The following is a 72,089-nucleotide window of genomic DNA, read 5'->3' on the forward strand; positions in this document are numbered from 1 at the left end:
AGGTGGTTTTAAAATTAGGCAAATTTTTAATTCCCTGCTCAAAAAATTTTTTGTCCTTGGAGCCAAAATACGCTTCGATATCCCTCTTTATAGCTTCTTTTGAGGAGTAGTTCTTGTTACTCATATGGGATTGAAGTCCACGGAAAAGGTGATAATCACAAGGTGCAATATCCGGAGAGTATGGTGGATGCGACATTAGTTCCCATCCGAGCTCGTTCAGCTTGCCTAATGTTTGCCTTGCGGTATGAGGTCTTGCGTTGTCGTGGTGAAACAAAACTTTGCGTCTATGTATTCACTAAAGACAGTCGATTTTTGTTAAGTGCCTTATTTAGGTTTGACAGCTGATGGGAATAATAATCAGCACTTGTCGTCTGGTTTGGTTCCAGAAGTTCATAATAAACAATACCGGGCATATCCCACCAAATAGACAGGATAATCTTTTTGGGGTGAAGGCCATCTCTAGGGGTCGGTTCTGGTGTTTCATCTTTATCTAACCATTGGGTTTGCGAAAAGGATTATTGTAAAGGACCCATCAGCAGTAACGATACAGTTCAAAAAACTTTCATTTTCAAGCCGTTGCAGCAGCAGAGAACACACATTCACTCTCTGCTGAAGGTTCGCGACGGAAAGTCTATGCGGAACTCATTTTCCCAGCTTTGAAACCTTTCCTAACTGAACCAGGTGCCGGTGAACTGTTCCATGCGATGAATTTAACCTCTGAGCTATCATATCGATTGTCAAATTTGGCTCAGCTTCCACGAGTTCGAGCACGGCGTCGTAGTTAAAGACTTCAGGACGACCAGCGCGCGGGGCATCCTTCACGTCGCAGTTACCACTTCCGAATTCTGAAAACCATTTTTGCGCAGTCCTTACACTCACGATATCCTCTCTGTGAACAGTGTTTATTTCTGCAGTAGCAGTTGTTGCTTTTTTACCACTTTTATAAAAAAAATACAAAATATGCCTCTTATACGCGTTCGAAGATTCCATTTTACTTTTTAGCAACACGTGCTTCTATCCGCGATTAAAATCACTTGTTGAATGCACAATATATCAAAGAATATATGCAGATTTAAATATGTTTTTCAATTCTTCTGGTGCTGATTTTACATGGCCGTATGGCATCTTAGTCAATCATCTTAAATCGTTCTTTTCTTAGTAACGATTAAACTATTGTACATTAGCTTAATATAGTCTGTAAGAATGTATTTATTCAAAGGCAAATAAATAAATAAATAAATAAATAAAATAAAAAAAATATATAAATGTAAAAAATAAAATATATAAATAGTTCCGTTATATTCCGCGAATAATTTTGTGTATGCAAAAATCGTACAAAAGTGAAATTATGGGTAAAATATGCACGGACTTATGGACTGACCTGATACTTCCAAAACTATTTATTACGTTCCTACTCTACCCTAGTAATAAAGCGATGATTCGCGTTTTTTTAGTCTGAATATTTTTTTACATTTAAAATTTAAGACTGAAGTGATAGATTCGGGGGTGAATTAATATTTTGTTATTTTTTAATCTTTTTTTTCTGACTGGGAACCATTCTTTTATTTTTAAGCAAATATGTTATTCGTTTTAAGACGAAAATAAATTTTGCATGGTAGTGTACCTGGAATATAAACACAATCATATTTTATAATAAAACTGCGTTAATAGAGGATTCTCTGCCATTCTCATTCTATTAAGGGCAGCTTGTATTCGAAATGTTGCTCATTTAAATTAAAAATTAAAAATTCAAACAAACCACTATGGTCTGAAATTCAAATTTTTTGGCATAAATTAGAAGGAGTGGTACTAGGCCATTGAAATTTCGCATACAGGTTATAAATGACTTAGTTAAGAAAAATTCCAAGAATGGATGAAATCGGTCATTCCCCAGGGGTACCTCCCTTGGACCTATAGTAAAAATGTTTGAATTTCAGCTCCAAAAATTGCGATATCTTAACGAAAATTGGTAGTTTTCTTTAAAATAAATGCTACATAAATCACTTTGTTTTGTTTTTTTGCCGCAACAGTAGCTACATGAATCAAAAAATCAACATCGTCATTGTTTTCACAAGAAAGATCACTTGCCAGCTTCCTCTTAAGCCGATCTTTTGCATCTGTGTGGCTAACCTTTGATCGTCCTGCTTTACTTGAACAGGGTTTTTCAAAATCATTTTCAGAAATTTCAATAATAGTTGTTGCGGAAACCCACTGGGGGTATTTCTCTTTAAATCTATTAACCTACATTATATTTTGATAATTTTTCGCTAACATATGCTAATAAATTTTGTATATTTTGTCTTATTTCATCTTTTTTCTTTAAACTTAACTCATTAGGATTCATTTTTTTAAAAACCCAATCCAAAATAAGATTAGTTTTGCGATCGCCCTCTATCCAAACTCCAAGCATTTCTTCGTGTTGGAATTTAAAGGTTGCTGAAAATTACAAATATACTTAAATGGGGCAAAAACGGGCAAATGTGACATACATGATTTTAAAGAACATACCCCAAACTTCCACCGAACATAAAAATCTGGAACAATACGGGACAATACACACAACTTTCACTCCAGAGAACACAGGTTAATACGAAATTTTCGGTTAAAAAAGCTATTAAACAAAACTCCACACTGTATAGATATGACACAATAAACCACATTTTTTTTCATTAAGTTAAAAAGTAAATACCTTTCTTATATTCTTCCATTATAAATTTATTTCTTTTTTTCCTTTTTAACTATTATCGAACAGCTGTTTTCTTACAATATTTTACTGAACTGTTTACAAGTTTGTTAGTGCTTCAGAAGCATGATGTTTTACAGCTCATATTTAGAACAGAGTTGCCATATCCAAATAATTTTTTTTATATTTTAGATCACTGATTAATACTGCGTACCTATTTTTTTGAAATAAGGAAAAAAAATGTTGGATTTATGCAAAAAATTTGAATTTCAGACCATAGTGCAAACTAAAAATATTGAAAATCTAAGATAACGTCTTTGAAAATTCAGCAAAAAATTCATTAGATAACATTCAAATTTTCATTTCAGAATGATTCTCTGTAATCGAGACGGTTGCAACGTAATCAATGTAGAGGCTAACTAGACGAAGACGAAAGCTAGATTTGCAAAGCATTATTAAGATTAATTTATAATCAGAAGATTTGCTACCCTCAATAAATCTTTTTTTTTTTACTTTCAGTCTAATATACAAACGTATAGGTAAAGCAAATGTAATTTGATGTTGGCAATATGTTTTCCAGTGCTATGCAAATTTTCATTTTATAAAATCAATCAACCCTCAAGCCGACGAAACGAATCACCTCAGAAAGCTGCTGTGAATTACCACATTATAAATTTGTATGTCCCCTTTAAAAATATTTGCGCTGACAATTAATATTTTTCCCTCTTGTAATTAAGAACGCACATATTACATATACAAACGCTTATGCGTATGTTTGTATATGCAAGTTGATATTTGTTCAACTTTGTAACACCGCTTCTGTCAATTTGTATACACTTTACTGTAATGGGCGTAGTATTTGTTCAATTTTAATTAGCCACTCATTCATTTAATTTCTGCGCGTGCGCACCATTAACACGCACGCACACATATATACAGGCACGCCGCGGAATTACATCCTCAATTTTGTTGCACATTTTGTTTAAGTGACGTACAAATGGCCAAAGTGGCTTAAAACTACGAATGATGACAACATTAAGTTGGAAAATGCAAATTAAATTAAAGTCGGTGAAGTGCGTAGACAATTAAAGTGTTGCAAGTGGGTGTGAAAGCTCTCAAGCGGAAAAAGGGAACACAATTTGAAATCATAAATATTTATGTTCTATCAACACTTTCTCCGTATCTGCAGGAAAAAGTAGACGAATCCAGTTATGTTTAGAATTTTTGCTGTCGGCATTTAGCTATAAAAAATAAAATCGACAAATTTTTTCTATCTCGCTAAAATGGTATTTTTAAACTAATTTTTAATCGCCAAACACAAAAATCAGAGACGTTTATTTTTCCAGGTCTCTACTGACAAAATAGTACAGGTGCAATACTCATATGTTTGAATTATTTTTGTAAGAGTTTTGCATTGCATTGTCAATATGATATGCCACAAGTATTAAATATTGTAAGCACCTATATCATTAACAATATACTCATGCCAAGGTGAGCTCAGTCAATGTTTTAAGTGATTTTTCGCACCAATGAGCCGCTTATGATACGACGCCCTCTGTGCGACTCTTAAATAAATGCGAAAATAAAAATGAAAGGCAATGACTACAATAGCAATCACATTGCCTATTTACCACTGTTTCACATCTCGAATTCCGCATTTTTGTACTAAAATGCCAGATCTTATGGGAGTTATGTACGAATATTGACCACAAGCGCTATGAGACTTTCGAAGTTTCAGTTGGCCGTTTTACCAATCGTTACATTTAAATGTAGGTATATACATATATGTATATGTATTGTATTTATATTAAGCCGTATATTACTGTTCATGCATATATACATACATACACACGTACAAATACATACTTTAGCTGGTAGTCGTAGTAATGACCGAGTTTCTTCGTTTTTGTTTTGATACGCACTGAGCGGCGCTAAACTGGTCTTTGCCATTTCGGTTTGTTTTGATTGCCTTTTCGCTTGCAATTTTATCGCTTATTTATTTAATATCTTTTTTTGTTTGGTTTATTTCTTCAAAAGCAGCGTAGTTGTAACGGCTGAGCGCTCACGTTCATGACAGCTAGTTGATTTTGAACTTGAAGGAATGTAAACCGGTTGCCGTTAAAGGCATTGCATTTACCAAAGAGAATTTTATGTTTACGATGTTTCAAGGTTAACTGCGTTAAATGTTGCTGATGTCTTTCAAAGAAAGTGGTAACATTTGAGAGAAAAAAATTTAAAAGTTTCAAAATTAAAACAAAAATATTAAATATTCAAATATAGTATTAATTTTTATTATGTCTTTAAGTGCGCTGAAATTAAAAGTAGATTTAATGTTGAATAAATTATTGAGTACTCATTTGTGTTAAGGACATTCTAGGCAGGAAATTCTAAAGAAAAAAAAGAGGTTGTCTGTAAAGTCGGTTTACTGAAGATAGTTTAACGTCACAACGTCATAAGAAAATGCTGATCGAATGGTTGCATTTTTTCAAAAGAAAATTTTTATTTTATTTGTTTGATAGATATTTTGTATGGATATAGAGAAGGAGGAAAATGGAATCGCAATGGAATCGATCAAGTTACATTTACACAAACGTGGAAAATTACGACACATTTATCAAATTCATGAAAGATATGTTCAATTTCGATTGTGCATTAGACGTTCAGAAGTCAACAACACTAAGAGGCACCATCATCGATTTGTCTTTTTCAATACACATTACACTCGAAACACTTCCTTTCATTTCCTACTTTTCCTATCATCTTCCTATTCTCAACAGAGAAATGGTTCATTACCATGTACACAGGAAAAAGGCAAGAATGATAGAAAGAAGATTGCGCCCATCAGAGCGTACGTGACGTCACGTTTGCTGAGTTGTGCAGTATTACCAACCATTTGCTCTTCGCAATAAATTTAGTGCTTTTTTATACCGAAAATGCGAAAATTTTGAAGTTTCGTGTTTATTTCTTTTTTTTAATTTAAAGCTACCGAAACTGTAGGTTAAAAAACAAACTATATTATTAACAAAAAAAAGGTTAAAAAAGGTCACTCTGAGAAGATTTTAGTGCTAATGAAAATTAGTTGGTTTTTATAAAATTTGATATTTTCAAAGTGTGAATTTAATTTTTGGCTCCATTTAAGGTTATGCAAAAATATTAAATGCCCCTCTCTCAACTCTTCTTAAGATTGAAAACCTTTTTACACATTTTAAAAAGCCTTTGAATTTATTGAATGCGAATTAAAACCATAGAGGTGTAATCGTTTCTTCCGGTCATCAATCCTTAGTGAGACATAGGACATTAAGAGTTATAATATACTATACTATACAGAAAATACTAAAGAAACCATACTGACATTTTTACAAAAAGAGTACCTTATCTAGTTACATAACTTCAAATATAGCAAAAAAGTCGTTCCCTTAACAAAACAGTCTCGCATAAAAAAAAAAATCATAAATTAAATTATACATAAGCATAACACATTTATTTAAGAAAACGCACATTTTAAAGACAATTTGTCACGCATACAAAGGTCTTTAAGTGATTCAATAAAAATTTGTTGGGCTATTTTCTTTGAATGGGCATTTTAGTGCGTTTTTATATTCAAACCTAGGCAACACTGCAGTAGCGAGAGAGAGATTTGACTGCCGAAAGGAGAAGAACACCAACAACACCTGCAATCGCGGGCAATGCCACCAGATGTTAAAAAAAGTAAAGCTAAATAAAACTGAGTGAATTATTTAAATAATTATTAAAAAATGTATATTTTACAAAATTATAAACATGACATTTTAATTAGAACAACTAGAAAAATGTCATGAAGAAAGAACTAAAACTCCGAGACACAAAATAATAAAAATAACAAAAAAAAAAAATGATAAATCAAGTTACGAAAATAGTAATCTGGCCATACTGGAGCTAAAATCACGTAACTAATTGTCAAATTCGCTGAGCGCAAAGTAACGGGACCACGATAGGCGCCACCTCATTATTCTTTCCATCATGGGAAAAAGGCATATGCAAATACATGTGAATTTATATACAAATGCACAAATACATACATGTGCATACTTCACTCAAGTAGGAGAGAGCCAGATATCGAACGTTGCCGAGCGCGGGGTAGACTGTGCTTCTTTGTCGTTCGTTTCGCGCTCTCGCTTGCAGTTTTAGCAAGGTAACGACGCATGAGTAAGAAAACGACGCATTTTTTGGTGCGTGCAGCCAGCTACATCGAATTATAAGACGTTATCACGTCAAAAATAAAATAAATAAATGAAAAATATATTCTCGGCCACGTTTTGTTGCGACTCTATCTGATATGCAATTAATTGAAATTCATGGTTATAATATACCGAACCTAAGTCAGCGTAGATTTTTGGGAAAGTATGAGGGCGCTTTTTATATTTTCGGCCTCTGTTAACTACGTGATAATGACCAGGAATTTGATATCTTTATCGAAAAGTTTGGTATTTTTTTTAGCATCAACTTAAATTTAACGTTTTCACTAACGAGTTTTATTTGTTCAGTGGGTTGAAAAATTCATTACGCCCAAACAGGAGTTAACTTGTGAAATTTTTGTTGCGATGATGTATAACAATTTTTGACGTGGATTATCGAGACATTAATGCATTAATCAACTTATTTCGACTCCTGGTTTTGAGGCACCACACTTGGCCATTGTGAAACGCTGATACAACGAGTTTCAACGTGACCGTCAAGCCTTGTTAGATGAATTTGGTGAAGGCCGTCCAAAAATGATAGCTGTGCCTGAAACAATCTATGCTGTGCATCAATTGATATCACAATATCATCATGCAACATATCGTGAGATAGTGGCATTCTTGGGCATTAGTGGGACCAGCATAATTGGACATTCAATATTGCATGAAGATTTAGTCGTCAAGAAGATTTTTTATAGTTGGATACCGCATAATTTAACAATTGCTCGTAAAAGGCCTCGTGTCTGTTGGTGTAAGGAAATGTTGAAGAAATTCAACCACGATAGTTCAAAGAAAGTCTGGTTCTGCACCTAACTGCTGACGAATCTTGGATCATCGCATATGAGCTGGAAACAAAACAGCAGTCGACAGTATAGTTGCTCCCAGATGAGCTTATATATATGAATCACTATTTTTGGGTGTTTGGCCGAGCTCCTCCTCCTATTTGTGGCATGCGTCTTGATGTTGTTTCACAAATGGAGAGTCCTACAGTTTCAAGCCAACTCCGAACGGCAGATATTTTTTTATGACGAGCTTTTTAATGGCCATTTGTTTACCAGAAGTTTTCGGAGAATTAAGAAAAACCTGTATCGGCTCACACAAAAAAGTTTTTGACCACTCAGAAGATCGAATTAATGAGTCATCCGGCTTACAGCTTCGATTTGGTATTCAATTATTACTTTTTGTGTTCGAGCATCGGAAATAGAATACGAGAAAATGTTCAAGCGAGAGGGAAGTGTACTGACTTCCAAGGAGAATATTTTAAAAAACAATAAAGCAATTTCCACTAATACATATTTTACTGTGTTTTCATTATTGGGCGCAAAATACGAAAGACAGCCCTTAACTTAAATAAAATATATACAACTTACGAAAAGTAATATTACATACAAGAAACATAAAACTTGAAACGGATTGCTCAACTTTGTACAGCATTCTTCTTCTACCTTCAGTTGTATGTTTCTATTTTTATACTTTCAGCAACAAGTTTGCAAAAAAAGGCGCCCAAGGCCGTAAGCTGTTTGCCTACCTAATACAAGTGCAAATTCGAACTAGAACTTAATTTAGAAATAAAAGTAGCACGCACAATTAACGCCTCTATGTTAAGTAGTACATATATGTATTGTTGCGCCACTTATTCAGATGCATGCCAACATACTCGTGCAAACATATGAGTATACGAGTAGTCGCTAGCTAAGTTATTGCAATGCAATAAAAAGTTAAATTGTTTTCTAACTTCAATGCTAACAAATTATTTATTCAGCAAATATGTTATTATGTATTCTAACGTCTCTATTGCATGCCATCTCTCCATTTGAAGAATATGCCAACCATTCGCTGGTGCACCGTCTGCCTTTGGCTTGCCACTATTACACTGCCTATCAGCGCTCAGCCTCTCGTCGAGTTAGCACGCAATCTGGAGACCTCGTTGCTGCATACACGCCTACCAGACACGCAAGCATTCGAGGAGGCCTATGATTTCATAATTATCGGTGGTGGTTCGGGCGGTTGTGTTGTTGCGAATCGACTCAGTGAGATCGGCAATGCGACGGTGCTGCTGTTGGAAGCGGGCGATCAGGAAACCTTTTTGAGGTGAGAACAAAATGTTTTATTAATGTAATATATTTGTACAGAAAATGCATAATATAGGGCACAGAGTGTAAAATTATTGGAATGAGGAATAAGTTCATAGCAGTTTTATACTTTCTTTTATTTTACAACGATTTGTTTGCTGTTTGGCAACGGGTAAGTTTTAGTTCGATAGAACTCCTTCTGCCGAGCTATGTTAACTGTATTTTTGAGTTTTTTAATTTCTTTCAGTTTTAAGGTTTAAAAATGTAATACCAAGGAGGCAAAAATCAACATTTTCGACACCTGCTCTTCTTTGCTTTTCATCGAGGTCCAAAAGCTGCCGAAGCAGCCCGGAGCATGTGCGACGTGTATGGACAAGGTATCACAGGTGAGTCTACAGCACGGAATTGGTTTGCAAGTTCAAAAATGGCGACTTTCACGTCTATGATACATCCTGCAGCGGAAGGCCTTCTGAATTCGATGAAGAACATCGTATGTCACTTTTGAAGGAGAACGGTCGCCAAACCAATCGTAAATTAACGGAAAAAATGTACTACAATCATTAAACGATTTTCAATCACTGCCATCGAGCAACATGCTCATAAACAAAGATTTGTTTACCGAATCATCACGAGCGATAAGAAATGGTGCCTATACATCAATATGAAGCAAAGAAAGTAGTGGGTGGCTCCAGAAGATACACTAAAGACGAGAGTCAAGACGGATCTTCATCCAAAGAAGGCCATGATATGTGTTTGGTGAGACTGGACTGAGGAGCTCTACATTGCCCAGCCACCCACTGCATGAATGATGCTATTCAACTGAAAAGATCTGATCGACATGGTCAAACCATACTCCTTCACGGCAACAACTGGCCCCATTTTGCACAAGTCATCAAAGCCCCACACCAAAAGCTTGAATGGGAGTTTCTTCAGCATCCGCCGTATACTCTGGACCTTGCACCGGTCGATTACCATCTTTTCCGCTCCCTGCCACATAAAAGGCGTTACTCGATAACAAAGAGGCCCTTAAAAACTGGCTCAACTACTTTTTTGACACCAGAACATACGATTTTTGGCGGAACAGCATCAACAAGTTGGTCGAAGGATGGGAAGAGGTTATAAACTGCAACGGCGAATGTATGATTGAATAATTTATTCATATAATTATTGTTTTGTGTTCAAATAAAAGTCTTCGGTAAAACGCTACGAACTTATTCCCCAACCTAATCGTTAAAAAAAAAAAATGGTTATACAATTTTTCTTTTATGGATAAAATTATCATATGACGCGTTACATTCAATTACCTTATAGCGGAAATAATACCGACAGAAACCAAAAAGGCTGCGGGGCATGCCTTTACCTGAAAAGACACCCAATGTAGATGCACAACAGTGCTAAAATATTAGCATTTATTTTTTATTATTAGTAGTATTTTTTAGAATAATTTAGGAATGTCAAACGACAATCCAGGGCCTAAGTTTTTTGATGAGAAATTCAGTCCCTGTCGTTTCGGAATACAATGTAACTTCTCCGAACGGTCACTTCCTCTTTGCGGGCATTTTTTCCTTTAAAAAGTCTTAGATATCGGAAAAAATTACACTTTCTTGACCGAACACCTCCGTTTTGCGGACAAAAGTTGACTGACACAGATTAAAAGATTGCGACATTCGCTAGAGTATTTCTGGCTGCGCCGTAACACGTGGCAAATAAGAAAGAGAACGGCATTTAACGATAAATTTGCTCGTTAATAACAATACAAATAAAAAAAAAAAGTTTACAATAACATTACAACAATAAAACTAAAACAAATGTTCACTGATTACGCCAGTTCAATAGCTGATTCTGTCAAATTCACTGGGAGCGAGATAACGGTTCGCCATTTTTCGGTTCGAAACATATCTTTGTCAAAAACCGATGGACTAGATAGGCAAGATACTCTTGAGAGTATAGTTAGTTCGGTTGCTCCTGGGAAGGTCATTTGGAAGTGGTTATAATGATTAAGACAGAAAAACTTAATCGCTAATCTTTTCAGTAATGCCTCCGGGAAGACATTGCTAAAAGCCAACTCAATGTCGAGGAAGGCGCTCACAGTGAACTCTTTTTGATAGAGGGACACCTCGATGCCCTTAACAATTGTATGCAAGACAGACTCTACCGATCTGCCTTTACAGTAGGCATGTTGAGTGTATGATAAACGGCCCAGAAGAGTTTCAACGAAGAGGAGGTCTCTCAGAAACTTGAGGTAATGATATAAGCTACTGGAAAAAGTGGCGAAAGTTAACCTCTGCTTCTTTTTAACATGAATTTTTTGGGGCATTCTACGATTACCAACCTGGCTGAACTCTTCGAGTTTTGCATTCCATCATTTAAAGGGTCATCAAGTAGACCTTGTCCACACAGAATTTTTAAAAGATTTTGATACTGATTCGTATGGTACATTGTTGTTGAAGCTTGAAAGGTTAGGGTTTTATTCAAATTTCAAAAAATCTTATCTCTCCAACCCAGCCATATACTTGTATGTCGAAGTTGGTAATATAAAATCATACCCCTTTGCTACAAGCTTTGGTGTGTCCCAGCTTGACATTCTTGGCTCACCATTAGTTGAGCACATTAATAGGCACTTACACCCTTTTTAGGTGTTTGGTCGAGCTCCTCTTCTTATTTGTGACATGCGTCTTGATGTTGTTTTACAAATAGAGGGACCTACAGTATCAAACTGACTCTGAACGGCATATATTTTGTATGTGGAGCTTTTTCATGGCAGAAATACACTCGGAGGTTTTCCGAGTGTTTTATGGTCGATCTTTAGCTCTTGGGTGGGGTTACAACTACTAACATTTCCGTGAACTTCGATTATTTCAGTGTTTGTAAGAACATTTTCGACATTACCGGCATTTTCTTTAACATCAAAAATGTCTGAACGGAGTCGACGAATCCAAAATTGCACGTCCATCCACAATTTTATCGGTCTGGCTAGCACTTTCGCTTTTATCTAAGAAAAACTGTAAAACGTAACGAAATTTTTTCTTTGTTGACTTCTATTGCTAACACCCTGTAACTCGCAACTGAATGGAACAAATCAAAAACAGCAAACAAAATTTTTTAGTGTGAAATGTCACCTTGACCACGAGTATAAACTTTAAATTGTTTGATCGATGCTTTACGAGATATCGATGCCTACAGTCATCTACCGAGAAACTATTCTTCTTCTGCAAACTAATATAACTGAACCATTTTCCACCAACACAGGAGTAAGCCAAGGATGTCCACTGCCACTTATGCCTCTTATGCCACGCACTGTTGAACTGGTAACAACATTGCTAAGTCGGAGGTCATGAGCGTCATTCAAACCAGCTCACGCCGTATAATAATTGGCTATTATGCGGTGGAAGTCGTCGATAGCCTGACTGTACAATAACAGCTGTCGGCGGTGCCGGTGAAGACGTCAACTGCAAACTGAGTAAAGCAAAGGCGGTGCTCAGTCGACCTTATTCAAGTTGGAGCTCGCATATCGGTGGACAAACGAAGCTTCGAATAATCAACTGTTGTGCAAAGTTGGCATTGCTATACATCACATAGAGACTTTAGAACTTTATGAAAAAATGCTTACTCATCATTTGCAGAATATTCTGGTCAAAAAGAACCGGTAATGTCGGACCTTGGAATCTTACTGATGAAGAGTCCATCCCGTGGCAGAAACAACTCAGAAATTCGCGATGGAAAGTCCACACCTTCAGAAGACCACCAGATTACTTTACTCTAACGTCACTAGACTGGAATCCCCAAGGAATTAGTGCGAGGCTTGACCAAAAACCATATGGAGAAGATCAATCTTGCCTGAGGATAGCGTAAAAACAACAGTACCAAATCGTATCAGATGGCGAAATCTTGTTGAGGCCCAAGTGGGGTGATTAGGGAATATTTAAAGAGAAAAGAAAAAATATACACTAGAAGAACACTTTATAATTCTCTAGAGTACACCTCACTAATTTGGAATCCAATTTATAGTATTTAATGCCAAAGTATCGGTGAAAACATCAAAATTTAGAAAAAAAACATTTTTCTAATAGCGGTCGCCCCTCATAAAAATATCTGCCGTTCGGAGTCGGCTTGAAACTGTAGGTCCCTCCATTTGTGGAACAACATCAAGACGCGCACACCACAAATAGGAGGAGGAGCTCGGCCAAACACCCAAAAAGGGTGTACGCTCCAATTATATATATATATATATATATATATATATATATATATATATATATATGTATAATGCCAAAGTATTGGAAGAGTTCAATGCAGTTTGTTTGTTAATCAATTTGAAATCACTTTCCTCAAGACGTTTCCACTCACTGATATTTATCGATGACATTTTATGGGATACCATTAACTGACAGGATCTACTGGAGAAAATAAGCTTCAGTATTCCTCAAAGAGTATAAATCTTAATAGTCTCGATCTTAAATTCGCCCTTCCTGGATCTCTAGTTTTATCTAAGCTGGAATTTAATGACTCAAAGTATTATCTTTGGCTATTCTTTTTTATATTCAAAATATTTATATACTATTCTCTTTTCTAGCGATGTACCCCTCACTGCCGCACTGACACAGATGACACGCTATAACTGGGGCTATAAACCCGATCCTACACCAAATGCCTGCCAAGGTCTCAAAGGCGGCGTGTGCAATTGGCCAAAAGGTCGCGGAATTGGTGGTACGAGTCTCATCAATTTTATGCTTTACACGCGTGGCCATCGCAAAGATTATGATTACTGGGCTGCGCTCGGCAATAAGGGTTGGAGTTATGATGAAGTGTTGCCATATTTTAAAAAATCTGAAAACATACATATCGAAGAACTGCGCAAATCACCATATCATGGACGCAATGGTCCACTTGATGTGGCCTATACCGACTTCAAATCGTCAGTACTAAAAGCTTTTCTAAAATCAAGTCGTGAGGTCGGCTACGAGATAACCGATACAAATGGCGAACACTTGATGGGTTTCGCGCGTGCGCAAGCAAATCTACGCAATGGCAGACGTTGCAGTACCAGTAAGGCGTTTATCAGACCAATTGCTGGACGACCCAATTTACATATATCAATGAAGTCCTGGGTGACACGTATTATTGTAGATCCGGTGAGTAAAGTGGCGACAGGCGTTGAGTTTATGAAGCAACATCAACGGTTTGTGGTTAAGGCCAGAAAAGAAGTTATACTGTCGGCGGGTGCGATTGCTTCGCCGCAGCTGCTGATGTTGTCAGGCATTGGGCCGCGCGAGCACTTGGCAGAGTTGGGAATTCCAGTAGTTCGTGACTTACAGGTGGGCTACAATTTGCAAGATCATGTGACGCTGAATGGATTGGTATTTTTGGTGAATGATACAATGACTTTAAATGACCGACGAGTGTTAAATCCAGCGGATATACTGCACTATGTATTAGAGGGGCGAGGTCCATATACAATACCTGGTGGCGCAGAGGGATTTGCGTTTGTGCGCACGCCGAACTCGACAGTTGGTATGATTTTAAAATGTTATGTAGGAGATTATAAGTATTTTTCAATTCTTCACTGTAGATAAGGACTATGCCGATATGGAGATCGTACTGGGCGCAGGTTCGCTAAGCGGTGATCGTATGGGCTCATTGCGTGACTTGTTGGGAATACCAGATGATTTCTATTATAAAGTATATGAGGGTCTGTTTGAGAAAGTGAGCAGCTTGAAGATCTATTTTTGGGCGATTTAAATATAATCTATATCCTTTCGTGTATAGGAAACTTTTGGTATGGTGCCAGTACTTCTGCGTCCTAAAAGTCGAGGTCGCATCTCCTTGCGCAGTACAAATCCCTTCCACTGGCCACGAATGGAGCCGAATTACATGCAAGAACCAGATGATATACGCGCTATGTTGGAGGGTGTGCAAATGGTAATTAATTTTGAATTTTTATTGCCATTGTTTTTCAGTTAATTTTCCTATTTCGACAAAATTCGTAGTAAAGTTACATGGGCTGAGCAGGATTGGAAGACATTGTGGTAGGTTACAAGATTTGAAGTGAAGGCCAATATGCTAATTATACAGTTCGATTGTCCATTCGGTTGTAGGTTAGGTTAAGTTAGTTTGTTATCCATGAGTGGAACTACATGGGCGAAAAATCAATTCGGTCCCTTATCGTAAAAAGGGAGGAAAAGGGAGGATGAGGATTGGGTGGCCATTTGCCAGAAACGTATGCCTCCTTAGTTTGGTGTGCAACAATTTGTTCGCTTAGAACTGGCCATACTACAACCACCGACACTCCTTTAGGACAAACCCTTTCCCCTATCACTGAACAAGCGGCAGTAGTTTCAAACTCCAGATATGTAATGAGATTTTAGCAAGAGGTAAATTATGGAGAAAAATTCTGGGGGGAGGGGTTGGATTTCTAACTCAATGGCTAAAGAAAGCGGGTTGCAAAATTAAGAATTAATTTACTTTTGCTCGAGATGACCCCCTTTTACCTTGACTATGACCTTCAGACGGCCAAAACGATTCGCAAGCTGTACGAATGTGACTTGCAGATATTTTGACCCATTCGCGGACAATGGCTTTTTTCAGCGTCTCGGGAATGGTGAATCTTTTATTTCGGACCTTGCTATCCACGTTGGCCCTAAGAGAATAATCCATTGGAATCGCGTCTGGTGAATTTGAGCGCCCTTGTGTGGACGTTATGAAGTTCGGAACGTTGTTTTTTAGCCGATAACTTGGTTCACTCGAGCTGAGTGAGACGGTGCCGAGTTTACAAATTGCTCAATTTGAAAAATTTTCTCGTCAGAAAACACAATGTTCGGAAATTGATCGCTTTCGGCCAAGCGAAGCAATTCTTTCGCTCTCTCGAGTCTGATTTGTTGCTGCTTTGGTGTGAGATCGTACGCCTTTTGGATATTATAAAGGTCTGAAGTTGGCACACTTCGAGTGCCGGACCCTATATTACAGGACAAAACTTGGATGGGTATGGATGAGTTAAGCTCTATTACAGATAGTCCTACCGATCTTAATTGACTGTAAGTGCGAATACTGCAGTCTGTCTTTCTCGGTTTCGGTCTAGTTTTTTCCAAGCACGAGCTATACTTAAGTATGCATTCCATATGAAGGCGATTCCTTCTCCTTTGATATTTCTAACGCAGATGGGGCCTTTACCTTTATCTTCCGTTGAGACTTTCTCTGGAACACTTCTTACTCAGGGCATGTGGTCCTAATCCATGCTTCCGTGTCTTACGTGTATAATAAGACGACTTTAGTCGGGTACTTATGAAGTGCATTTTTGTTCGAGTTGCCGCAGGCCTTTTCAATTGCTTAAAAGTGCACGTGTCCTTTCTTCATAGGATTGCAAGACTCGATTCATTAGCGTTGTTAGTGCTGGTTCAAAAATAAACGAGGTTTTCTACTATTTCATTTTATAACTGGATATGCTTAGGCTTGCCCCTATTTACTTCTAGACTGAATACAAAAGCGAATCAAATCAGCTTGGTGGTAAACAAGAATATATGTCTGTTTTCTGAGACGAAATGTAGAGTATGTCTGAAAAACAATGAAATGTCTCAACAGATTCTAACCGATCACTCTGACAGCCAAGCTACCATACAATCTCTAATAATACTTTTCCAAAGTAGCAGCAGCAAATAAGCTTTCTAAGTGGTACACTAGCAATGTTGTCTTGGCTTCTGCACACAGAGACATTCCTTGAAAGTGAATCGCGGATGAATCTTTATCCTACAGGGAGCTCTGGGTGAAGTCGATTTACATCGCACAAGCTAACAGTGGACCACGGATATCACTTGTGAGATAATTATATAGGTTTGGCCCGAAAGGAATGAGCACAGAACTAGGTTCCTCAACAATCTGGAGTAGCCTTCCATTGATACAGTAGCTGGCATCATCACCAGACACTGCCTAATAACACTTGAAAAATATAATATATTGGATTTCCGGCAATTGACTTCTGCCGCAGGACTAAGGAGGAAGTAGATAGCATTGAACACCTCCTCTGTCACTACTTCGCTCTTGCAGGAACTCGATCTCGATGTCTACACTCTAACTTTTTTTGGTTGTCTAGAAGACTTAGAATGAGCAGCCATCCACAGTATTTTATCATTTAGCCGAGAGGCCCAGTAGCTCCACCATTTTAGGAGAGTGCTGTGGTTTAAGTAGGTGCACAAATAAATTTTGAAGTCGCAGTAACACTTCTTTATCATATCATCCAATATCCTAACTACTCATAGCTTCTAATTTTGATACTTAAATTCATTACCTTCAGATTTTTCAAATCACCCAATCGAAAGCCATGCGGCGTATAGGCACCGAATTCAATGAGAGACCCTTCTTGGGCTGCGAACACTTGGCTTTTCGTAGCAAATCTTACTGGCAGTGCTGTTTGCGCCGTTATGGCTCCAGTTTGCAACATCAAGTGGGTACTTGTAAGATGGGTCCGTTGTCGGATGCTGAGGCAGTGGTGGATCCACAGTTACGAGTACACGGTATTAAGCATCTACGCGTGGCCGACGCCTCGATTATGCCAACTATTCCGGCTGGACATACCAATGCTATTGTAATAATGATTGCGGAAAAGGCGGCCGACATGATAAAAAATTCGTGGCGTATGCGAACTTAGAGCAGGCGTAAAAAGCGGTATAGCTTTAAGTTTTAATTTATTTTTGTAAACAATTCAAGTCACTAGTTTTTAAGCTAGATTAAACGCATATACTTAAATACGTATTATACATATATATAGTAATATAATTTCTCGCCATAAAAGTGATCAACGAAAGCAATGCCATTAGTAATACCCTCATAATAAATGCTTTAGAAAAATTTCCGATAAGTTTTCTGGTTTGTGGAATTCAGAGGAGTTTAAAGAAATGTAAGTATACTAATATGTATTTATATATTTTTATTTTATAACGATGACCACCGAAGCCAAATAGGTGTGGGCTTGACTACCATTCAGAAATGCACAGGCCACGAAACGCCAATTGATAGAAAAAGTTTTTTTTAAATCGCGGTCGCTCCTCGGAAGGCAATGCCAAACCACCTGGCAGGAGCTCATCCTAAAGCCATCTGCCATTCGGAGGCTGCGTAAAACCGTATTCCCCTCCATTAGGGGAAAATATTAAGACGCACGGAGGAGCTCGGCTAAACACCCAATAAATATGTAATGTAAGTGCCAGTAATATATATACAAGGTGAAGTCCAAAATAAACAAGACTTAGCTAAAATAGAAGCGACAGCAGTTTTGTTCTGATAACTTCGAGTTTATTTATTAAAAATAGTACCCTCTGGTCTCAATACACTGTTTTGCGCGATCTAAGCGCTCTTCGAAGGAGTGTTTCAGGTTATTGACCGGAATGTCCTACAGAATGTCGGTACAATGTCTACAAGTCTACGTATGCAAAACGTTTTCCTTTCATAGCCAAATACAATTTTCCGAATAGGTAAAAGTCACAAGAAGCCATTTCAGGCGAATACGGTGAGTGATTGATGGTTAAAATGCGATTTCTAGTCAAAAAATTAGTCAGAAGAATGTATCGATGAGATGGTGCGTTGCCATGCAATAAGTGCCAGCTTCCTTCTTCGCGGTATTCAGGGCGAATTCGACGAATGCGATTCAACAAACTCTTCAAAACGCCAAGATAGAAAATTGCTTTGACGGTTTGCCCATTGGCACGAACTTCTTGTGGACAATTTCCTTGGAATCGTTAAAACAGATGAGCATCAACTTGATTTTTGACTTCTCCAAATGCTATTTTTCGCGTAGTGGCTCGCCTGGGGCCTTCCATTCGGCACTTTGACGCGTAGTTTCAGGTTCATGTTGGAAACACCACGTTTCATCACCAGCTACAATGTTGTAAAGGAAGTTCTCGCCTTTTCTTGCCTCTTTAATGAGTCTTTCGAATGTTGAATTCTAAGCAATTTTTGGTCCTCAATTAACTTGTGCGGAACGAAACGTGCGCAGACTTTTCGTAAGCCCAAATGATCAATTAAAATACGATAAATCGATATTTTGGAGATATTCAACTCCGATTCCATGAATTTCAACTATGATTTAATTCCTTTTTTCATAAATTTACCAACAGTTTCGATGGAGTTTTCGGTGATTACTGATATTCCTTGTCATTTATGTCTTCACAACCATCTCTGAAAATGTAAATCACTCATGAACGACACGAGATAGACAATCATCGCCATAAGCTTTTTTCATCAATTCAAATGTTTCGGTAGACGTTTTACCGATGTTAAAAGAAAATTTGATATTAGATGTTTATTCGATACTCATTTTTGTGCAATAACTTCGTTTCCACTGAACCGAATGTCACCAAGCTTTCACTGGAAGTCAGCTAGGGATGTAAGTTCTAATGCTCTGACACCTTGTATAATGTATTAAATATCCATATCTTTATACATTTTCTTTCAGCATTAAACGATTTTTGTCGATTTTAGAAATGCTTATCGGTAGTTCCTCCTTTGGCGAAGTATTTTGTAGGTCGAAAATGTTGCATCGGTTCATACTATATGACGATGGAGCCTCGGAGTCTTAGCCTGATGTTTTCACAATGCGTCGTCTTGACATTTTCCATCATATGGAATCCATATCCATGAAAGATAGTCGTATTATAACTAAGGGTTTCTATTTTCTTCCGGTGTGGCATACTGACGAATGTTATAAAAAATGCATATTTTTCAGCGCTCTCACGAGAAAAAGAGTTTCGCATCTAGTCATCTATGATTAATAACGTTGGAGAACTGAGCAAGTGCTGATAGCGGAATCTCTTCTTCTGCGGTCCAACCACTATCGTCATTGGGCATGTCTGTATTACCAAACTCAGCTTTAAGGAAACAATTTTTTATTGTCGTTGGGCTCACTTGCTTCCACGTTTTGTGTATGAAATAAATAGCAGAATTTGTCAAAAAATGCGAAAAATTTAGCGAAAAAATTATTACACGTCGTGCAGCACAATTCAGTTATATCAGTGAATTCACAACTACCATTTACCACGTTCCGGGAAAGAACAATGTAGTTCCGGATTTCCTCTCAAGAATAGACTCTATTGAACTAAGAGACATACATTTTGAAGAAATGGCCATCGAGGTAGGTAGGTAGGTAGGTTAAACGGTAAGAGTGCCTCAGGTACACTACAAGCAGCACTTACGTCCCGTAAATATTTACTAACCTGCATCGATACTGCAATCCGCTGGCCTGAGGCGTTTCCCATTACGAACATTTCTGCCGAAGCGGTTGCGAACACCTTGTTATCAAAGTGGATCTCCGGCTTTGGCGTATCTAAGCCCATTACAAAGGACCAAGGCCGTCAATTCGAATCCTTTTTATTCTAAAACTAAACAAGTACCTCGGAGTGGAGCATATCAGAACGACGCTTTACAATCCAAAAGCCAAAGGGATAATTGAACGCTGGCATCGTTCGCTGAAGGCTGCATTAAAAGCGAAGTTAACAGACTATGGTTTAACTTGGGTTACGCTCAGTTGTCAAAGACGATCTTAATGCATTTCCTGCTGAACTCATTTTTGGAAAAACACTCACAATACCAGGACAGTTTTTCACCGACCCTATCATTGAAATAACTTTTCATGATTCGCCGTTAGTTTTCATACATCCAGAGCTGCCGAAAGCAAGGCTTGTTTTTGCGGTATTGGCGGTCATAAAACACCATTACAAGCACCATTCAACTTCAAGGTAAGTAATTAACGGCGAACATAAAGGTTGTCAAAAAAGTCTTGCGGTATTTCCGCAAGCTTGTCTTTGCAAGCGCGTAGTTCTAGTTGTATTCATCGCATCGGTTCACGCTAGAGCTTTTTGGAAAGCTCTTTTCACGTGCTAACACGTGTTTGATTAATTGTTGTTTGCTTTTAGTGGTTCGTGAGTTATAGCGTCGCAAACATGGAGCAAAATAAAGAGAAAATACGGCATATTTTACAGTACTAATACGATAAAGGCAAAAATGCATCTCTTGCTGCCAATAAAATTTGTGCAGTTTATGGACCCGATACAGTTTCCATTTCCACCGCACAACGATGGTTTCAACGTTTTCGTTCTGGTGCACAGGTGATCGAAGATGCGCCACGGTCCGGAAGGCCTGTCGTCGAAAATTGCGATAAAATCGCTGAATTGATCGAAAGAGACCGGCATAGTAGCAGCCGTAGCATTGGCCAAGAGCTGGGCATGAGTTATCAAACCGTTATAAACCATTTGAAGAAGCTTGGATTCAAAAAGAAGTTCGATGTATGGGTGCCACACGACTTGACGCAAAAAAACATTTTTGCCCGTATTTTTGCCTGAATCGCAACAAAATCGACCCGTTTTTGAAGCGGATGGTGACTGGCGATGAAAAGTGGGTCACTTACGACAACGTGAAGCGCAAACGGTCGTGGTCGAAAAGCGGTGAAGCTGCCCAGACGGTGGCCAAGCCTGGATTGACGGCCAGGAAGGTTATTCTGTGTGTTTGGTGGGATTGGCAGGGAATCATCCACTATGAGCTGCTCCCCTATGGCCAAACGCTCAATTCGGGCTTGTACTGCCAACAACTGGACCGCTTGAATGCAGCACTCATGCAGAAGAGACCATCTTTGATCAACAGAGGCCGAATTGTCTTCCATCAGGACAACGCCAGGCCACACGAGAGTCCTGTGAAAATTGGCTCTCCGAGTTTTTTGACAATAGGGAAGCGAGCTTCTATAAGAGGGGCATATGAAGTTGGCATCTCGTTGGGAACTCGTCATCGAACAAAACGGGGCGTATTTGACTTAAATCGCATTATTATAACCAATTTTATGAACAATTGAAAATTCAACAAAAATACCGCAAGACTTTTTTGACAACCTTAAAAATTGTTTCAATAGACCGCCTTAAACCAGCGTTTGTCGAGAACTTAATCGAAACACAGCCAATCAATTAGCAATTTCTAAATCTATTACTATCGAAACACAGCCAATGAAATCTACAAGATCGGGTCGTCGAGTCGAACTTTCTCCTCGATTGTTTAATTAGCGAGGGAGTCTTGTGGTAATTCCTGGTAGTAATCGCAACAATCGATTTTTATTTTTAACGAACGACAGTGGTTCATATTGCGCTCCCGTTATTTTTCCCATTCCGTTAATTTTTTTCATTCCGACAAGATTTTCTTTCAGCGTGGTAATTAAAGGTAAAAGCTCTTAATTAGTTATTAAATTGTGCATTTATGCTTTGAATATTAATAAAACTTTTGCAATAAAAAAGGAAACGTCTTAGCATTCACTTACCAAACGATAAAGTCGGTGCTCTAAACTCCATTACAAGAAACATTTCAAAACTCAGTTGTACTAAAAATATTTAACACAAAAATTTGCGCCTTCTCATTCCATTCACATTCTCTGCTTTTTGATACTAAAAAGTTATTTGCTCATTTTCCACATACACCCTGCATTTAATGGTGTGTGCCACGACTAAAGCTTTTTCGCAAAGCTTTGCATTCATCGAAATTCGCTAATCATAGTTCCAACACACCGGAAATTGAAAGACCCTACCAGTGCGCATGTATTGTTTACACCACGCAAACATACACACATTTGTATATAAATTACAAAATATTTGAATATGAAGAAGGCAAAATAAAAAATAAATACTAAAAGCAACACCCAATTTCGTTAAAACAAAATCAGTCCATTTGCGGTATTCGCAGCGAACGAAAGTCGATCTGTCGTTTTTGCGCGTCTAGCGGCCGGTGACGGGAGTGAGTGAAAAGAAAAGTTGAGAATTAAACGATAAAATCGTAAAGCGTGCTATGGACTGTGAAAAATATTAAAGTGTTATGTTGAAGCCCAAGAAATACATATAAAAGAAAATTCATTAGAAATTTAGTTTAGTGTAAATTTTTTTATTTCGAGGAAAATCATCAATTTCATGTAAACAGTGTAAGGTGAGTGAAACTTTTTCGGTAGAAATTGTTGAGGTAGGTAGTTATATTGCCTGTATTCGGATAACTAACTATTTAATCAGCATCTGTTTCTGACATCGGCGCAAAAAAAAAAAAAGAAAAAGAAAAGAAAAGTGGGAGCCCTTCCTCAAAATGTCACTCAATGTGTCTTTTTTCAGCATTATTTCTTTTATTTTTCACTCTTTATCTCCTATGCTTGCCATTGTTTGTGTCTGCTGCTTTTACTTTTGCCTTTTAATTCCTTTCCGCTTGCTTGTTATTGTGGCATTTCTGTGCCACGCTGGTCTACTGAGCTGAAGCATCTGCTCGGCCGCAAGACTGCATTGCGCCAACGGTGACCACAGCAGGAACTGTAGTAATTTGTATAATTCGTGATGGTTGTTGCATTGTCATCAAGTCCTCGTTATACATACATGTATATAAATATGTAGATATATATATATATAAGGGTAAGTAATTGCCTATGCTGCTGTGCTATGCTAATTAAATGGTGGTGCTATAGGTGGCGGCAGGCAACGTGAAGATAAAAGCCCTTTCCGAGTTGACACAATTAAAAATTTCAAGTGGAAATTCGGAAATGCAATGCTTAGTTCTAGTAATTTTTGTAACTGAATAAGTTAAGCTAAGTCAGAGTGATTGCCACCGAAAACAGTGGCGCGCCGAGCCAAAGGCATATAAATACATCCAATGGCTTTTTGAACCAATCGCTGTCCCTGAACAATTTTCGCACGGCTTTTGGATGCATATCTAACATATTATTTAGAGTATCTACGACACTAGACAGCAACGCATGTGCTTTACTACTTCATCATTATGAAGACGGCTTCTTTAATCCGAGATCTTTCCCTTAAATAGGGAGTTGACTGGATAAAAGACGAAAAGGGAGGAAGTAAAATCAGGGTCTCTAACTGCTCTAAACGCTTTTCAGCTTACTCGCACCTCCTCAAAAGTTATTCAGGAATATAAATTGAGGCAAAACTCCGTTGCAAGGTGGAATGAGTTCGCACTTATGTGGGTGCCGGAACAATGTGGTGTTCAAGGCAACGAAATGCCTGATGGATTGGCGAACTACGTTTCTTTGGAGCATCCAATTCAGACTGGCACCAATAGGGCAACTACAGCGGGTAGTTCAAGGCTCTCATTAACAAAGTTCATGTAAAACAACGAAGTGTTTCCTGTAAACAGAGGATGAGTGAGCTGCGAGTTTTGATAGGCCTAATCATCCAGCACAATTCTTGGGAATGCCATATGCTCAACGTTGGTCTCATCAACGATCTTCTGTGCACATCTTGTTTGTTGGAAGAGGATAGTATATTTACTTTGCCGATATCCCGTTTCTTTGCAAGGTTTAAGTGGTAAATTTTTGTTGGATGTACATACATATAATCCCATATAATGTAGCCTTGTTAACTTCTACCATACCTTTCAACATGTTCTCTTACCGGTAAAAGGATCCAATGGAGCTTTTATACATACATATAATATTTTCCATTTTCTGCGGTTATATGCATTATGTTCGTTTTCCATGTTTTGAAAGTCAACAAGTTGACCTTTGATAGCATCTTTCGCTAGTTTGTCTAAAGCTAAATTTTTTAAATATTAGTTAGTACTGAAGAATATGTTTGTAAGTTCCTTTAGAAAGAGCGGCAATCCAGGTGCAAGTTTAGACATGAGAGGGCCCAGAGTTCTAAGTACATTCAGTATATAACTTTTTTATCCTTAAATATAAAAACTGATTCGTAGTCTTCGTAATGATTGAGACTTCAGCCTTGAAGTCATCGAACAAGCGAAAATTAGCACTTTTAAGTGGGCTTCGTGAAAGATAGCTCCTATACACTATCCACTTTATTAGATGCAGTATAATATTTATTCCTCTATTTTTCCTTTCATTCTATGGAAATGGCTATGATAGCTTGAGAGCCTGTGATCTGGAGAGACAGAGATATTAGCTGCTACGAAAAAAGCTGCAAATGTGTTAGTGCAAATGATTGCCTCAAGGTTTCAAGGTCCCAAGGTCTTTTCACAAGATATTTTGCTTGATTTCGGTATTTTCTTAAAAGAGTTTACACTCTCATTTACTCACCTATCGGCTTTACCCCAATTATACCATTTCCATCCCCGGCTTTAGTTATCAGTTAGATTTGTTAATCTTCAACCCTTATTAAAATCTATTGGAAGGCAATATTCCGGCAGGAAGTTGAGCGTTCATGCAGCCATATTGGCACGGTAACACAACCCCACATAGCTGTAAGTTTCTAGGAGCAGAAGAAACGCAGAATTATTTCTTATTTTAGAGGTTATCAGATCTAAGTAGAGCTAATTTACTGGCTTTGCAGTTTCTAAACGACGTAATGTGGATTTAATAGAAATAATCCTTTATCCGCTTCAGTCGCTGCCATACAATTTTTCTTACAGGCTTCACCCTTAGATTATTTCACGGGTTAAGTATTAGAAAGAAGTGAGTTTTTAGCGCTTGTTATATCGAAGAACTAACCAGCCAACTGTGTATGCCAGCAAATTAAGAAGTATCCCTGAACTGAGTGATGAGATTGATTATAAGATTGATTGAAGATAAATTTCTCTTGACTATTTATCGAGTATTCTATGAAAAACATAACCTCTATTTCTACACTTGCGCTTGAATCAAATTTTCGAATTGAACATTTCAATAGAATTTTTCGAAAAAAAAAAAAATATTTTTCTTTCAAATTTAAAAATAGTCAGTTTTTGTGATAGATCCCTGAAGTGAGCTCCACTTGCGAGTTGTGATTGTTACATTTTCTCTCCCGCAAAAATGCAATTCTCAGCAGCAAATATACATTTTCTTATTGCTTTCCCCTATTCTCACTTTTGACCCGTCACCCTGAGTAACGCCGCCGTAGAAACGAATATAAAAATATTTTGGAGGCAACAATGCTGCCATATGGCGAAGTAAAAATGCCTTTGCTTTAGAATTTTCGAATTATTAACGATAAAAAATCTCTGTACTTGATTAGCAAACACATCATCTGACTTACACCCTACAGAAAACCGGTGGGTAATCCTTAAGCAGCGCATCAAAGGACTACGGTTTTCGACTAACTATTACAAAGTGGCGCAAAACTAATCCTCTTTTTGCAAACAGTATCGTACTTCAATCATTTGTGATACCTGTGTATTAATAAAAATTTGTGAAAGATTTTCATCACTAGAAATAATTTATTTTTCTATTTAGTAAAAAAGTTATTCAAAAACAAAATTGGATGATTAATTTTGTGCCGTCTGCTATGCAGTTGCACATATGAATTTAACATATATCAAAGATTATTTTATAAAAAACGAAGCGCTGACTGATGATATCAGGATGTACATATCTTTATTTCGTTTTTTCTCAAGTTACATATCGTGTTCAAGTGAGTATGAACTCGGCAACATACAAACAACATCCTGTGCTCTGATCCATTGGGCCATTAAGAACACTCCACTTCACGTACGCAGATGACACAGCGTTTTTGTCCGTAAAATTGTCAGATCTGCAAACAAATTTGGACCAGTTCAGTGCTGTTGCAAGCGAAGTTGGCCTTAAAATGAAATGAACGTTAGCAAGACGAAATTCTGCGCAAAGCTAGGGCCTTGGTTTACTATGTATGAAAAAAAGATCAGTCGTAAGATGAAATTTTGCTATTTGGGAATAAAATAACAGCAGCAGGTGCAACGGTTGAAGCTCGTGCAGCGTTTTCCCAGTTGCACAACATATGGGTTTCGAATTCCACATCAGTCAAAACTAAGCTATCAATTTTTAATTCAAACGTAAAGGCGGTGTTACTATTTATATGACTGCAAATCATGGTCGCTTACATCCGCGCCTATCCGAAGGTTTCAAACGTTTGTCAATACCTGCTTATGCAAAATTTTGTAAATCTGGTGGCTTTGTGTTTTTTAAATCAAGAGTTGCTTAATTCGACTGACAAAACCCCAATCGAGCTCATCATCAAGCGCAGACGATTTGGCTGGATATGCCACACTTTGCACAAAGATGCCGGCAAAATGTGCAGGGCAAAGTATGGTGGAATCCGCAAGGTGTAAGAAGAAGAACCGCCTGTCAAGGCCTGGTATAAACTCAAATATAACAAAGATTTCTTTAAAAAAAACTTGCTCACAATCGAAACGATTTCAATACTTTTATTCTGGTCTTTCGCTCCACACGGAATTTTATACATATATAGCATCATTTCAATTATATCTCAAACATAAAGTTAAAGCTGCATTTTCTTCAAACAAATTTCCTCTAATATACTTCATAGATACTCAAATGAAATTGGGCCATATAGTCGATTTTCCAAAATATCTGAACAGCGTCGCTCAAAAGCGATATTTTGAAAAGTTTTAACAACTTTTTTTTTTTAATTTTCATTAACACCGATGAAGTCACGCTGTTATTTGAGGTTGCGGGTGCTTTACAAAATAAATTTTCACGGTGGGTTGAAGTTTTGGAATTGATTGGCTTATGCATAAGCAGAAAGAAAACAGAGCACCTTCGAATTTAATGAAAGTAACAAAATTCCAAAATTTCGTAGCCTGAGAGCTTCAAATATCTTCGATCTATTGTAAGCAATGACTGCACACTAGACCGCGAAGTGACGAACCGTATTCAAGTCCGCTGGCAAAGGTGGGTCTGAACTAAAAGGCAAAACTTATAAAAGTGCGGTTCGACCCGCAATGACGTATGTGTGTATGAGAATACAGCGTCGGGTTTCGGGCGTAACAAAACTGGAAACAAAAAGAAATAAACACGTCAGAGGTAACTGAGGGCAAATCGCTTGCACTGGTATCGCCACATTATGTCGCCAGATTTTATAGCTTATTCAAATTTAGTGTAATAAAGTGGATGCTTAATCTCAAAACCCTATATAAGTTTTCACATATTTTTTTCCGAGAATGCTGCACATTTTCTCCATATAGAAAAAGTCTTACATATATGCATATATGGGTATATACTTGTTGATCTATTCTCAAGAGTTGTATCGAACCACAAGTTTTTGGAACTCTTTATCGTTGCACCATATGCGGGCCCATTTTTTCCAAATCCAAATTTAAAAATTCGACTTTTCAGAAAACTTCGATCGCTCCACCACCTAACGGGTCTAAACACACTCGCCAGCCTGCTCAGAAATGATAATCACAAATGAACTAACTTTCACATTTATACTTATTTATTAAGGTTGCTAAAATAATAAAAAAAAAATAAAAAAATAAATATATATTAAAAGAAAGTACCTATTCTGGTGGGATAAGCCGTAAATACAAACCAAAAGAGATGCTCTGTTTCTAGGCACGTAGTGAGTCAAGATGAAAATAAAAACGCCTCCCATTTTTAGGGCACTATGCGCCCAAAGTCGGCGCTCTAGCAACTAATAATGATAATTATAATTCCTAGGAAGATCGCGTTAGACCCCGCCTATTAGGTCTCTTATAAAGGGTTTTTCAATTGGCGCGGGTCGATTTTGGCGCCCTGTGGCAGCCATTTTGTTTTGGTGACATCTGTCAAATCTTTTGTTTATTATTCAGTTGTTTATGCCAAATCATCATGGCAAGTTACGCGATTGAACAGCATGTTCAAATGATAAAACTTTATTATCAAAATGAGTGTTCATTAACGCAAACGTTGCGCGCATTGCGCCCATTTTTCGGTCGACGTGGTGGCCCTTCAAAGTCGACTCTTCAACGTTTGGTGGCCAAATGTGAGACGACCGGGTCAGTAAACAATCAGCCAACACCCGTACGTTCAAGGAACGCAAGATCAGCCGAGAACATTTCCGCGGTCCGTGAAAGTGTATAGCAGAACCCGAGGTAGTCTATTCCTTGCCGTGCACAAGAACTTGGCCTTTCGCAGACTTCAATTTGGCGAATTTTGCGTCGGGACTTGGGCCTACACCCGTACAAGATCCAACTGACCCAGGAGCTCAAAGTTGATGATCATAGACAACGCCGTTTGTTCGCTGACTGGGCTTCGAATCGTTTGGAAGAGAACCCCAGTTTTGGGCGAAAAATCATCTTTAGTGACGAGACGCATTTTTGGATGAATGGCTGTGTTAACAAACAAAATTGGCGTATATGGGACGACACCAATCCACACGAGGTTCACCAGGTGATAATGCATCCTCAAAAAGTTACCGTTTGGTGTGGATTTTGGGCCGGCGGCGTCATTGGTCCGAACTTTTTTGAAAACGACGTGGGTGAGGCGGTTACCGTCAACAGCGAGCGCTACACAGCGATGATAACCAATTTCTTATGGCCCATATTGAACCATACATACCGACATGTGGTTCCAGCAGGACGGCGCTACGTGCCACACAGCAAACGCCATTTTATTCCATTTCAACATCTACCCGCCCTTATTGAAAAACCCTTTATATATATAATTTTTGGCTATTTGGCCGAGCTCCTCCTCCTATTTGTGGTGTGCGTCTTGATGTTGTTCCACTCTCTTACCTTATGAAATTAATCAAACCATGTAACTTTAAAGTCTTTGCAATCGGTAACGAAACACCCTGTATACATATACAATTCATTATCGATCATGCAGGTGAATGACTGTAATTATACCGATGGCTTCAATTACATCACATACACACTCGCATATATACCCAATTTACCATATTTTAGGAAAGCAGCTTGAATAAACTTTCAGGGAAAATGACTTCTAAACCATCACAATGGAAAATGCCACTCATACGCAGTGTCACACAGACGAGGCATACAAAATAATTTCAATCGTTTGCACAGAAGGGTGAGCAAACAAGAAGTTATTGAACGAATTTTTCGAATAGAAGCAATCACAAACAATTTCGAGCACAATAACAATATGAGCCAGTCAGACCATATGTATACCTACATACTCGTACATCAGGAAGAGTTATGGTTGGTGGTCTCCAAGGGTGATATACAAATTCATTTGTTTGTGTACACCTACAAACACATTTATACGTTTGTATTTGCAAAAGCAGTGAGCAGACGACGTCAATAAAAATTCATAAAAAATAGTAGCGGGAAAATGTAGAACGAGAATGAAAATGGAAATGAAAAAATTGTATTTGTGTATGTGTGGGTGAAAGCACATATGCCCGTGAGGAGTTGTGTATGAATGTGGGATTTGCATGACTTTTACTAAAATAATAACAATATACTACTACAGCAGGGAAAAGAAGAAAAACCAGAAAAATTAAGAAAAAAAACTGTAAAATTATAGCACGCACCCTCACACTTTAATGCTCTCGTTATGTGAAACAATTGTCGTGTATGCTTATGTATGCGTGAGTATCTAAGTATGGTATGTAAATGTGTACAGTTGCCAGCATAATTAATGCAACTTCAGCCAGGTACTGACACCTAAAAATGTGGAAAATAGTGGCTCTTTTCTGAACTTTTATGCAGCGAAAATAAAACAAGTGCAGCGATGGACCATTGCGGCATTTGCAACTTACATTTTTCCACAAATATTTCAGGTGTGTAGAGGCTTCTCACATACTTTACAACTGCAAGCTCCAGTATACCTATGCTCGGTACGTGGTTCAGATATACTTCCTCACGCTATTTTTCGCAATTATATTATATTAAGAATATCTAAATGGATTACATTTCTCGGTGATTTTTGTGTAAACATTGAGTAAGAAATCATTTGCATTCGTGAACTCTTAAATAAAATTGTTCAAATAAAAATGATTTAAAACACTTTAATCCTGAAATATTTATAAATTGGGTGCGTATCCATTGAAAATTTCAACTATATTCAATATGGTTAGTATTAAACGAAAGCTTTATATACCAGGGTTCTCTTCTTCTTCTTCTTCTTAATTGGCGCGATAACCGCTTTCGCGATTTTGGCCGAGTTTAACAAAGCGCGCCAGTCGTTTCTTTCTCGTGGTAATCGGCGCCAGTTGGCCACACCAAGTGAAGCCAAGTCCTTGTCCACCCGACCTTTCCAACACAGAGAAGGCCTTCCTATTCTTCTGCTACCACCAGCAGGTACTGTATTGAATACTTTCAGAGCCGGAGCATTTGTATCCATTCGGACGACATGACCCAGCCAGCGTAGCCGCTGGATCTTTATTCGCTGCGCTATGTCAGTGTTATCACTTATCTAAAATTTTATTTAAGGGGGGGGGGAGGGGGGTAAGGGATAAAAATTGATTTGTTTTTTGCATGTTATTGTAGTAAAACATTTCAAAAATACCGTGTTAAAAGTTTAAGTCAATCCGAGCAAAACTTTTTAAGTTATAGAGCATAAAGCCGAGCCGCCTCAAACATCTGCCGAGACGCAGCAATTGCGCGCGTAGTCCGTTACAAACTTTAAACGCGGTTTTCTCGAACCTTTTTTTTTAAAGTGCGTAGTCATTGGCATTTGAAAACTACTCAACCGATCCTTTTAAAATTTTGCACACATATTTTACATATAAAAAACCTCCTCCCAACGTTTTCTTTCCGCCATTTTTTTTTTATATTAAGGTGGTTTTACACCTACAAAATGGCGGCATTTTTTCGTCAAAAATCACTTTTTACTTCAAACGACTACCAAATGGCTGAAAATGAAAATAAATCGTCAAAATAAACGTTGGGGGGAAGTTTAACTCATACTTTAACTAAATTATTCGATTTTTTTGATTTCAGATGATTCTACGCTGAGATATGCTGACTATTGCAAAATGTATTTTTGAAAAGATGTCTACGTAAATGTGCTCTCATTCGCTCATTTTGCAATATTTTTACATGAAAATTTTATCAAATATTTTTGAAATGTTACTTTATAATATGCAACAACTTTTAATAAACTGACTTGAACCGTTTCGCTACAATAAATTTATGAAAAAAGTATTTTTTTTACCGTTTATCCCTTATTGAAGTATTCAAAAAGGAGTTGGTTGAAATATTACATAAGTTTCAAAACGAAAATTATTTAAGAACACTTTAAGCTCCTTATATTTAGAAACTGGCTTGCCATCTATGTATTTAAAAATCAAAGTTAAGTAATATGATGGTTAAATTAGGTTTTAAAATATTGACTTAAAACGAAGGCTGGCTAAGAAAGCTTTGCTATACACATATATTTTTGAGCAGGGTTGCCACCTAATTCAAAACGATTTAAATTGTTAAATATGCTTTTTAAAAAATACTTTAATCTACAAGTATTTAAAATCCACAAATATTTCAAATATATATATATGTATATATATGTTGCCATCTATCTACAAATCAATATTAATTAAATACTTGGTTTGGTAGTCGACCTTCTCATTAGACTCACCCATTCAAGCAGTGCTAAGGCATAAGTCTAACTGGTATTGCAAACATCTGAATATTTAGTGATCATGTTGATCAAGGAATTACTATACATGACTTAGAACAAGTTAAGGAGTAGTCATTCGAGGAGTAGTCCATCCCAAAATTTTTAATATTGAATAACTATCAAAATCATTCAGTGCTTTTTATAAATAATTGTATTGTAGTTTTCTTCATATTATACGCAAGCCTAAAAAGCTTTCAGAAAAATGTAAGACTTTATTCATAGGTCCAAGATTCTTGGACCAATTGGCACGAAATCGCCAACATACCACTTTCAAAATAAGCGGTTTTACTAGAGTACCTAATACTAGTAGATAAAAAAAGAAGCGCATAGAAAACTGTAATTGGCTGCAGTAATGGAAGCACAGATGGGTTGCATTTTTATTACTTAGTATTGTATTTGGCGTATGCAAGTACACAAAGACTTAAAACGGCGGATGACTCCAAACTCATCACGACTTAGAGTCACGTACCAACGATGTTGCACGCACATGGTACAATACTTTTTATACGATGGTTCACTAAGAGTTTGTGCGCGTGTTAAGGCGTCATATTTTGTGCATTTGCGTAATAATCATAATAATTGTATTACCAGCTGCTGTCGCGTAAAGTTCACGGCTCTTGGTGGATGAGTGAAGACTAGTGTATAAGCTTATGGTTTTGTATATATTCTATATTGTTTGTGAGTGTATGTGGCATACGCCACGTCTTGAAGCACGTTTGTTGCTGATTTTTTCTGTGAAAAGCAATAAAACTAGAATTGAAGTACATTACTGCATTTTGTTTTATTTCATTGTTTTTTTTTGTTTTGTTTTTTATTTCTCTTTAAATTCGTATTTCGCTTATGCACTAGCTAACTGTGCTCTCATACAGATGCATTTGACTTAACTCCTTTCAACAGTCACTTCAGTTTGGCATGTTCACTTCGTAGTGTTTATGGCAAATGGCAGAGTCATCAACGCCAGTTGTTGCCAACTTAGCTGTTCTCCTTACTTCCCAGCCACTTGCCTTGGCACTACCGGATGCTCATACTATGTCTCACGATTCACGTTTTCGCATTGTACTCTATGCGCTACCACTTCAATCAATTTCGCACTTTTTTCTCTTCCATTCTAAATTCATTCATCCACTTCTTCTACTACCGCCATACACCATTAGCGCTAGAGAAATGTGTACGCACGTATCCTGCAGCCTTTGCTCTTGTTTTCTGAATCGATATGTCACTTAGTCTTTGGCGTATTTGCACTTTGATGCCTTCCGTCACATCGCTATAGCTAACAAACGCATACTTGCACACTTGCGTACTCTCACACTTACTACGTACTCAAATTCATACGCGCAAATGTTCATCATACGCCCCGTCACATATTTCATATTCTCACTCCGCATATTTGCATATCTGCCTCCTTTGAGTTGTCGTTAAGTTCACTTTAGCGCTTCTTAACTACAATTGATGTTGACTAATTTGTTTTCGCATTAGTGGAGGATTTAGGAGTGGCTCTTGTTGGCACTTTCGCTGTGAGTGCTGCTATTGAAGGTAATAGATTTGGTTAGGCGAATAAATAATAACTGAAAATTCTGGTGACTGCATTTTAAGTTTCGATCATAAAAAAAAAACATTAAGTAGAAATGCTCAGACCAAACTCCTCTTTCGGTTTATGGTCTGCGTATTTGTGTTGTTTCATATGATTCAAGTGCCGTACATTTTTTCCCACTCCGAATGGTCTTCTAATAAACTTTAATTATTATGTGCCCATATACATAAACAAGTTGCGGTTCGCGATGTGGCCAGTTGACGCAGGATTACAGAGGTATAAGCGTGAAAACAAACGTGCACAAACCTATGCATCAGCTGCTTCATACAGTACATACAAATAGCGAGCATTTCTGCCATTAATGGAGCCACTTTTCAAGAACAATTAAAGTTTTCGTAATTATTTTTAATTAAAGGTGAAAGTTTATGAAAAAATATAGTAGTATTTAATGGAAACGTGCATGGTAATATCAATTATATTTAAAATAAATTTTTTTTTTTAATTTTTTAGACAAAACATAAACTTTTTCTTCATATTGCATACAGGGTTAATGGGGAAAGTCGTTCGGGATACTTCAGGATAATAATAATTACGTAATTTCTAAATTATCTGGTTATTTGACATAACCTCTAAAATTTAGCCATTTTCGAGATTCTTCATTTTAAAGGTTATTTAGAAAAAATGTTTTTTTGCTTCTATGCCAACTTTCTTTAATCATATCCGATGTTCTTCTGATCTTAGTTAAAAAGTATATCCATTAATGAAAATCATAAATAAAATTTTAATCAAGTTCTGACAGTTAGAATTGGCCGTTTGATAAAGTTCTTAATTAACAATTTTTCACTCAGTATTTCCTACTTCACTTCATTAAAAAAATTTGTTATAGAAACAATTCTGAAAATATATTCTAAAACCTAATACGTCGCTTAGGCTATACAAAAGCTAATACATAGATTAAATATGTAAACTGTAGATGGATTGTGGGCTCAAATAGTGGAGACTGAAATTTCACAAAAAGAAAAAAATATGAAAAAATGTAAAAATACCTGACCAAAGCAAAAAACTTTAAAACTTAAGCTTTTTTGATAATTCTACTTCATTCTCGATATGATCTTTTTTCTCATTTTCTCATTCTTTTCTTTAAATTTTTCAAAATTGATTCCGATAAAATCACTCAGAGGGTCACCAATGTCTGCCAAAAAAAGGTTTTCCATCATTTTATCTTCACAGTAGTAATTAAGCGTTAAGTAGTAGCCACGCATAAACCGACTCGGCTACAGCGTCCGCATACAAACAAATTCATTTGTGAAAAATAAAAATTATAACTAGCGAAAAAATTTCTTGTGCGATATTTAATGCAATGCAGTCCGTAAAAATTATGTGTAAAACCACAGAACAACTAACATCGTAGGTCTTTGCATACAGAAAGTTGCTTGTTACGACAAAAAAGACAACTAATTATGATTCCAAATTGTGTGGAGTATCATCACAAAATGCGAAAAGGAATACCTGTATTGTTGAAAGTGAAACCTGTCATATCTACGAAACTTGTGTGCGAGTCCCTATTACAATAAATTTACATACTACCTACAAATGTTGTACTGAGGTGCATTGTTTTGGCTAATGCCATGCCGTCACAGGTACTCATAGCCCTTTGTGCTCACTACATCGTTGTTGCTAAGGTAAAAATTTAATTTAAATTCTATAGAATTGCAAATATGCATATTTATTTCTCCCTTGCATAGCTTTAACTTTCATGTAAGCGGAGGAAATTGCCAATTCTGCCAGCGAATGTGAAAACAGGTTTATATTGTATTTATATATGCAGATATAAAAATTTGCATATACTCGTTTATGTATTTATTTGCTTAGTTGGCATAACAAGTTTCGCAATTTTCTTGAAATTTTAAGTCTTGAAAACTTAAATTAGATTTTCCAAACGTGTCGACTTTCAAAGAGGAAACCAAATTCTCCAATTTGTTTGTATTGTGTTTGTGAAGGCAAGGTCTGGAAAATGCAAAAGCTTTCATTGAAATTGAATTTAAAATGCAGATAGAATAACGGGATGTTATACAATTTGAATACCGCATGGAATCTTCTAAGAAAATCAGCAACTTTGGAATTTCTGTGGCAAATAGGGTGCTTGAAGGAATAAAAAATAAATAAAAAATAAGGATATAAAATACAATACACAAAAAAAAAAAAAATAAATAAATAAAATATATTAAATCCGATTGACTACAAAAAAGTAATAAAAAGAAGAAAACAAAATTTATTAAAACAAAAAAAAAAAAATTATTGACAAAATAAAGTTAAAACAAAATTAAATAAAATGACGTTTAGAAACTCAAAAGGAATATATAAACAAAAGAAAACGAAATAAAATAAAGCTAATATAAAATAAATTAAGTTAAGAAAACTTAAACAAATTTGCAAAAGTAAAACGAAGTAAAAAACAAAGGGAAGTAAATAAGTCATAATAAGGTGAAAAAAATAAAAATTTTGCAAAATAATTCATTAAAATCATGTTGTAATATAAAAATGATACAAAATAAAATAAACCAAAAATATATATATCATTATGCCTGCCAAATAGCCAATGATCGTGATAATTCTATTTTTCATTATTAGTTTACTCGTGGCTCATCGGCTTTACAGTTTCCCTCAATATCTCTGTGGCCTGGAACCCAAATAAGGTTGGCCTTGAAATATGACACTAATATCATTTAGGGCTGCCCGGTATTCTTGTGCAATCATTGATCTTAGTATAGTCGCATTCATTGTTTTAATGACCGCTTGGCCATCCGAGAATATATTTATAGTTGTTACGGCATGCATATTTAGATATGTAGCCACTTCTTTTATAACTAGAACCTCTGCCTGATAGATGCTGAAGTAGTCTGGTAGTCGAACTGATAGTTCCAGTCCTAATTCCTTCGAAAATACTCCATAGCTAACCTTATCGTCTAGCTTGGAACCATCTGTATAAAAATTGAATTCTCCCCTTCTCCATCGTCTTAGTGTCGAAAGGGAGTCTAGGAATAGAATAGTCTATTTCTTGTTGGTGACTGTTCAGAGAGTGCAAAATACAGGCGTGGCCAAACTACCGTTCTTTCCATAGTGCCATATTTGAGCCTAAGCGCCGACGCGGTGGCCACGTCCCTACGAGATGCATAAAAAATCTGTTCTTTGGACCTTACTCATGACTCCCAAAATCGATAAATATTCACAAATGCAGTTTTCTCCGATTTCAATTCAATACAAATAATTTTTGTAACCACCCTGATTATTACCACTCCAACTTAAAGCTCTTTTCTGGTGGTCGCTAACATAGAGTTTTTTGTTTTTCGTTAACGCTGGCAAAGTCTTGGCGACATCTATTAGCTGAATAGTAGCCCCTTTGAATAGTTAGCCCAGTGAAATGCATAACAGAGAAAAATAAGGTGTAATAGAAAACATATCGTAAGTGTCTTTAATGAGATCAAACCAGAACAAAATTACATCAAGCTCTTAGAAAATTTATATACCAGATTCTGTAAACCAATTTTATTCGTGAGAGTATCTCCTAAGTAACTAAAAAAAGAACGATTTGGCGTTCTAAAGTCATACTAAGTCAATCAAAATTGACTTTTGATTGATTTTTAATGTTTCAACCACCCTTTATGCATGCGTAGGAATCGAGCTACATAAGCAAAGAAAGAGCGCTGCAGTGATGGAAGCGTTTTCCAATTTAAAGCCACTAAATGTTGGCACAATGGAAAACTACAACAACAACGATACAATACTTTGAAAAATAATGTGTTTTCTTGCCAATCTGTTGCTTCCCATATAAACATAAAAAGAGTGCGTTTTGAGGGCATATAAAGAGTTAAGCCCAATTTAAAGCAGAAAGTCTCAATATGTTTGATTACAATAATGGATCGACAAAGCTATTGAAAGCCAAGTAATATTGAACAAAAGCTAATAGGTGCAAACACTAAATTCAATTTTGTAATATTCGAATTATATTTATATAATTTTTTACTTGATATGCTTTACATGCTATTGCAAAACTAATTCTCCACTTTTAGTAATTAAGGTGATATTTTACTTTACAAGTAACTTCAAGATGTATTTTTGTATGCCACAGTTGCTTTGAGTGGGATTAAGTTCATGATGGTATTTTGCTCATATAATTTTGACGGCACTGATATTAACATTTGCATCGGGTGTTTTTTCGGGTGCTTCATGTGAACTATCGATATCGATAACTCTGGTTTGACAGCTGAGAATGGCGAACTGTGTTGACATTTCTGTTCAGTAAGATTTATGAAGTCAACATGTATCTTTTCACGCCAGAACAACGCTTCCCAATTGTGGAAATTCACTTAGAAATAAAAGTCTGTCGCGAAGTTCATAGAGCGCTGGGGGCGTGAATGGTCCTTATTTCATTTGAAATGCAGAAGCAGCTACCGTTACGGTTAATGGCGAGCGCCATCGAGCCACGCAGACTGAATTTTTGTTTTCAAATATTAGTCAGCTAAACTCGAGGATATTTGGTTCCAACAAGACGGCGCAACTTGCCACACAGCGTGCTTAACAATCGATTTATTGCAATACTCAAGCCACTATTGATGCCATTCAGCCGGATTTATTGGAAAAAAGTGGCATAAAATTGTACTAATCGAATGGACTATGGACTATAACTCATAGCCGTGGCGGATATGTGCCAGATATCATATTCAAAAAATAAATGCTATTAAACTATCTACCAGATTATAATAGAAATAAGTTTATTCCAACAATATTTCTGTTTTGTATTATCTATTTAAATTCTCAACTTATTAAAAATACCCCGAGGATGTGATTTTGAATTGATGAAATTGAAGTCGGCTTTATTTTAAAAATAAAATGTCTACATTTAATTAAACCTAAAACAAAATTATGGTGGCAATCTCTTAAATAAGGCTATAATTTTGAACAGAGTTGCCATCTATTTCGATTATATAAATGTTTATTCACTAAAATTTTAACTAAAACGAGCTTTTTTGTGTTAGCCGAGGTGAGTTTCAAAACAAAATTTTTTCGATTGTACTTTTTAGAAATTGCATTTTTCTAAACACTGTTTTCTATTGTAAAATGAGCCATCTCTTCAAAAATCAATGAAAAAAGGAAGGAAAAAGTAGCTTCTATTGTACAAAAGCCCTAGAAATTTATTATTATTATACAATTTTTTTTTGTCTATGTCCTTATAGCATTAAAAGCTTGGAAATGAACTGAACATTTATAAAAAATCAAAAATGCTTAAGACAGCTTTTATCCGGAAATATTTTTGAAAAAATTTTGGTTTAATTCTCTACAAATTACTGATAATAATAAATAATACTGTGCGACAGTGATATTATACTTTTATGGAGACCTAGTACAACATGTAGGTATAGTAAAACTAAGAAAAATAGTATAGAAGAAATTTCCAATACACCCCAAAATCATATTTTATGGCCAAAAAACCGTTTCTCAGTAGGTTGATGTGAACAATCACTCCTAACTTCGCCAATTTCCATCCGATTTCGAATTTGTTTCTTTAGTTCGAAAGAATAAAAACATGCCTTTTCTGTCCAATAAATATTATGTATCTATAATAACTCATCAAAACACGCCTTAATTCCTATTCAGCGTCAGCTATACCTACATACCAAATTAGTAAAAAAAATAGAATCTTAAAACTCTCACATCTCTATGAATTTTAATTCGATTACAGTCAAATATAGCTCATTCGACGTAAAATTAAATTTTCTACAATAATAGTGTATTAAAAAAATTCTCAATATCGGATAATATCGTAAAAATGATGTCAAAATTGAAAAAATGGAGAAAAAAGCAAAAAATTCCAAAAACTTACAACTACAGTCTAGTCAGTTTTCAATTTAAAAAACTTATGAACACAAGGCTTGAAAGGAAAAAAAATTATAACTCAGATGGAAATTGGCGAAGTTGGGAGTGATTGTTCTCATCAACCTATTGAAAAACGGTTTATTGGAAATTTCTCCTATAGCATTTTTTTTTAGTTTTTCTATACCTACAAGTTGTGCTAGGTCTCCATAAAAGTATATTTAGTTTTTTTTTTGTTACACAGTGTAATTTGTGAAATAATTAAGGTGAAATATAAACATAAATTTACTTGACTTAACATACATTAAAAAGCTATAAAGTTATAACATTTTCCACAGTTGCCTCTTAGTTTTAATATGAATGTGAATTCATCAGTAACTTTAATGAAATTGAAATATTTTAATATGGACCTTAAGTTAAATGACATCTTTTGTCTAGCAAAATTGTTGAATGGTTTTTGTCACCTGTCGTGGTTATAAATTGTCTATAAATATTTTATGAAATAGTATTTAAAAAATTCGATCTAGAAATAATAGTATTTTTGAGTAATATTGTCACTTGATAATATTCTTTAAAAATTTAGTGAATAAGTTGAGACACATTATAAAAATAATGCTCATATTTACGAAAGCTGCTTGAAAAAGCTTTAGTTGAAGTATTTGACAAGAGCTGCTACCTAGTTTTGATATGTAAATATACATTTATTAACAACTTTAACTAAATATTTTAGTATCGGTATTAGGGTAAATATAGGTAGGTAGGTTAGATGGCAAGAGTATCCCAGGTACACTACAAGTAGCACTTAAGTGCCGTTTTGATACCATAATGTGGACCACTACTTGCGAAAAAATGTAGGGAAAAGCAAACCAAACATAGAGACATCCAGTGCCATTGATGTGGAGGAGGAGAGAACGGGGTTCTAGGCTGGAGAATTGCTTGAAGCCATCCCCAAAGGGCACGCTAAGGAATCTCAAGCGCCTACTAGCTGCCAGAGCCGGGCATTTGCAGAGAAAGGGCTCAACAGTCTCTTTCTCTGCAGGGTCCCCACAGCTTCTGCAATAGGTGTTGTACGGAATTCCAAGCTTCTCCGCATGAGTACCGATCACCCAGTGAGCAGTGAACCCTGCAATGAGTTTGGAAATTGAATGGCGGGGGATTCCCATCACCTTAAGCGTTCTGTTTATATCGTATTGAGGCCATAGTGTTTTCGAAATAGCACATGATGGACAGACCTCCATCTGCCTTGCGCTTGTTTTAGATAGAAATTGTGTAGTTTCCCTTTAACAACTGTGAAGAATACAACTGAAACCGGTTCTGTCGACCACTTCCTGGCAAGCTCATCGGCAATTTAATTTCTCTCTATATTCCTGTGCCCAGGAACCCAGATAAAGGAAATGTTTCCTGCACGTTCGAGACGTTTGAGTTCCTCCTTACAGGAGTTTACGAGAAGAGAGCTGCAATACGGCGACGACAGGGCCTTAACCGCAGCTTGACTATCGGAAAAAATATTAATGTCTTCCTCCCAACAGCGACCCCTAAGCATTATGCATGCTTGCGGAATCGCGAAGACCTCTGCTTAAAAAACGCTGCTCGTTTCCGGCAGTTTAAAGGAGAACGAAATATTGGCTGATTTAGACAAACCGCCGCTCCCACTCCAGTTTCTATTTTGTATCCGTCAGTGAAAATAGAGCTGCCTATAACCGTGCTGACTCTCCCCTCTTTCCAATCGTGCCTGCGCGGAAAGATAACCCGAGCACAACCTTCAAAACCCAGTTTGCGGATGGAGAGATCAGTGCGAAGTACAGCGAAGGAAAGGGAGATCTGCTTCAAGATGCTACTATGTCCTACAGAAAATTGTTTCCAGAGGCCAAGCTCCTTCAACCTTCTATAAATAAATATTGAATAAGTCAAGACACAGTACAATAATATGGACGGTTTATAAAAGATGTCTTTACAAAGCTTTAGTTAGAGTTATTGGTAAGAGTTGCCACCTAACTTTAATGCACAAATATAAAATTATTAAAAATGTTAGTTAAATATTTCATTATAAGTACTTAAGATAGCTTTTACTCGGAGGTATTTTTTAACAATGTTGCCATCTTCTTTTTAGTTTAAAAAATGTTCAATAAATTATAATTATTCCAATAATTCTTTTTTGTAATATATATCGGCTAGCTTCCTTTTTATTGTTGAAGCCTGAACATGATTATTAGGTCAAAAAGCACCCAATACGTCGTGATTTTTAGAAAGGTGGTAGTAATGAACTTTGAAAATATGTTTTTAATATTTTTTTCTTTATTTTTCTCGAAAATCTCGAATCTCGAAAAAGTGCTAGAGACTTGAACTTATTGAACCAACTCAAATTTGAGCTTGAATCTTACGCTAGATTAACCACGCATTACAAAAAGACATGAACATTGTGGACCTATGCAACGAGAGAATGAGCTAATGTACAGTATGAAAATAATACTTACAAATAAAAAAAAATAATACCCATATTAACAAAATTTGCCCCAAATAGCATTATTTGACGGATTTAAACAGAGCTTGCACCTTTTTCCAGTATCCAAGTATGCATTCATTTAAGGCCTTCTTTGAATATTTAAATGCGTATAATAAACGGCATATTTCTTTAGCAGACAGCTGTTCTCTATAACAGATTTTATCTGAATATTTAATACTGTAGTTTAAAAACTAGTGCAAAGGCATAGCCCTTAAAGCTGTCTTTCATTGTATTTATTTTTGTTTTTAATAATAATTCTACAGATTAAATAAGGAATAATAAAATTGAAATAAAATCCAGTTTTAGTCGGGTTTTATGACTTTTAAAAACAAAAGCTGCTGCGTTAATCAGTGTGAGCGATAGACGAGATATTTTTGTTTTAAGAAATAAACAAAAAGATCAGCTGTTGAAACTAAAACTGTATGCGCTTTTATTAGAGTATTATTTTCAATAATTTTATGCACGACCAGCACTAAAGCAATTTCGTAAGCTTTAACCAATCCACATCTGACATTATTAGTGCACACCTACATTTCTACAGACTGAAAAATTTGTCCAGCTGTAGCAAAAATAAATATTTAAGTTTGATCTCAATATGAGCCGTTTTCTTTGAAAGTGGTTTAAGCCCATTTTATATTATATGGAGATATTTAAGGTCCCATCCGAGGTTTTGTATATCTTTTTTTATAAACTTTTTCCAAAAGAATCTGTTAAAATTTTCATTGGTTTTATCTTTAACTAATTTTTTGTCAAAATGGACTTACACCATTTTCAAAGAAAACGACTCATACGAGTATATGAGCCTTACAGCCAACAAAATGGGTGCAGAAGCATTTATTGTACCTGAAAACACGTTCTTTCAGTCTATGATTTTTAAAATTCATTACACTCGGTTCCTCAATGTGAAAATTAATAGTAAATCGAATTGAAAACTATGGCTCCAGTTAGGGTTTTTTTTATCACCAGGAGTATTTTTGGAAAAGCTGGGTGCGAAATAATGCTGAAAAATAAAAAAAGGAAAGGAGATGGAAGAATAACATAAGCTGCATAAGTACACATAACTCTGACATTCTTTCTTCACTTTCTTCACATATATCTTTCCAATGTCCCTCTAGCTAATTCACTTGCTCTGCATATATACCTAAAACTGTGATCTCCAATTTAACGGCAGTAGCGAGAACACATTTGTACAAATGCTCACATCAACATTGTAATTCTCAATTCAATTAAGTAATCAATTCAGTACGCATTTCTGTGGAAAAATACACATACACCCTTACGTACATACATGCCATTATTCTTTTTCGTCCTGCTCCACTCCCTGAAAACACACAAATAAATTTTTATCAAAGTTCTGTGTAAGTGAATGCTTTCAACCCAACCAATTGTCACAATGAATCAAATTCTATATAGTTCGAACTCAATATAATTCACCCACCTGTGGAAGCGACAAAGAAACTTTCCTAAAACTCACCAATGAGGCCTACCAACAGGCGTTGCATACACACAAGTTCGCAGACTGTGTTATTAGGAAAGCAGATTGGGTGCCAGCACTTACTTGTTAAGTATTTACTGCCAAAGTGAATGTATTTGTGTGTATTGAAGGTACCCACACATACACTGCATTATTGATGGGTCGAACAAAGTGCTGCTTCTTGTCAGCTGCCATTTGCCCCAAGGGGGTCTTATGATTGGTTTTGTGTGCCAATTCAATTTGCCATTAATTTCAAAATCTGCTATGTCCGTCTGCTTCACACACATGTATACACTTATTCATGCACACAAATGCATATAGGGACATAACTTTCATTGTTGCTGCTCGTTTCATTTGACATAGCTTTTGATTTCCCGTCGGAGTACCGGCAATATTTTGTAGTCGATATTCAATCCAATTGCGGTTTTAATATACTCATAAAATGGGTTACCTGTGAATTGTTCAACTCACCACTTTGTATAATAAAATCTAAACGTATATATCATACATATGTATGCATATATGTGTGTGAATATGGTTACAAATACCAGCAGACAGGCTTTCAAGGAAGGTTCGAGCTGCTTGCTGGCCATCTACCAAGTTTAATGAGGCAATGGCTTGTGGATTATGTTCACTCCAAATGCGACAATTTTGCTTATTGACATACCCATTCAACCAAAAGTGAGCTTCATCGCTGAACAAAATTTTCTTCGATGCGTCGCGCGAACCGAACCATTATTTTCGTAATAAATTTGCACGATTTGCAAACGTTGTTCAGGTGTAAGTCTATTCATTATGAAATGGCAAACCAAACTGAGCATAAATCAAGTGACAGCTGTCAAAAAGACCATCTACGAAAAAAGTAGTGCCAACTTGAAAACCTAACCTCTAAAAAAACATCCTTTGCAAGATATTTTGGATAAATTAATTACACCTATTGTAAACTGTTAAAACTTCAACCCTGACTGGTACTGTCCTCGACAATTATTAGTGTTTGTTCATGTTAGGTAACATTTTTTGTAAAATTGTTGGGCTATGTAATCATAGCCGGCGTTGCCGTAGCCGAATGGGTTAGTGCGTGACTACCATTCGGAATTCACAGAGAGAACGTTGGTTCGAATCTCGGTGAAACAGCAAAATTAAGAAAAACATTTTCTAATAGCGGTCGCCCCTCGGTAGGCAATGGCAAACCTCCGAGTGTATTTCTGTCATGAAAAACCTCCTCATAAAAATATCTGCCGTTCGGAGTCGACTTTAAACTGTAGGTCCCTCCATTTGTGGACGCACACCACAAATAGGAGGAGGAGCTCGGCCAAACACCCAAAAAGGGTGTACGCGGCAATTATAAAAAAAATGTAATCAATTCGATTTAAATCGTAAGAAGTTTGTAAATTCTGGCATAATTTTTTTTTTTTGTGATTTTCCTCCTTTGATCCATCGTTTTATGTATGCTAATCTGAATATTTTACACATAGCATCGTATAGGATACGAGGTTTGGGCTTAACTTGGATTATGGGGTTCGGAAAATTCTAAGAAACTTTATGCCAGCCAAGTCAGGTGAATATGCGACTCAGTGGGCTGAAGTTGCATTGAACACTTGAACGAGTCGACTTTCATCAGGAGGTCGGAATCAGCCTTAAATTTAGTCTGAGTCATTAAAGAGGTAATTAAATGATTGTTCGTATTTTAAAATTCTAATACTTATTCTGTTGACCTTTGACATTCAAAGCCGAAATTTCATTAACACTGAGCTTTAAATTATTTAGTTGAGAAATGTTCCCAATGTTTGACGACTGCAGACTAATTTAATAACATCAATTCCAGAATAATATTTTGGAACACTATGTGGCTGATCAATCAGCGAAACTGATACTCTGCAGGTTTTTCCTTTTGTAGGAAAAGCATAAAGAGCTTTCTATGTCCAATTGTAAGTATCTTTGCAGGTGAGTATACGCAAGATGCTTTTGATTCGAGATGGTAAGGGGAACTTCTTAGATTTTCCTTTACCTTTAGCAGTTACGTGCATCATAATCGGGTAATATATTTCATACAATATTAATTTTAGTCCCTGTTGTTGAGTTGCATGGAAAAAAATTTATCTTAAATTTTTCTCCCAACAAAAACTCAAACTGCCTTACTCAGACTTCTTGACCCCAAAACAGGCACCTAGGTACAGAGCAATACAGTTAAAAGCAAAAAAAGCCAAACCTTTGCGCCTTTTCATTTAACTAAAGAAACTGTGTGATTCGAAGTGGGTCAAATTAAAAAAGCAAAAATAAAAATAAATCCAACTGAAAATTGCTTATTTGCTTATTTTTTGCTTAGCTCTTCATTTATATGCATTAACTGGCCTTTAATGAAATCGAGGTACACGAAAAATTAACTAAAATAAATGAAAATTTGTTTAGCCCTTGACTTGCAGCCATTTAATTAGTTTTTTGTTTGCCCAAGACACCTGTGGACACGCAAGCAACATGCGCATAGCAAGAAACCAACCACAACACGCTTGCGAGGAAAAAAGGAAAGTCCGTTCCGCCGCCATTCCATTACCGCTGGGTGAACTTACAATGTTTTTCCAAGTTGTTTGTTGCGTCGGCTCTGCATAAATAATGAACTTTGCTGACCTTGATGTGGACAAAAGAGAAAATTCGTGTATTTCCTCTTCTTGCACCTTTTTTGGAAAATTGTGCTTTTGTTGATTTTTCCGTTTTCTCACTTCTTCAGCCTCTTTCTTACAGTCTATATATATTCTTAATTTACCTGGTGTTTATTTGCTAAATTGAATATCACTTCACTTCTCCACTTTCCTTGGCAGTAGCGCCAAAAGTGTTTTTCTTTTTACAAGCTGGTTGGTAACATTTTTTTGCTACTTTTTTGCCTTGGTAATCATAAGGGAATTTATTTGAATTTACATTTTGTATATTTGCTTCGTTCGGTCTCGTTTGTTTTCCCTGGCAAATTGGCTTAACTGAATTATAAAACTGAAATGACATTGCGTATACGTGACAAAGAAAATTAAATAAAGAAAAAATTAAATAAAGAAAAAAATAATAAAAAATAAAAATTAATGTGGCTTTTAGGGCTATGATAACTAGGCCAGCAAAAAAAAACAGCTTAATGTAGCTAATCACTGAAATAACATTTCAGGCTCAAGTCAGTAGCATACTCTCAGTTATTAGAAAAATATTTAGAAAATATTTTACCTGAACGTTTGGCTGGGTTAGCGTTACTTATTTATTTATTATAATATAACTAATAGTAAAAACACTCTTAATATCTCAAAGGAAAGTTAATATTGTTTTGCAAAATTTATATTCTATACATAATTGTTGTTATTGCTGAGGAGATATGGCTATGTTAATAAAAATATTTCTTTTCTCTTAATAGCTTTTTACATTTACTGGAAGCTGCTGTGATACGATTTTGACGACGATTGACGAATTTAGCAGAAATTCTTAACAAACTACATTTTCTCTTAAATGCTTTGTAACTAATTATTATGAACTAATTAATTTTATTTATTAAATTATTACAATTAAATTTATAAATAAATTATTATTTTTGCAATAACTCACCTCCAAAGCAGCTGGTGTTAAATTTATGAAAAGAAAAATCTCATTTAGTTGAATGCTACATTTTCACAAACAACAGATGACAACTAGAACGAGAAAAAGTGTGAAGTACGGGTAGTTTAATGATCAAAATAATCTGTTACATATATGATAGGAAAGAAACGCACAATCAATTAATAAGAGCTGTACTTTTTGACGTTACATACAAACGAACATGTAACAAAGTCAACCTATTGAACCGAGATCCGAAAGAGTTAGGAGAACCACTGGTGAATACCCCGAAGTATGGCAGGCAATGTTCTTCTTTTGTGAAGTAGATCGAAGGTGGGTTATTTTATACAAAGTGACGTAAAACTAATCTCCCTATCGGAAGATTTATAATTTTTGCAAGGGGCGTCCCATGTCAATCGTATGTGACACCTGTGAACTAAACAGCTGCAGTATACAAACATATAAGCAATGGAGGTAAGGGTAAAATAAAGGTTTCAATAAAGATTTCATTTACGTATAATCATTTTTTTATTTAGTAAGAAACTTATTCAAAAACAAAATGAGATGATACATTTTATGCCACCTAATGTACTTGTGCAACATGTTTGTTTCGATTTACACTAAGCAAAAAGTCATGTTTTGAATGACGTTTTTTCGATTTTAAATTTTTTGTATCATTTCAAAGCCAAAAAACCGATTTACGCATAAAAAATTGGCTTAATTTGTTATTGCAAACTTAATAATTATTAAAAACAAAGCTTTCGAGATACACGATGAATTATGCAAGACGTACTGTAGGGAAGTTCAAAACCATTGCTCCAGTAAACATTGAGTCATGATGTACACGGACTTCAAATCCTGGTATAGAAACACGGCTTGGGTAGTTCTGAGAGTTTAACACAAAATCCTTGGCCGTACCTGAATCTGTTGGTGCGTGAATACCACTCGGTGTGTGGTATTTAACATTGTCTGCATGTATACAACATTTGGCGATACCCTTAATGCCATCCTGAACTTGCAACCACTAGATCTTCAAATCCGGAAGGAAGCAATGAAGGTGGCATACAGACTCAAGTCAAATGGAGTCTGAGAAACAAATGGGGTGCGATGTTCTGAACATAGATAAAGCTTATACTCTTCCTCTTCCGAATCTCTTAAGATTCATCAATGAATGCAAAAGATTCGTAGAAGAGTGCCCTCCAACCAATTTTCCTGTCTTACCATCCATATAATATCTATCCTGTTTCTCTATTCATTTCACTGTAATCCATCCAGGTGCAGTACTATGGTCTTCTTGACTTAGTGCTTGGACTTGTCAAAACCCCCACAAATGTAATGTAATCTAATCTAAATATCAGCATTCGAAACCCTGGTATGAGGGGTTCGAAGGCGGCATTAAATTGTGGGTCCCTCCATTTGTGGGAAAATATTAAGACGCACACCGCAAATAAGAGGAGGCGCGCAGCCAAATAACCAACAAATGATGTAAACGCCAATTATGTATATAAGTATGTGTTTGAGATATTATTCCAGCATCTAAAATAATTAAAAAATGCTAAAATGGTTATATCTGCCTTAATTCAAAACAAATGCTTACATGAAAGCTCTGAAAATCTTATGCAGCGAAATCTTATGAGCAGCACATTGTGAAATGCCCTTGAATTATAGACCCAGTGCTCTCTTCATATTCTTTCTGGATGGACCACTAATCCCGCAACTATCTTCCTGCAGGTTTCTCGATCCGCTACAAAGCTTTGCTAGTTTTTTACGCCGATTTTTTGAGATCGTCGATAACTGCATCCACCCATGTTTTCTTTGGTCCTCTAGTGCGCTTCCCATACAGTTGGTTCTTGAAAGCTCGTTTTGGTGCTCTTTGTTCTGACATTTTTTCTTCACGCTCAAGCCAGCTTTCAAACCTAATTTGTTTGGTGTTGTTCCCGCAACAGCATCTTAAGTGTTAGCCTCGAGCTCGCCGAAAGTAGTTAAGCGCGGACTAAAAACTTAACACAGCTTCAGCGGTATTACTCTAGATGTATCTAGTAGCATAACTACGGCTGTGAGCTGATGAACGCCCGTCATGAGATAGACCAGTCGGTAAATTGCATCTTCACAATTTCCAGGGTTTGCGTCGCCTGTATGACATGTAGGACCGTCATGCTGGCACCACGGCTCGGGTATATCGATTAAGTCCAGCTCTGGCTACATAAAAGTTATTATCTCATTGATTTTCGCTCCTAATTTCGAAAGAAATAATATCAGATAATGACGCCATGTCCTAAAACCGCAGTAAGCAGTCAGTCTTCTTGGATACATTGATTCATTCTGTGCGCTTGGATGACGGCAATTTTGTTTGTTGACATAGCCATTGAACCAAAAATATGTCTCGTCTGAGAATATGGTGTCCTTTTTTGTTAAAATGTACAATTTTTCTATTAAACTAAGTATTTGCGTATTCACAAATGAGCGAGAATTTTGAAACCCTTTTTAGCAATTCCTACCCGTTCGGCAAACGTGAAGCAATACATATTGATATCGCGAAACCTACTGAACATTTTTGGGCCAAATGTCATGAATGACTATATCAGCTACTAAGATATAATTAATACTTATATATGGAGAAACTGTCACTGCTATCTGGTTATCCTGTAATTATTAGATATCCCTATGTTGATGCTCATGCACCTAATTTATTAGCTTAGATCAGTCAGTTTTTTGTGAAGGAAAAAGCAAAGCATCAAGAGCTAAGAATTGATGGATCTAGAGAGTTTTTCCGTTGCGCATTTTCTCCATGTACCATAAATTATGTGAATTGGATGAAAGTTTAGAAATTTTGCACAAAGTTTAAAACTTGGATTTATGAGATTTTTGCTATGAATGAAATATGTTTTAAGAAAGAAAAAATGTTTTAATTGAGTAACAAAAAAAAAAAACAATATTTAGAGTGATGGAAATATTTATTTCGACCTTTACGCACTCCATTGCTTGTCTGTTTGTGTACTGAAGCTGTCTAGTTCATAAGTCTCAAATATGATTGACATACGATTTCATTTGCAAAATTTATAAATCTTCCGATAGGGTGATTAATTTTGCGCCACCTTGTATATAGTCAAAACTTATCAAGTATCGATGTAGGGTGGGAAGATTATCAAGAAGTTGCAAATATGTAATCCGAGTATAATTTATTGCATGTTCTGCTATAAATTTACGTTCTAACACAGCTACTCTGAAAAATCAAAATCTGCGGAGACCGTTTTTTGAGTTGAACACTGCGTATGAGCAACAAATAAACATTTACTTTACCTTTTTCGAGTACATATCCACACATATTTGCTGGTCTATGCAAATTTGCTTTCAGTCTGTAAAACTATTAAAGTTTTTTTCTAAAATTCTGTTAACTTATGTAAATTTAATAGCCATACTCACACATCCGCACTACTGTAAACACTTTTAGCCTATTTCAGTAAATTATGTGCATGCTAATGATTTCCTAGCATCCGCATTTCAACCGAGAGTGAAATTACCATTTCTTTTGTGTAGCTTAGTTCACCGGGAAGTGGCTCGCGCCTGTACTCCTGTCTACTGCCTTAAGTGGGCGAATTACTGGTAAGCGCTTATGGACGTACAACACCAGTTGTGCCAACTAAATGACCCTAGAGGTCGTATATGCCACATGTGTTGCTATGCCAGTGCCCATCATTGCTTTTCAACTGAAAGATATACCATGCTGGTGTGCTTCATTTGCATCTTTAAGGCCGTTACTCTATATTCTTCTAACAAATTTTGTTCGGCTTATGGAATTGTGTTTGCCTGAAAATACCATACTTATACTTATACTTATACTTATACTTATACTTATACTTATACTTATACTTATACTTATACTTATACTTATACTTATACTTATACTTATACTTATACTTATACTTATACTTATACTTATACTTATACTTATACTTATACTTATACTTATACTTATACTTATACTTATACTTATACTTATACTTATACTTATACTTATACTTATACTTATACTTATACTTATACTTATACTTATACTTATACTTATACTTATACTTATACTTATACTTATACTTATACTTATACTTATACTTATACTTATACTTATACTTATACTTATACTTATACTTATACTTATACTTATACTTATACTTATACTTATACTTATACTTATACTTATACTTATACTTATACTTATACTTATACTTATACTTATACTTATACTTATACTTATACTTATACTTATACTTATACTTATACTTATACTTATACTTATACTTATACTTATACTTATACTTATACTTATACTTATACTTATACTTATACTTATACTTATACTTATACTTATACTTATACTTATACTTATACTTATACTTATACTTATACTTATACTTATACTTATACTTATACTTATACTTATACTTATACTTATACTTATACTTATACTTATACTTATACTTATACTTATACTTATACTTATACTTATACTTATACTTATACTTCTACTTCTACTTATACTTCTGCTTCTAAATACTTCTACTTCTACTTCTACTTCTACTTCTACTTCTACTTCTACTTCTACTTCTACTTCTACTTCTACTTCTACTTCTACTTCTACTTCTACTTCTACTTCTACTTCTACTTCTACTTCTATTTCTACTTCTACTTCTACAAAAAACGTATTCAGATTGTTATTTTTAAATAAATACGGTGGGCGTTAAAATACCTTTTTGCTTTTCGTGCCTCGTAAATGTAAAATTAATTTGCCGTCTTGCTTTGCGCTTTGAAATCATAGACATGAAAAATTACATACAATTTAATGAATATTTAAGTTAAATGTAAATGTGTTTCGGGTCGGGGTAGACATCATATTTTCAAGTAACTACCTTAAAAATAAGAGGCCAGAAGGAAAATCGCAATCGAAAGTAAAAGCAGGCCAACGAATGAAAGCGAGCGTCTGGCACTTTGCCAGAAATTGTTGAACAATAATCCTAAAAGTGATAACGTGTAAGCGAATGCATTAATGTCGTATTTCTATATTTGGGTATGTAGCTTCTCACAGTTTTAATGAAATGAATGCAAGCGTTTTTTCAAAATTCCGAAATGTATGGCTAAATGTTTAAATAAATTTGCTCCACTTAGCAGTTAGGAGTTTTAATTTTATGCTAAGCATGTAGCTTTTAGGTCAATCTATTTTTGTTGTTGTTATAATACTATTGCTTTAATAGCATTCAACATTCTTCATACAATTTTGGATACTGTTGCTGTAGTGACAATCCTTGCTCTCGGAAGCAAAGCCGGACCTTTGCGATTACGTACAGTTAACTTGAATTTGAACTTTGTGCTCCGTGCAGGTACTCGTATTTACTCATTGAACCACAATGTTGAATGATCTGTACGACTACTGAACTTATTGAGAGTTTTTCAGTGGGAAATCATTCTATCGGGATTACTTGTAAAAAACAAAAAGCATTCTATAAATGGAGTAATCTAAAATTCTTTTCAGAAAGTAAAAGATATATTGGGATACATAAGAGGGGACTCTGAGGAAACAATCAGTTTTTTGTGAAATTCCATATGATACTTGAAAAAAAAAACACTAATAAAATGTATAATTTATTGCAAAATACAAAAGGCGTTCAATGTAAGCTCAGAACTGGAGGTGGGTAATCTAATAATTGTAATAATTTTTTTGTACATTACTCAACGGCGTAAATACCAAATTTTGCCTTATATTACAGTAATTAGTTATCGAGTAATTCTCGACGAAAAATATTGTAATGACACAAGGGAGAATGATGATGGTAATCGAACACCGCGATACAAAAAGGGTGTAAGTGCCAATTACATATACATATATAGCCTCTGCTGACAACCACCAGCCACTGCCTACAAATAGAACAAAGCCGTACTCATTTTGCCGGCATAGTGTTAGTAATGTCATTTAATAGTCACACTTCGAACATCGTTTAAAACGCAAAAAAACGGTTCAAAAAATTTCATTTTCCACCTTTCAGTACTCAGTACTCCAAACTTTGTTTACGGTTAACCTTAGTCTTGCCACTGCACTTCCCGCTATCAAGCTGAGAGGCTCGTGCTACAGGCATCACTTCAATTACGGGCACTCAACTATCCTTAGTAACCTGTGGTTCATCCCTTTGGCGACTAAGCAGCACATACTTTCGTTTAGTTCAAGTGGAACAGTGGGCGGGATGCAGCATTTGGAGGCAAGGTCTGGTAAACCTGTTCGCGGATGACTCGAACGTTGGCGGAAGAGTTTTCTGCGAGGAGCTCCCCATCAGTCTTAAGTTCAGGTTACCGGATCACTGTAGTGTATTCCAAGTAGAGGAAGTGGGAATTAAAGAAGCAGCTTATTGGCTACTCACTTGTGTAATAACTATCACAGAAGTAAATATCTACTCCGACAGCAAAGCAGCAACGATGCCCCTCGGATCGATGATGGTCCACTCGAAACTGGTTGGCGAATGCCTTACTTAACTTTCAATCACATCCGAATTCTTTGATATTAGACCACTTAGATACCTGGTCATAGCGATATTGTAGGAAACTGTGAGGCGGATGAGTTGGCTAAACAGAAGAGCTGTGAGGTAGTTTTCCCCGAAATGAGAGGATTGGGATGCGGTTGACTACCTGCGGTCTGCTCCTGCAAAGGTGGGCTTCGCGTGAACTCAGCGAGTACTGGGTAAGTAGTAGTAGTAACACCGGGAAATCTTTCTGGCCACGTGTGGATTGGAGATGCTCGTGGGATTTTCTGAGATTAACAACATCATAGCTCTCGAATTTCGTGAGAGCCCTTACAGGGCATTGCCCGCGACGTATGCATGCTGAGAGACTCCACATTACTTCAAGGCGTGGGCTATGTAAAGGTGATCATAAATAAAACATTTCACTTTTGATAAAGAATACGGCACATATTTCAAGACCTACGATTTGGGAGCATGCATTTGAAATGCTCAGTTCTTCACTTGGAAAGTTTTCTGCAGTCGGCAGTTTGAACAAATTCTGATATCACCTAACACTTCAAGCTATGAACTGCGACAATGAGTAGGGCAATTGTTTTACCAGGCGCCTTGGAAATGCCAATTGGCCGTGACGGAGCTGTGATATCACGTTTATGTACATATATATGAGCCAGATTCTTACAACGAATAGCCGCTGAGCGTTTAGTGAGACAGAAGCCACTATGAAGCCACTCGATAGAGCCACCTGAATGAAATAATATTTTATAAATTATCGAAATCTTTATTGTTGTTATAAAGCTATAATATTTAGTTTATCAAAGAAAATTCCATTTTGCTTATTTTATTCCTTTTGCTTACGAATATATTTGAATTCTAGTCAATCGGCAGTCACTTATGTATATAAGCATTTAATATTTTTTCTATGTATGTATATCTGTATTTAGAGCAGCTATTCGGTAAATATTTGCATAAAGAATTTTGAAATATATTTCTTTGTTGATTGAGGGCTTTGGCTTATTTATTGTAGTTTGTGGATTACAGCTAATTGTGTCTTCATTAAATATTTTGGTGAAACCTCTGTTGTGCATACAAACGAGATCATAAGAGGTTGAGTGCGGATTTCGAATAAGGGAAATTATTGGAACTATAAATGGGAGGTTTTTTTTGTTGTTGGACAAGAGCAATTTGTATACATTTATTTGCGGCTTTGTTTACTTTTCTCTTGACTATAACTGCCGCTTTTGAGCACTCCAAAATTGTAAACATATTTAGTGCAATAAAATAGAAAAGTCGATAAAGATAGACATTTGAAATATTTCAAAAGTGGTGAATTTTGGTTTGTACGTCGGCAAGCCCACTTATATTATTTAATTTGTATTATTTAAGGAAATGATACATTCTCAACTCTCTCTCTTCTAAAGTACCAACTTGCTTCGTGCAACTCTCGATTTGGTATACTCTTAAATTTTAACATTATTGATTCTGTAAAAGCAATTTTCAGGCAACAAATTAATTCAGTTAGTGAAACTTTTATAACTTTTCAGTATACAACTTATAAAGGGTCTTTCAAAAGGCGCGCTTAGATCTTATTTTAAAATAAAATAAATTAAAACTCTTTCAGGATTCACTATTTTTATTCGAAATGCGAAATACAATTATTGTAAATGTGATAAATTTTCACACATCAGCACGTCCGCAGGTAACATCCGCCAAACAGTCAATTCATGGATGCCGAATTGTTGATAACGCTAATATGATATTTCCATGTTATTGTAACAGTCGTTCAGTTTCAATTTTTGGTCCACCGACAGAATCAATTTCTTGAAAATTTTCACCAACCATTGAATTGTCCACTCATTCGGACAATTATTTCAACCAAAAACATCACGAATTTCATGATTTGTTGTTCTCAAAAATCGAAAATTTTCATAATAAGTTTTATTAATTTTAACGCTTTGCTCTATCGTTTAAAATTGTTACTTGATGCTGTCACAGATGACATAAAAAATACACTATGTAGGAATTTTTCACTACTGACATCTGAGCGTCACTTCTGGTTCTGGAGCCTGTGGCAAATTTAGAATGGGCCAAAAAAAACGACCTTTCTTCAAACGACATTATAACGTTTTCTTATAGAGACGTCTGTTGAAATTATATTTAGCATCAGTCTCAGTGAAACATAAATTATTATTGCCTTAGTCTCAAATATACCTATTCACATAAGTCTGGTGTCATGACGTTTTCTACCATCAGAGCTGCTTCAGTCTGCGTTTCGAGTTTTGTAAATATGTCAGCAACGATAGTTTTGTGTATTTCACTGACGAGCTGACGTTATTTTATTGAAAATTCACCGAAACATAAGACATACTTCAGATATATGTGAATTGGTATCAAGTACCAATACTGAATGACACTCATACTTAGCTGACAAGGCACTCATGCGGCACCGATGTGTGCAAATATACTATACCTTAAATCTGTTGTTTATTATTCAGGCACTGATGAAAACTCATCAAGGCAAGCTATTTTATAGAAAGGTGCTTCCAATTGACAAGGATTTATTATCAAATTGCTAGTGATGTCGGCGAAATAAGTTCTCTAAAATATTTAAAAAATCTAGGTATCAGTTGCTCTATAACATTTATAAGTACAATTGCTTAAAGGAATTACGTTCTAAGCGTTGAAGAAACTATCAAATATAGACATAAGACTTTTTGGCTGCACCTTAATGCTACGAAATAATGTAGTAGTGCCCAATCTTCTCGCAGATTTTTTGATTCAGATTGATAATTTGATTTTCGTTCAGAGTGATAATCATTCAGATTCTTATCGCCTTTTAGATCGGTCCTTAAATCAAACTTCAAGTCTGAATTTTGGGAACTTAAGTTTTTGAGATGATGAAAGCCTTCCTCACAGATTGATATCGATGTGCTTACTGTAATTTTTTTTTAAGAAATGTTCGGCACTTATTTCTCCTCTAAAAATAGTTTTAGTCAAATAATATTTCCTTCTGTAATATTCATTGATAAATGAAAACTTGTAAGGATATGCCTACTTTTTGAAAGCGGCAATTAGAATTTAGTTCGCTACCAAATGATGGAGAAAGTTTTTTTTTAAAGCGGTCGCCCTTCTGCTATCAAAAAGCTTCTCGTAAGAACTCATCTGCACTTCGGAGACCCCTCATGAAATCATCTGCCGTTCGGAGGCGGCATAAAACTGTAGGCTTCCCCCCGTTTGTGGAAAAATATCAAAACGCTCACGCACAAATAGGAGAGGGACCAAGATTAAACAGAATTTCTAAGACCCTGATGGTTTCTAAACTTTTTGAAACCATTGTCAAGAAAAAGATGTACTTTGCCAGTAAAAGGCTAATTTCGTGCAGTCAGCACGCACTCGTCACCGGAAGGTCCACAGTGTCTAATCTCTGTATTAGATCAACTGCATTTACATGGATTTTTCCAAAGCATTCGATAGAGTTTCTCATACTTCCTATGGCATATTTGTTTCCGAGTTTGAAGTAATGGCTGGCGGGAAAAAGATTTTATACAAACGAAAAGGTGATTGCAGAAACGAGTGGCTTTGCCTAAAATGAGAATATGTCAAAAAATAAAAAAAGGATTACCTTAAACAAGTAAGTAATTTTAATTTTGCACGGACTTTTCAAACGACCCTTGTAAAATGCTATAACCAGAGTCTTTTATTAAATTTAAATTCCTCTTCAAATTATTTATTGTTAAATTTTTCTGCATGCTTTGCTGCTGTTCGCAATATTTCAAGCAAAACAAAAAAAAAAAACAGACATTTGCCAACAAAAAGAAAATATATTTTTTCCATTTAATTTAATTTTCATAACGATACTTGCATTTGAATCACCCGGCACAACTGACAAGCATTACCAGCAGGAGGGATATTTTTTGCGAATTAAATTGCCTGCCTGGCGCATTGCCAAATTCAAGCAATCAAATAAATATTTGTTGGGGATGCGCTACATACCAGCCATGGAATATACTTTTTCTACTCCCATTTAACAGCCTGTTGATAAATACAACTATTATGTGTACAATACTATTTTTCACAATATTTTCACAATTATTGTTATGTGCAAAAGATGCAATAAAACGTCATTGCTATCGCCTTGCCACGACTGACTGAGCTGAAGTAACTTAAATCGTATTTGTGCATGTATAGGTGTATGCAATTTGAAATTCCATATTGAAATCGTTTTGTTTTTGTCCTTTTTCGTTCATAGCAGTTTTTGTGGTGCCATTTTAACCTGCACCGTTTGACAAACATTTACGTATGTGAACAGATATGCACACATGTGTGCCTATGTACTTATGTATGTACATATGTATGTATGTATTTTCTACCTTTGTGCTACGAGTGCTTTTATTAGTGAAGAAATAAATCGCCTGTGCCTTTGCATGGTTGCTCATGTGAAAAATTTGAAAACGAATTGTTTGTTATCTTTATCTACATATCTGTGGTCACAGGCAGTAACCACTTAAATCGACTTGGGAATAGACGGACGTACAGTGGCGTGCATAACTGAGGACTTGGTGATTTTGTTAATAAGAATTTAGGTACACTGTGTTTTGAGCGGGTATTTTTTCTGGTTTTTTTTATTTTTTTAACACTGCTCACTCTCTAACCAAAACTATATAAATCAAACTTTCAAGCTTTATACAAATTTTAGAAAAATTCAACAATACGTCATCTAGATTTTGAGCTTTTTAATCCAAATTAGGTGCTTCTTGCACTGCTCGCACAGTCTTCAGGGGAACTCGTCAAGGAGGTGTTCTTTCTCCTCTTGTGTAGAACCTGTCCTTTGATGCTTGATCATTGGGGTAGTAAAGTAATTGCTAATGCAACCGATAGAGTAGTTGCCACAAATGGCAATTATCTTTCAACTTTAAGCAATCAAATGCAGACCGCTTTTAATAAACATTCTACATGGGCGCTAAATAGCGGTTTAGATGTGAACCCTCAGAAAATAGAATTAATGCTATATTTGAGGAAATCCAAAACTCAGCAATTCAAACCAACATTAAATAATGTAAGGAAGTAGGAGATAACGCCAAATATTTAAGTGTGATTCTCTGACGCTCTTAGAACCACATTCTCGGATGCTCTGAATATTCTTTTCTTTTTACCTTGCCCAGATTTAGTTGGTAAACATAATGCAGGTCACACTGCTGTTCGGTTTGCTACAACTAATCAATGGCCCGATTTAGGTTTTGGAAACTCGGCCATAACTTAACGAGATGGCGGAATATTTCCGCATCCATTTGATATGGGTGCCAGAGCATAGTGACATACCAGGGAAATATAAGGCAGTAAAATTAGAGTAAGAAGGCACCACCACTCGCCTCCCACTTGGTATGGAGATTGTTGGGATACCTTTCTCAACCTACAAAATGCGTGGTAAAAGTAGCATTGTTGATGGTCTTACATGTAACGCTACAAAAAGAATTTCGCCAGAATGGGATGTCAAGCACTTAAAGGCGCTACTCAATCGGTCAAGGAAAAATGTCTTTTTGTTAGATCAAAGGCCATTGACTACTAGGTTGACATGCTCAAACGTTGAATGTAGCTCATTTCGACTATTGCAGAAGCTGCAATAATGAGGAGAAAGAAGAGTCAGTCAGACTGTTGACAAGAGTCCGTCAGACTGATGAAGAGTCTGTCAGCAAATTTCAAGCGGCTAAAAAATGGCTCGGATTTTTAATTTTCTTTTCTGATAACATTTTAAAATTTATTCCAATGCGCAAGACTGATTGCAAAAAAAAAAAAAACAAATTTAAAATAATCAACCCTAGTTTTTATAAATTGCACTTTTTGCATTAAAAAAATCGAAAGTTTTGAAAAAAATCTACACAATTTTTTAGCCACTTCAAATTTCCGCTTTATTTTACCAAAATTCATGGGTCTCGAAAACTGGAGCGACGCCGTTTGGATTTTTTTACAAATCCAGTCATGAAAGTTCATTCTAAGTTTATGAAAGAACGGGCACTATGAGAGACTAGAAATTAGTGAAGTGCTTTTATTCCGCCGCGAAAGACTTCGGAGTGCTATATTCCTACTGAGTTTAAGAAAGTATCAGCGGCTTGAGCTCAAGGAAATTCTTAGTGGTACTTAGTGCTCTTAGTAGTTCTAAAGTAGAAAAGCGGAAAGTGTACTCTAATCTGTATCAGTTTTTTGCATGTTGCCAAGAGCTATGGACTTACTTATTTCATCTTTTTTACCTGCTGCTCCAAGATGATGGCGAGATAAGCATTTAGATCGCGGCGTACAATATAAATGTCGCTTATGTATTTACGCTGCCACCCGTACCATAACTAAATCACATTTTGCTTCGGACAGTACTTGAAGACTCTCCATTTTTTTCTAAGTGGAATTCAAGTTAATAATGTCGATGGGTCAATTGATTTGTATAAAGTATTTTATAGAATACTCGTATAACCTGCCTGGTATATAATAGATCAATTGATTGAAAACAGGCTTCAAAACTTCGCATAATACTATTAATCAATATGTCCTTACTAGGCATTATAGCAGTGACTCTTGGGACCTTGTAACATTATTGTTGCTCTCGCTCCACCTCATTGCGTGGCGGGACATGAACTTCGTAGTCTCCATCTAAGTATTGGCTTCTAAAGAAATTGACTTAATTGGGAAAGAAATCGATTTATTTGGGGCATCAGAGTTTATTCTAGATAAAAAGGAGCTTAACTTGCTAAAATATGTGAAAGTTTTCTCAGCTGTATACGAATTTCATGAGACAGCTCGAGTTTTTCCTTCGCAATGGGTGGCGATTGGTCTCCGATTAGGGCAAATATGAGGCAAAGTAAAGGGTGTTTTTTTAGAGGTTAGGTTTTCAAGTTGGCACTACTTTTTTCGTTGATGGTCTTTTTGACAGCTGTCACTGGATTTATGCTCAGTTTGGTTTGCCATTTCATAATGAATACACTTACACCTGAACAACGTTTGCAAATCGTGCAAATTTATTACGAAAATAATGGTTCGGTTCGCGCGACGCATCGAAGAAAATTGTGTTCAACGATGAAGCTCACTTTTGGTTGAATGGGTATGTCAATAAGCAAAATTGTCGCATTTGGAGTGAACATAATCCACAAGCCATTGCTGAGCCGCCGTTACATCCTCAAAAAGTCACTGTTTGGTGTGCTCTATGGGCAGAGGGAATCATTGGTCCATATTTCTTTAAACATGAAGCCGGCCATAATGTTACAGTCAATGGAGAGCGCTATAGAGCCATGATTAATTACTTTTTCGTGCCTGAATTGGACGATGTTGATGTGGACGACCTATGGTTTCAACAAGACGGCGCTACATACCATACAGCCAACGCAACAATCGATTTATTGAAGGTAACTTTTGGTGAGCGCTTTATCTCGCGCCGTGGACCTGTGGCGTGGCTTCCAAGATCGTGCGATATAACACCGCTGGACTATTTTTTGTGGGGCTATGTGAAGTCGCTTGTCTACGCAGATAAGCCCGAGACGATTGACGTCTTGGAAGAGAATATTCGGCGCGTTTTGCTGACATACGGCCCCAATTGCTGCAAAAAGTGGTCGAAAATTGGGCCTCTCGGCTGGAATTTATTCGAGCCAGCCGCGGCGGCCACTTGTCCGAAATCATTTTTAAAACATAATGGCAAGCCCTTATCTTTATAATAAAGCTAAATTCTTGGCCATAACATTAAATTATATACGTTTTATTTCATCTTGAAAACCTAACCTCTAAAAAAAACACCCTTTACAAGGCAAAGTCATCTGTTAGAGCAAGAGGTGGATCTTGATGTATACTTGGCTTAGCTTCTGACAGCTGTCTACTCGGATGGTCGCTGCGGGCAAAAACTCAAATGAAACTGCTTATTGATCATTATATAATGTTCATTGCCGAAGCTGATAAGAATCTTCCTGTGATGTTTTTTTTCTTGGGCGACAATTTAAGTCAACCGTTGGTTATTTTATGGGTGATGTTCTATATGTTCCTCTTCTTCATCCAATTCGACCTTATAACCCACGATGACCAAATTTAAGCTGTTTAGCTTAACACCTGGCCAAACAACAGTCTTGTATCTTGCCACCAGCGTTTTTTCCCTTCCCAAATGCTGCCGGCTGGAAACTTGGGGCTTCGCTGTGACTTTGTACTTTGGTTACGATTACTGCTTTAACCGATCAGCTCCTGATGGTGATCCCAATGATGTTTGGACATTTGCAGTCCTCAAATTTGATAGCTTGTTGCTTGACCTTCTTTGCTCTTTTTGGGAGTGGCTTAGCCATTCATTTTATAAGAGAAACTTCTTGCCATTGGTGAAACAACGAAAAAGTTCCGAAAAGTAATCGGAAAATAACCACTGGCATTGCCAAGTACCATTACAGAGCAATCATATGTATAAGAAAGACACGCCCTCTGGTGGTCGCTGGATTTTCGGAATGTCAAAGTTAATTATAATTCTATAATTACAATTAGTTAATGAAAGATCACACTACTAAAAGGTACTTCTAACTAAATTTTCCTTTATTTTGACTTTAGTTACTAAATGTTCTTCATGAGTAATAGAAACCTCCCGCTTCAGTCCAGGTGGGGGAAAAAAACTTTCTACGTGATTTAGCAGTATGACTGATCATGGGGCTGTGTTGCAATAGGTGCAGTGCTACTAGAATCTTCCTGCCAAATCAGCATTGTTGTCTTATACAAATATTTAATTTTTTTGCGTTAAATGTGCGCTATTTTTTATGGTGATGTGGAGCTCAGTTCAGATGGTGGGTGTAGAGCGGAGTTAATATGGCTTGAAGTGATTTCAGTGTTAGAGAAATGGAGAGAACTATGAGGCGATATATTTCTCCTTTGTTAGCAAATTTGCAGATTCTGGTGGTGGCATTACTTGGCTTGCTTCCAATAGTTGGAGAGTAATTATAATGCTGCATGAAAATCGTTGTTGACCAGTTATTCAAAGGTGTTGGCCAGGTATGGCAACCCCCATATCTAAGATGTCTTCTTCTCAATGGCTTGTATCAGATTTTCAGTGCTGTCTTTGAAGACATTTTAACAAATGATTCCCAATTATTTACATTGAAAGACGAAGTGCTGGTGTACGTTGAGTAAAACTGAATTAAGACTAACTTCTTACCTTCAATTAACTTTTAAGCTTCCTTAAGTGTAATTTTTCTTATCTTTCTTGAATTACTCAATACCCTTTGTGCGCACAGCTTCGCATGGTTATCTGTTTGTATTGCCAATAAATACTTGTTTATTGCAGTCACGTCCAAGAGATTGCAGATAGGCAGTTTCCATTTCTATTGCTGATAAAAAGCTAAGCAACATTGATATATAGCAGTTTTACGCTCAGCCTGCATACGGTAACTATTTGTATGTATAAGAATATACTCATACGCATAAGCTTATATATATTCAAACACTTATATCCCTGTTTCCTTTTGCCACTTGTGGCAAACGAAGTAGTGCAAATGAAGCAATACATCCCATGTCTGCCAAATCGCAGCTGTCAAACGTCACGCGGACTCAACACTGTCAGTGCAGTAAAAGAAGATAAATGAACTGCCGAGAGCAGCTGAGGTTGAAATGCCAAAGAATTTATCATTTATAGATGTGTGCTTGTCTGTAGGCAGGATTGGTTACATTCGATGTCGAGTTTTCAAGATAGCGCCATTTGATTTCAGTATGTTTTTCATATCAGCGTTCTCTTACTCATCAACAGCGTACTCCGTCATGAGCGCCTATAGTTATGTCACTGCTCGATTTGTATGGGAAATTGCTTTGCTGTCTACTGAGATTTCATTTTTGTTACTCTTTTACATTTCCTTCTCTTCCGCTTCCATTATATTTGCTTTGTGTAAGTTAATGTAAGTTTTTTTTCATTTTGGCTTTCTTCTGAATCCATTTCACGCCTCTCCAAAGCATGAAACATTTCCCCAATGTCCAATTCAATAAAATGTACTACGTGTTGCAAGGGTTAATCGATGTTTAGTTGTATTTGAGTGGTGTTTTTATGTGTTGTCCGAAAGCAATGAGATAAAAATGAACTTCGTTTATTGCTTTTATATCCTGCGGGACAGTCAGAGAGATGTTCAATATTGCTTGGCCAAGGAATAAAAGATTGTCTTGGACTGTAGGAGGAAAATTTGTATGCAAAGCTGAAGCTGATATTTTTGCAAACACAATACACAGCGAACTGGAAAGAAAACTTGTACATCAAAGGGTTTTGGTTTTTGATACGCATTATCTCTAGAAGCATGCAAGCTGTTAGGTTGAAACTTACACACACATTTCATCTATTTTGGTTTAATAAAATTTGCAACAAATAATTCTTTTTAATGCATAAAAGTTTACAAAAAAAAAAAAAAAATTATAATAAGAAAACACTATCAGCTATAATAATAGCTATATACATAATATCATTGTGTGAGTTTTTAAATAATGTTTAAAAAAGGAATAAAATTATAAATCAACAAACCTCAAAGGACATGCAAGAGTTGATTATTAAATATTGACAAGAAGACAAAAGCACTCGCGAAATATGTGAATTGTTAAAAACCCTTACAAAACGGTGCAGTATGCCATATTATTACCAAGAAAAACGGTCAAGTGGGAAGGGCAGGTGGTAACGGAAGGCTTAAAAACACCCCATACTCCACGAAGAAAAGAAAACATATTCTTTGGGTTGCTTTTATATTTTGCGCTCAATAATGAAAATAAGGCAAAACAATGCTGAAAATTGCTTTATTGTTTTCCAAATAATCCCCTTGGAAGTCAAAGCTCTTCTGCATACGCTGGAGTCAATTTTCAAAGCTCCAAAACGAACTGTTTAAAGGTTTCAACAGCTTCTTCAGTCATTGTAAAACGTTGACTTCCCATTTTATTTTTTATATTTGGGAATAAAAATAAATCATTAGGTACCAAATCGGGGACGCAAGGCGGAGGACCCATTAATTCGATTTTTGAGTACTCAAAACCTCTTTTTGTGAGCTGATACGTGAGCTCTCGTATTGCTTTTGTCAAGGTTGATTTGTCTTCCGCGCTTGGTTTTCCTTAACTCTACAGAAACTTTAATCAGAAATTGACAGAAAACTCAAAATTGGCTGCTTCAAGCCTCTCTAGTGGTGTATTAGCAAAATGATAAAATTTTCCGAAAAAACAGGCCACCATTTGTTTTGATGTGCTTCTTCTGTGAACAACTTTTGTTGGATAAAACTCGGCTTGGAACATTCAGAGTGTCGATTACTCATGTGTTTCCAGCTCATATGTAAAGATCCAAGATTCGTCAGCTGTTCCGATTTTAGGAACGTTTTTAGGAAATTGGCAAATTATGCGATATCTAACGACAACAAATCTTCTCGACGATCAAATGATTCTACAATATTGAGTGTATGGTGGTCACACTAATACCCAAGGGTGTCTCTATCTTGCAATACTTGTATGTCACATGACGATCATGCGTTTCTGCAAGCATCGATGACCACACTGAAACTCTTGCTACCAGAGTTTCACAATGGCTAAGTATAGAGCTTCAATGCCATGAGTTGAAGTAAATTGATCAATGCTCTGCTGATTTCTTAATCCACGTCGAAATCGTAATAAATAATAGAAAAAAAGTTTTGACGCAGGCGACTTTGTTAAAATGCGAAGTTTTTAAATTCCCTTTATTTTAGAGCAAGTAGACATACCAACGGAAATTTGTGAATATATCCACCCCGGTAATGAATTTTGAGTTACAGAAATTATTACAGATGAGTCTAATTTGAAATTGTTTTGTACCACAAGGAGAGTCGAGCGCTAAACAACAAAAATTAGACATTGAAGAGGTAAAGCATGCGGGCAGCAACATCATGGTAGCAGGCCCCATGGGCAGAAAAGGTTTAGTCCTGTCTTTATCGACGCCATAATAAACAAATTAGCCAATCTAGCAATTAAAAAAAAAAAATTGTACCCAACCTGCGGCAGAATTGGATATTAGTCGTGATTATTGCCTTGTGGAGGCAAGACCTTAACCCCATTGAGAATTGTGGGCATACATATAAATAGTAAAAATAAAGCTAAAAGTGTTTGGAAACGTTTTTCCAGCAGTGGACGATATCATTAATGAAAATGAAGAAACTTGGGCCTCGTGCGGCATCCCTTGACTGTTGTTAAAGGGGAATTGTACAACTTATTTCCAGAAAAGCACAGATTAGATACAGCTTTATTTCTTTGTGCGTTATTTCAAAAATCCTGTCTTGAAAAAATAGACGAAGGACGTAGATAGTTCTGGGGACCCTACGCCAATAAATTTCCAAACTTGTAGCTATGCTTACCGGTCATTGGACGAACGGCACTCTTGCAGAAAGCTGGGTTTACCATTTATTCCCCATTGCAGAAACTGACCTTTCAGAGAAGGAGACTATTGAGAATTTTCTCTGTAAATGTCCGGATAAGGCAGGTCACTGGGCACTCTTTTCTTCGACAGCCTGGGATAGTACGCCAACCTAAGTCCCATCAACTTTTTCGGTTACATCATTAGCTCTAGGTGGCGGTAGATACCTGCCCATTGGAGATCTCATAATGGTATCAAAATGGCGCTTTAGTGCTAAATGGCCAGTGGCAATCTGTTACTTCAACCATTTACCCTAAATATCTACGGATGCTTTTGGTACCACTGAGTGCAGTTTCTTAGCTTAGGGCACCTGTTTTTAACAACAACCTAGTGCCAACGCTTACTGACGTAGTTTTAAGGAAATTCCAAAATATTTATTAAAGATTTATGACTTATTTATTTAATAGAAGTGTATTTTTTCTTATACAAATTCAATGGAAATTTTGAAAGCCGGGTAAATATTAAATAAAAAATAGTGGATAAATATTTATGTGGCTAATTTTTTTCGCCATAGAATGGATTTAGAGGGAATGATTGTCTCATTTTGTTTTTGCTTTTTGGATTATCCAAATGTATGTCTATGCATGCAAATGTATATTGTGTGTTGCAACAGCGAAATATCATATTACAAGTAACTTTTGAGCATCAAAATGGTAAACATATTTTCAGTTGTTTGCTTGCTATACGAATACGAATACACGAGTACAAGAATGTGAAAGGTAAACAATGTTATGATTAAATTTGCATAGCGCAATGAACAAAAATAAATCCATCCGCAAAATTAACCTTGCGTTGTTTTTTGGCTGTAATTTAAAAAAAAAATGAAAAACTTTGATTATTATTATTTTTATTTGGTCTTTAAATTTTTTTTGCGTCAAGTCGAGAATATGATGTCATGTAAATGGCCGCCACCACAGTTGATTGCCATTTGAGCCCTTTTTATGGCATTTTCCATCACTTTGGCCAAAACTTCCGGCGATAGGTACTCACATTCTTGACGCATATTGTCTTTAAGAGCTGCAAGAGTCTGAGGCTTGTTGACATAAACCCGCGACTAGAAAAAGCCCCACAAAAAGAAGTCTGGAACGGTCAAATCAGGCGATCTTGCTGGCCAGTGCAAATCGCCAAAACGGGAGATTAGGCGCCCGGGAAATGCATCCTTCAGCATATCGGTTGTGGCACGTGCAGTGTGTGCCGTTGCACCGTCCTGTTGGAACCACATGTTTTCCAATCCCAATTCATCAAGTTGCGGCAAAAAGAACTCGTTGATCATTGCTCTGTAGCGCCCAGCATTCACAGTAACCGTTTGGCCCGCGACGTCTTCGAAGAAAAAAGGTCCGATGACTCCTCCAGCGAAAACAGCACACCATACAGTGACTTTGAGCAGGTGTAATGGCTCTTCGTGGGTTACACGCGGATTTTCAGTGCCCCAGAAGCGTAAATTTTGCTTATTTACGTACCCGCTAAGATGGAAATGGGCCTCATCACTCATGATGATTATTTTCTTGGTGGTGATTAAGGATGGCTTGAGCGTATGTTAGACGCGATTGGCGGTCAGCAGCTAACAGCTGACGCACCGTCTGGACTTTGTACGGAAACATCTTCAAATCTTGTACCGAAATTCGCTGTAAAGACCGTCGACTAATACCCATTTGCGTGGCACGTCGTCTGGTCGATGTCGACGGCGCTTCCATGACATCCTCGGCTACAGCAGCAATATTCTCTGCAGAACGGTTACTCCAGGGTCTGCCACGCCTGGCAGCATCTCGTATTGTGCCAGTCTCTTCGAGGCGAGCGGCTAAACGTCGCAGTGTTTCACCAGTAGGCGTTGGACGGCGAAGAAATCTGCGACGAAATTCACCTTGTGCCAAAGTCACCGACCGATTATTGGTCAAATAAATAGTCAGCAATATTCCGCGTTCTGGAGCAGTGCAGCGTAACATTGTTTATTAACGTGTATTTCGCATGTGTTTACTACACAAATGTCAAAACAGAACTGACATTAGGGGCCAATCGCAAAATTTATAGCATTTTCTGATAGGAGGATTACTTTAGCGCCACCTGTTATATCCGCTTTTAGCAAACCAAAAAACACAAATCAAGTTCGCAACTTAGCAAAAAATAATACAAAGTGACGCAAAATGGATTATCCAAATTCGTTTTTGAAAAACTTTTTTACTAAATAAAAATTGAAAATTGAATGTTGAAAATCTTTAAGGTGCTGTACTGGTCTCGTTGTGTGCTGCAGCTGTCTAGTCCACAAGTGACAAATATGATTGACGTACAGCGCCATTTGAAAAAAATTACAAATATTCTCACAGAGTGATTAATTTTGAGCCACCTTGTATAAACTAGCAAGCCGCTATTGTTTTTGTGCAGTAAAAACCAAACACATTTTGTTTAGAAAAAATGTAAGCTCATTTTTGGTTGGTAAAAATGAAAGAGGTTAAGTTAATGGTGCGAATCATATCTACCTTCTCTCAGAATAACCTGTTACGAGGGTGTTATTAACAGATGTACTTCTTACGACGGCACTCATGCATACACGGGTAAGTTCCTAAGAACATTATTATTTCACTTATTTCGGATTAAATTTGGTTATATGACTGAGCCGTTTTCGGGATGTTCGATTTTAAAGATTATTTAAAAAGTTTTCGCTTTTGCTTGAGCGTCCACTTTTTTTAATTTTAGTTCAAGGGTCCGATTTTTTTATTTTGTGTTAAAGGGTATATCAATTAATAAAAACCGCTAATAAAATTTGAAGCAAGAGTTAAGGCAGAGATTCAAAAGTGGCTGCTTAATCAAGATTTGAATTTACGATTTTCCATAAGTATTTCCTGCTTCACTTATTTGAAAAAAAAAATCTAGTATGCAAATTATTTTATAAATTGTTTTAAATATTATGCCTTTTTAGCTATCTAAAAGTGTCTTCTATTCTAAAAATAACGTAAACCTGTGTATTGTGTGCCTCAAGCATGTGAGGAAAAATGTTAAGCAAATTTAAAAGAAGAAATCAGTAAATCCATTGTGGTTGCCTAAAACCATCTGGGTTAGAATATATATATACATATATATGTACCTACATTGCTGCCCCTACTTTTCACTCCAATTTGAAAATGTTATTTAGAAAGGAATGAATTGAAATTTGAGGTGTGGACTTTGACCTCATAGCTTTTTGTGCACTCTGCTCATCACAGAACCTCATCCAAACCCAATTCCCTTATTAAACTTAAAATTGAGCTCGGTTGCGTTGATAGTACATGCCTTTCAACTACAACTGGCCAATATGCATTCAAAGAAGGTGTACTGGGGTCTACTGAGAAATGTCGCAGAAATGACAAGAGCTAATGGACCATATCCCAGACCTGTGTGCAGATGGCTGAGCAATCTATAATAGCCTGTCAAAATGTACGAAAGAATTATAGGTTTTTCCTTAGGGAGAGTTATGAGTTTCTTAAGTTTCTTTTGAATATAGCCACCTCAGTAAAAATTTCGCTTGACATAGCCCCATTATTTGCTGCCACCTATCAGCGGCCGCCGTAGCCAAATGGGTTGGTGCATGACTACCATGCAAAATTCACAGAGAGAACGTAGGTTCGAATCTCGGTGAAGGATCAAAAATTAAGAAAAAGTTTTTACTAATAGCGGTGGCCCCTCGGCAGGCAATGGCAAACCTCCGCGTGTATTTCTGCCATGAAAAACCTCCTCATAAAAATATGTGTCGTTCGGAGTCGGTTTGAAACAAAGACCCAAATAGGCTGTACGCGCCAATTATATTAGGTGCGCAGGTGTCAATAGATGCCGCCAGCAGTGTGTGCTAGTCGATTCTAACATAACCTAAACGTCATAAACCAAGCCTAGACATATGGTAAACAAACTGCTTCGAGACATTAGTGATTTTGTTTTGGTATCATATACTTTTGGCTTTGTGAAAATATCTGATTTTGTGCCAAAAAATCATCATTTGCGGGAAGAGTTAATTTTCTTCTTCATTCGAAAAAAAGCGGCGGCTGAAGAGCATCGAGAGCTACATAAAGTTTATGGAGATGCTGCTTTAAGTAAAACAACGTGCCGAGATTGGTTCAGTCGCTTCAAAGACGGTGATTTTAATGTTGTCGTAAAGGAAGGCCAAAAACCTTCGAAGACGCTGAGGCGTTGCTCAATGAGGATTCGTGTCAAACGCAAGAGTATTAGCTTAAGTATTAGGAGTTACCTACCAATCCATTTCCAAGCGATTGCATGCTATGGGAATGATTCAGAAACAGGGGGCTTGGGTTCCTTATGAGTTACAACCAAGGGATGTTGGTCGTCGTTTTTTCGCCATTAAACAACTGCTCCAGTAGCAAAAAAGGAAGGGTGATGAATCGTGACGGGTGATGAAAAATAGCTTCATTACAGCAAGCCAAAGAAAAGAAAGTCATGGGGACTGCCCGGTGCGAAGGTTATGCTATGTATTTGGTGAGACCAAGTTGGTGTTATTTATTATGAACTGTTATAACCAAGCGAAACCATCACTGGGGATCGGTATCGCCTTCAATTTATGCGATTGAGCCGAGCACTGCGCGAGAAGCGGCTGCAATACGCGGAGAGGCAAGAAAAAGTAATTCTACAGCATGACAACGCTCGGCCTCACGTTGCCAAACCCGTTAAAACCTACCTGAAAACATTGAAATGGGAAATCCTATCCCACCCGCCATATTCTTCAGATATTGCGCCGTCCGATTATCACCTGTTCCGATCGATGGCACATGGTCTAGCTGATCAGCAGTTCCATTCATATGAATTCATCAAAAAATGTCTTGATCCGTGGATAGCCTCAAAAGATGAACAGTTTGACCGCAACGGTATACGAAATATACCAGAAAGATGGGGAAAGGTAATAGCCAGCGATGGGTAATACTTTGAATGATTTTTTCAGAATAAAGTGGTATTTTCATAAAAAGAAATAGCGAGAACTTAGTTGCGTACCTAATATATACATATTATATGTATATAACTAAGTTCTCGCTGTTTCTTGTTACCACTTTATTCTGAAAAAATCATTCAAAGTATTACCCATCGCTGGCTATTACCCTTATATATATATATGATCTCTTAGCCTTAGCTCTTCATTCTTAAGCTTCTTTTTGATGGTGTATTGTCTCATGGGAAGGAAGGGTTTGAGTCCTTAAGTCGAGGGCGCAGCCTCGCTAGCCAATATATCCGCTACCTCGTTCCCAGTTATACCTCCGTGCCCTGGGCGCCATATGAGGCAAATGCGAAAGCGTTTTTTGTGTTTGTTATGTTTACATTTCAAGATATTGCTGATTGTTTGTCACTACCTTTCCTCAAATTTCGTGTAGCGCGCGTACTCCGCACTGAAAGATCTTCTCCACTTTTGAAAGATCTTCTCCACACTTGCGGTGATCTATGCTTTCATTTATGGGAAACGGTCAACTTTTTAATCAGCGAGATTATGTGCCATCGATAGAAGGAAATAATAGTTGGAAGGAGCAAATGATTGGAGAGTATGACAGATCAATCTTTAATCTTCAAACATTTAAAACGTATTATTTTAGTGTTTCTAAGCACTTTTTGAAATCTCTTAAAAGTACTTAGGTACTTTTCCCTTTGTAGCATGAGGCTTAGTGTTACACCGCTAGAGGATAGCTGTGACATGCCTTTATTGATACTGTGGCTATTTTTTCTTCCACTCCTGTGATGATTTTTCTTTTTCTTCCATTCTTCTGCGATGATTTCACTCAATTCGTAATATATTTCACGGAGCTGGCCCTTGAAGTACAGAGTATAAACTCCGTGTTCTTGGCATGGATGTGTGTCTGGGGTTTACCTATGAAATTTGCTGAAATGCTCTAGAAGAGTGGTCGCCAACCTTTTCAATGTGTTGAGCTACTTTCAAGATTTTGAAATAAACAGCGAGCTACTTGCACAAGCCAACATAAATTAAATAATACACAGTTATATTCGACATACAATACATGTATTTATTTTACTAATATACG

The 72,089-nt window shown here is 36.5% G+C and overlaps 1 protein-coding gene across 1 annotated transcript; it reads left to right on the forward strand.

The window, feature by feature from the left end:
- The first annotated feature begins 8,722 nt into the window (after positions 1-8,722).
- LOC129250146 (glucose dehydrogenase [FAD, quinone]) lies at positions 8,723-17,812 on the forward strand. Its single transcript, XM_054889793.1, has 5 exons — positions 8,723-8,991; positions 13,546-14,483; positions 14,542-14,675; positions 14,739-14,891; positions 17,257-17,812. The coding sequence occupies exons 1-5, from the start codon at positions 8,723-8,725 to the stop codon at positions 17,608-17,610; spliced, it is 1,848 nt and encodes a 615-aa protein (XP_054745768.1). The 3' UTR covers positions 17,611-17,812.
- Positions 17,813-72,089: the final 54,277 nt, after the last annotated feature.

This window comes from Anastrepha obliqua, chromosome 1, assembly GCF_027943255.1.
Source record: "Anastrepha obliqua isolate idAnaObli1 chromosome 1, idAnaObli1_1.0, whole genome shotgun sequence".
Lineage (NCBI taxonomy): Eukaryota > Metazoa > Arthropoda > Insecta > Diptera > Tephritidae > Anastrepha > Anastrepha obliqua.

Excerpts from the sequence above, each read along its gene's own strand:
- LOC129250146 (XM_054889793.1), top strand. The coding sequence starts at position 8,723 with ATGCCAACCATTCGCTGGTGCACCGTCTGCCTTTGGCTTGCCACTATT. Across the intron at positions 8,992-13,545 it reads GATCAGGAAACCTTTTTGAG|CGATGTACCCCTCACTGCCG; the intron begins GTGAGAACAAAA and ends TCTCTTTTCTAG. Across the intron at positions 14,892-17,256 it reads TGTTGGAGGGTGTGCAAATG|ATTTTTCAAATCACCCAATC; the intron begins GTAATTAATTTT and ends CATTACCTTCAG.